The following is a 60,948-nucleotide window of genomic DNA, read 5'->3' as shown; positions in this document are numbered from 1 at the left end:
TTTGCTTCCAAGCGCCTGTTTTGCTAAGTTCGGCAGGCAGGTGGCGCTATATGCCAACATTTTCTTGATGAAGCCCCAAAGACAAAACAATTTGCATAACTATAAAGCCTGAAAACCTACAGTAAGACTGCATGAGAATGCCTCCTTCTGTAATTACATCTACTCTTCTAATGATTGAGGTTTGATTTACTCGCCTTCCTGCTGTCGAACACCGTCTGCTTATGTGCGATGTCATTTTAGGGGCAAAGGCTTCCACATGCAGTCACACAAACGAGGTGACTAAACTGTACACAGTCAGTTTTGACATGAAAAAGTCCAATATGCACGCTCATGGTTGCAAATTTTAATTTTCAGCAGTATTTTAGAATCCTTTCTGCTTGTTTTGTTAATTATGAGCTGGATACCAACGTCCCTTCCTATACATCCCAAATTTGTACTTTTTCTTATGGTCTTTGCTATTCAACAATGTGAAACACAAGCAGTCATAAACTCAACAAAACAAGCAAATTGAATTATAATTCTCCTGTATTACCGTAAAGTTTGCAAACATCGGCTAGCAAAAGCCACCATTAGCTATTTTCAAGACCATATGAGGCTTCATCAGTATAAACCCTGAGTGTACTGAGGTGATCATGGGTATGTTTTTTTGTTGATGAATTTAGTTTTGAAACTGATTTGTGAATTAAGTTACATTGTCTCTTGAAAATCCTGATGCAGGAATACAGAGTTGTACAAAAGAACGTCAGTATACAGACAACCAGAATCCAAGTCTCAGGCGGTGAATTGTTCCTACGAGCCTGGTACAGCTCACGTCATAAAGGTCCATTATTCCCGGCTACCCAAGAGGCCAGAGTGGACCTACAATCCCTCCGTACTGACAGCTGGTTCTGGGTTCTGTCTGACTGTCTTCATTGAGTCTATCTGTGCAGCTTTGTTCTGTTCTTCTGCTGGTGGGTTTGATTTGCTGGACTGTCCTTCCTCCTCCAGACCCACCAGCCTACTGCTGACCTCCCACAGCCTGCGAGCTGCCTCCTCGTCCAGGGCTTGGGGTGCTGGTTCTTTTTCGGTCATCACATCGTAGTACTGTCCCGTCACCCCCTCCATCTCCTCGGACACGGCCAGGTAGACACTAGGCTGGGCCCCCAGCTCCGGATTCTTCACCAACAGGGAGAAAAAGGGACCTGTGGAGGAAGGTCTACTTTAAACTCAACACTAAACACTTTTCTCCCCAGAGTGGAGGATGTTTATTACCCCTGAGTTTTGTGGCATTAAAAAATAATCACTGCAGATCGCATAAACATGTACCCACCAATTCCCTGAATGAAGATAGGTGTGCTTTGATTTCAGAAGTTTTACATGAACTGTTACATAATTTTTCTGGGAGGTAGCTGAGCACTGTAGCTGTGGAGGGAAACCTTTGCACAACTAAGTTTGGTGATTTTTATTTAAAATTCAGGTGATATACTACATGCTCCAATACTAGCTACAAGTTTGCAGACACTTTACTTTTCATTTCAATCAGCCACAACATTAAGACAACTGACAGGTGAAGTGACTAAGACTAATTTACTTGTTACAATGGCACCTGCCAGGCAGTGGGATATATTAGACAGCAAACAAACAGTCAGTTATTGGAATTGATGTGTTGGAAGCAGGAAAAATGTCAAAGTGTAATAATCCTAGTGGCTGTGGCAAGGATCCAACTGTGATAGCTTGCCGACTGGGTCAAATCATCAAAAACATCAGGTTTTTTGGGGTGCTCTAGGTATGAAGTTGTTAGTAGCTGTCAAAAGCGGTCAAAGTAGGGACAATCGGTGAACCAGCGACAGAGTCATGGGTGGCAAAGGCTCAACGATGCACGTGGGCAGTGAAGATCAGCCCGTGTGGTCTGACCCCACAGAAGAATTACAGTACAAAAAATGGCTAAATCTGCATAGTTCCCCTCTGGGTTCTCTGGCTTCCTCCCACAGTCCAAAGACAAGCATGTTATGTTAACTGATGACTCTTAATTGGCTGTAGGTCTGAAAGTGCATGGCTGTCTGTCTCTGTGTAGTCAGGGTACTGGTGTATAGTTCCCTTTCCCCAAAGTCTGCGACCCTACTCAGGATAAAGCAGGTATAGAAACTGGATGGATAGTTGAATTTCTAATCAAGCATCGGTTGGCTGAGCTACAGAAGCAAGTCTGATCCATGAAGACACCACCTCAGAATTATTCAGGCTTACAGAAGTAAGTTGTTCAGCAGATCAGAGCTGTTTCTAGTGTCACGCAGGGAACCTATGCAATAATAGACCAGTGGTTTTAATGTTGTGGCCGATCAGCGTAGAGTGCATTGTTATGAATAAATCATCTCAATGATGTAATCAAAATTAGTTCCACAACAACAAGCTGCAACAGCAAAATGCTTTTTACTCACTTTGCATTATTGATAATGGGGTAATCCACTTTTCTATCCAGTTTGTGAATTGGTGATACCTAAAATAGATTTTGCTAATAGTATTTATAGATTTTTTTATTAAGTACCACTTTCAGTCTTATTTCTACCAAAAGAGCCTCGATTAAAGATGACTTTGTCCAACAAGAAGATGACAAAAAAATTAAATACCACAGTTGCAAAGCCAAAAATCTGTGTTTTTTTCTTTTCATAGCTGTCAAGTTGTGAATCAGAACTTTTCATAACAGAAATGTGGCCAATTGTTTTTGAACCTCTGCCTATTAATGAAAACAGGAATAGAACGTTCACTAAGAAACCTACAGCACGCAGCCTATGCTAACTGTTGCATATGCATTAGGTAAGCATTTATTGATTTCTCTAAATTCAGAATCCAATAAGGACGCGGGATACTCACTGAGCACGGAGCTCGAGAACTGTGATTGGTGCATCCCGGTGTGTCTCCCGAGCTCCGTGGCAACAACTCCTGGGTGCACAGCATTCACAGTGACTCCTGAGCCTGTTAAACACACAAAAAAAACACACACACAGCATTGTTTTAAAAATATATATCCAATGGCCAATTACAAACAAGCGCATAAGCCGTACTCCCTCCCACACATGCCCACATATGCAGCAGCCAGTAGACTTGCCTTGTAATCGCTTGGCGAGCTCTCTGGTGAACAGAACGTTGGCAAGCTTGCTCTGACAGTACGCCTGCTTGGTATCAAACTTCTTCTTCTCCCAGTTCAAGTCCTCAAAGTCAATCTTTCCAACAATGTGGGCGAGTGAGGCCAGGTTGATCACTCTGCTGGGGGCGGACTCTTTCAACTTATCCAGCAGAAGATTCGTCAACAAGAAGTGGCCTGGAGGAAGACCGAAACTGGGAATCAGTTAATGATGGAGCAAGGGAGATGTCACTGGGATGGAAAGAGAGTTTAGACTCTGGTAGAGAGTTGATAAAAACAGGCATTTCTCTCTTTTCACTGGCTAAAGTGTCCCGTGTGTTTCCTCAGTCAGCTGAAGTAAGTACCTAAGTGATTCACTCCAAACTGCATGTCGAAGCCGTCCTCTGTCTTCCATGCCGGACACCTCATGACCCCTGCGTTGTTGATCAGTACGTCCACACGCTTCTCCTCTGCAGCAAATATCAGAGACACTGTTAGTAAGTGCGGTTTATTTCTAGAACCGAACCCACAACAATCTATTTCCATCACCTCGTTTGATCCTCTCCGCGAACTCTCGAACAGATTTCGTGGAGGCCAGGTCGAGGTGACACGCATAAACGTGAGGATTCAGGGTTTTCCCACGTATTTCCTTCGCAGCTGCCTCGCACTTCTCCATATCACGACATCCCATAATGACCCGACCCCCTGATAGTGTAGGAGAAGAAGTGTGTCAGTGAGAGCAAAATAAGTAATACTTAGAATAATAATAAGACTTTAGAACACCAAATCATAGTTTCATTGCACCTCTCTTGGCCAGTTCTCTTGCAGTTTCTTTCCCGATGCCTGTGTTGGCTCCTGTGATCACCACAGTCTTTCCATTAATGGTAGCTTTACTAGGACACCGGCCTCCGGTCACATGGTTTCTATGAGGAGAATAAAAATAAACTTAATGTTATTCAAACACTTGAGACTGTAACACCTCCTATTTCAACATCAAAACCTCTTGTCACAGATTTTTCTCAATCTAATGCGATTAATGAATCAGATCTGTCTCTCTTGCTTCTCTTTTTCTATCTTGTCCACTTTCTACTGCAAACAGCTGGAGTTACCTGCAAGCATTATATAACAGCCCGCAGCCCACAAGCTTATCAGTCTGAAGCAGGGATTCTAAAAGATGTTAGCTGTGCCTTACGGAGCTCCTTTTATAAATCCGCATCACTATCCAGTAGATATTTATGAGCACTGTAAGCATTAATACAGTCAAAGCTGAATTACTAACTTACAAGAGAGAGGGAAACAGTAACAAGGCCCTAGCTTTGTAGGACTGCCAAAAGTTCAAGTGTTACTGTGTGTTTTTTGTAAATTCTATTCAAAGGTTCCTTATTATGCTCCTTTTCAGCAAATTAATTAAAGTCTCACATGTCCCCAGAATCTTCAAATACTGCAAAGATGGTTCATTTCACCATGACTGTTAAACTCCTGGTTTTAGTCCTGTTCTAAACATGCAGCTACATGCTGTCTACACCCCCTTCAGGAAGAAGACTCTCTCTGCATCTGTGATTCAGAGTTGAGCCAACAGACATGAAAGATGTGTGAGACCAGAACTTTCTGTCAATTCTGACTTTGTCACTGGGAGATCAGCTGTTTTGTCAGATGAAAATGTGGTTTTCAAATCAGTATTTTAATGGGGCAGAGCAGCAGCTTGGAAATGGCTCTGAAGTGACAGCCGGTCAACATGTAGTCTTGTAATCTCTTCACGTAAACTGAAAAAAGCTTTGTAGAGAATTTGACAGTAACTGACCCAATCCTTGTTTACGAGTCTCAGATTGATCGTAAAGTTTTCAGCATCCCTGCAGTTGAAATCTGACTTGTACAGTCAAAGCTAAAGGTAGCGTTAGCCGCATTAGTTACAATAACACTAGGAATTTTCCCTCTGATGTGGTGACATTGTCATCAAAAATAAAAGTAATCCACTGTATTTTCAATTCCTTAGATGCTGGGAGAGTTCACTCTTCCAGCCCAAATAAATAAACCAGATGGACCGCTAGAGAGCAGCTAATTCTGAATGGTTCACCTTAGATTTAGTGAGACGACAAGATTATGCATATTTTTAGCTGAACAAACATTGATCGGTTGAACTATATTCTGACTGGCCTGTGAAGTTGGGAGGCCATCTATATGAGGTGTAGCTAGTGAAATAGCTGTAGCAAGTGTCTTCATATTTTCCCAGCTTTTACTCTACACTTTCTAGTTTTAAAGATACACAAAGCACAATAAAAATGGATTTCACCAAATAGGACCCTTATAAACATATTTAGGCATATATCTCTGAAGAAGAATATCAACTGATAAAGGTCCTGCACATGTTTTCAGTAACTCCAACTGATTAGACCTCTGGTCAGGCTGAAGCTGGATGGAACATACTGTTTAAAATAACATGATGTTAACAAACTCCTCACAGGCCCACACAGTCCTGAGAAGAGCTCATCAGCGACATAAATGGAAACACCTGCTGGTGCACTGTGACTGTGTAAAAGCTTTAAAGTGGGTCGTGCTTAATTAACATAATTGTTTTGAAGAGGGTACCTTTGTCAACATCTAGTTTTAAAACGCTCATTAATCTAGTTTAGTATATGTGGAATCAAATTATCAACTCTTCCGGTACTTCTCTTTTAGCTGTTTCACAAAACAAAACAAAAACATCTGAGGCTCATTTCATTTCTCTACTCTGAGCCTCCTCTGTCCTCTCTTGACACAGAAAGCGACCTTGGTGCACCAACAAGACGGAAGTCTCAATTCCAATAATGTATTTCGAGGAGAGACACACTCTTTTGTTCGCCTCTTTTATGCTTCACAGTACATGAATGTGTTAAAAATAAAAATGCATGTCATGAGTGTATCTGTATATATGACACATTTTGCCATGATGTGAATTGGAAATACATGCAGCGAGTTGTCATGAACACTGCTCTGCTCATGTGACGGACATCATAAACAACAGCAGTAGGCTGGAAGAAAACAATGGACAGATCATGCAGCTGTGCCACACGCCATGTTTAACTGACATCGTTTTGAAGCGACAGCACCGAGGCAGGGATGTCGCAAATTGTTAACGGCCTGCTGCCTCGACTCCTCCGCTCACATCTAGGCATGAGGAGAGGAGGCAAGGAAAGGAGAGGAAGCAAGGATTTACAAACTGAGAAAATAGAAGAGTGTCAGCCTTCAGCAGGACACGAGAGGAGCTGAAAATAACTAAAAACCATCTATTTAGTCTGGCTTTTATTAGTGTTTTACAATCTTATGGTTTTAGTATTGACACCTTATTCACCACTGTGTATTTGAGTCTATTTTATATTAATATTTTACTGTTAAGCTATAATCAGTGTTTTTTGGTAATACCTTTGTTATTTTTATTGTTTGCATTTTCTTTTCTTTATCTTAACTACCTATCTCCCATGTTGTCTTATTTAATGTCTGAGTTGTCTTTAAACCTATTTCTAACAGCCTATGTTTTGTCTGTCACTTGTAAAGCACTTTGAATTGCATAAGATTTGTTTGAAAAATACTAGAAATAAAGTTTGATTGAAAGAGGTGGAGGAACTGAGTGTTAATGATGGAATTACACAGATAAATACATAAAATGGGGAATTTGTTTCTTTTCATGCGTTTGTATGAATTTCAACTTGGACATGATCTTCACAAATCTTCACACTTTAGTTCTGGACTTCATTTGGAGACAGCAAAAGTGGCTCATGATGTCGCACTGTTCTGTCTAACAGAAAATCTAAGAATTTCCTAACTTCACACTATTCTTAACAGTGAATGGGCAAACAGAATATCATTAACACCTCACACCTACAGTCTGTTCAGTCAGTTAGAAAAGCTGCCTGTGAGATGCATAACGACACAGTTGATCCGCCAAGTCTCTACCTGGTCTGGATTGTAGAGTCACTTAGGATCCATCTCTAGAATTAAACAAACACTCTCACACACTGAAGTAGAAAAAGTTACTCAGTCTCATAAGTTCTCCAGGCTTCACTAGTGTGACTTCCTCCTCTCTGGCATAAATCAAGCTCTTGTCTTCAACTACTTCAGACTGTAACAGCTTGGCTTTTTACTTGTTTTATCAGTCAACTTCACATCACTCCAGTCCTGGCTTCTCTCCACTGGCCTCCTGTTTGTTTTAGAGTTGATTTCATGACTTTACTGATCACTATTAAACCATATCTGAGTCTGGCCTCAAGTTACATAGCAGAAGGGTTAGCCTCTCATATAAAATCCTTAATTGGAGCCCTTGTGGCTGCTCCGTGGTAGCTGTTTAAATATAAAGGAGCTCCCAGAATCTGTAATTTCTTTTAAATCATTTCTGAAAATATTTTTTTCATAAACTAGTTTTTATGTGATGATTTCTGTCTTCATTGCTTAAGTTTCTTGTTGCTCATATTATTTTATTTGCATATATTGATGCTTACGTAATTATATGTTTTGTATCTTTTCCCCTCTTGTTTTACATGTCTCTTAATTTCAGCTTAACTTTGCCTGGCTTTGTTTGGCCTTACCGTTAATATTTTGCGTTCTCTGTGACCTGCATTGTCTTTGTCAGTGAAAACACTACGTAAACACTTGTTCTTCAAGGTGCCATACAAATGCAGTTAATATTAGTAGTGGTATTAGTTAAGTGTTCTCTCGTTATGGAAAGACATTATTTCTTCATAAGGTGACATAACTGAGCAGCTTCTCATTTAGAGCTTTTAGCTCGTCTTCAACTTAAAGTATATTTTACGTGCTTCTTATCTTCACCAAATGTGACAGAAGCAGTGCAAAACACAGCAGTTACATCATATATCACATTATGATATGAGTTACTCACTTCAGCAAAACAGCGCCTCCAAACACTGTCCCAAAAACAGAAATTGGTAAAATATATTTACTCATTACTCCGGAAATATTATGACAACAAAATATACCTTAAAAAATGTTCAAACACATCTGTTTTAGCAGCACCGCTGAGCAGCAGCACAAGGTTACAGGCGCGGAGTTTAAACGTCATCAACCGATCCTGACCAACCACAACGAGCCGAACAGTGGCATTCTGGGAAATATAGTTCACTTATTGAAACGTTTTACACATTGTTGCATGAAAATGATGAATTAAATAAACATTTTTACGTATGTGTGTGTGTCACTCAGTCAAAAAACAATTCGATAAATAGAGCTGTGATAGTTGTTTTTATTTTATGCATGTGAAAGTGTTATTAGGCCAGGAAATCAAGTCTATTAAAAATTCTTAACAGATTTTGCCCATATGTTACTTTATACGGTATTAAAGTGCATTACAAAATTGTAGCTCTAAGCCAGCTTAATCTCACATTTCCCACGTTTATTGTATTTGGCTTTTGAAGAACTTTCTGAGTGCAAAAAAAATGCCAGCAGCATATAAGACAATAAAATATAAAAGAAAATTAATAGCTAATGTTCATCTGATATTATTTTAACAAATATTTAGCAATTATTAAAGTGAGACCTAATCATATATAGAGGCTATTCAAAATGTTTGAGTAGCAAAAAACAGGAAAAATAAGAATAAAAAAATGTATGTGTAAAATACAAGTTTAATAAAAGCACAGAGAGAAGTTTAAATCAGAATTTGAAATAAAATATATTTTAAAAAGTACAGACAGATGCAGTAAATGTATATGACAAGTTAAAGTCAAAATTTAAAATGCAACAAATAAAGGTACAGACAAGATTAAAATTAGAATTTAAAATAAAATAAACAAATACCACAGACATATTTAATTAACTATGCCAACAAGGTTGAATCAGGATTTAAAATTAACTGAATAGACATATAGACAAGATTAGTATAAAGTATACAGATGAATTTAAATCAGAATTTGAAATAAAATAAATTTAGAAAAATAAAGGCAGATGTAGATAAAGTATCTAAATCAGAATTAAAAATGTATATAAAAAAATAAAAATACAGATGAGTTTAAATCAGAATTTCAAATAAAACTAATTAAAGGACAGGTAAAGATTAAATGAGAATTTATAGAATAGTAAATGTGGCATAAAAATGGACTTAAAGCAGTTAAAAGCAGTTAGTGTCAGCAGTAAATAAAGAAAAGTCTTTATTTTCGTGTTAAAATCTTAGTTCCAGGGGGAGTTGATCCCAGCAATGTGCAGCATGACAGCTGAAAGTCATTTAACTATGTTTAGTATGAACTCTGGACACCAGTAGCTGACTAGTCTCTGTAGATCTGACACCCACCAGGTTTGTACTTTGCAAGCACATCTCTGATATATTTTGGACTCTGAGCTTTAAGAGACTTACTGACCATAAGTAGGGCCTTAAACTCTACATTGAACTGGCAGCCATTGCAGGGATCTCACAACTGGAATAATGTGTTCTCTCTTCTCAGTGCTTCTCTGTATTCTAGCTGCAGCATTTTGAATGAGATCCAAATGTCGAACGGTCTTAATGGGAGGCCCTGTAAGGAGTGCATTAAGAGTTCACCCTGTACGAATTAAAAGCATGAATGAGCTTTTCTAAATCTTGCCTGGGCACCAAGTTTCTCGTTTTATCTGCCAGAAATGATGATTTTGTTACAGCTTTTGATGTAACCAGTGAAATGTAGGTCCTCATCAGCGATTACACCAAGATTTTTAACGTGGGCGTTGGTTTTTTAGTGCCCCAGATTCTTCGCAGTGAGTGCCAGGCTTCCTTTTATATTGCCAAAAGGAATTATTTTTGGCAATAAAAGAGGTGGCAGAGAATTACCTTTTTCTCTTTATGGATTGTGAAAAAAGCTGTGAAAAAAGCTGTTGTGACTGCAGTCAAAAAGGTCTTCTACCATAAGGGAACGAGGTGAAAGCACAGCAGAGGAGAGCTGAAGGATGAAGCTGAAAGTTGCAGCTGTGGAGGGTCAGAGGAAGCCCAGAGGGGTGAGAGCTGGGCAGGGCTTTGTAGTGGCAGCAGCATAAGTTTGAATTCAGTGCTTTTCCTTTCCTCTCTGCCAGAATATTACTCAACATGTTCTCAAAACGGACAACAAAATCTTCCTACTGTACCTGCTGTTCAAAGCAAATGTTGCAAAAGTTTCCAGAGATTTTGTTGGATTGTTGACAGGGAAAAGTTGTCCAAGTTATTAAAGTCTATGTGCTGACAGAATTATGTGCTACATCTGCAAGATGCCCTAATCTGGATTTCTTTCTACTTTCACCCCACATTCTTCACCTTTTCAGATGACAAAATCTATGCTTTTGCTAGATTCATGTATTAATCAGTAAACAGACACATAATCTGGCATTAAGACGTTGTTGCGTACGCTCATGGTTGTCCAAGAGGAAAATATTTTTCTCTTTGTTCCTGTTGTTGACAACAGAAAACAAACAGCTTCAAATTTTATTCTTTTTGCATGTTTTCTAACCCTGCTCTAAATACAGAGCAAGATGAAATGAAAGTCTAATCTGAGAGCAGTTTCTAAGTGCAGATTCATTTATTCATCAATTAACAGACAACATTTGGAAGACTGTTGCAAACTCTTATGGTTGATCATGAGAAAAATACATGAACCATTTCTCTTTTTTCTTCTTGTTGATCACAGAAAATACACCATTTTGAAGTCTTATTCCTTTCTGAGTTCATTTTCTGTAGCTTTTGTAACTCTGCTGTAAAATCAGAGCAGATTAAATGAAAGGTTAATCTGAGTGCAGTTTGTTATCGATTCATTTTTTAATCAATTAACAGACACATCATTTGGCATTAAGACTTTGTTGCATACTGTCATAGTTGTCCAAGAGAAAAATACATACACTTTTTCTCTTTTTCTTCTCATTGATAACAGAAAACACAGTTTCTGAGCCTTATTACGTCCTAATTTTATTCTTTTTCTGTTTTGTGAGACTACTCTAAATACAGAGCAAGATGAAATGAAAGTCTAATCTGAGAGCAGTTTCTTTGTGCATATTCACTGTCCATGCAAAGACATCAGTTTTTTTCTCATTTTTCCTCTTATTGATCATAGAAAACACACAGTTTCTGAGTCTTATTCCTTCATAATTGTTTTTTATTCTGTAGATTGTATAACCTTGCTCTAAAACCAGAGCAGGATAAAATGAAAGTCTAATCTAAATGCAGTTTCTTATTGCAGAAAATGACCCACCTCAGCTCGAGGCCTCACTATGACACTGCAGCTTGTAATGCTGCCAGGAAACAAAAGCAAACTCTACACGATTTGAGAACACAGAGAAGAAAAAAACAAGGCCAACCTCTTGCAACAAGAGGTAGAAAACTTTAGGTGACACATACAAAGTGAAAACTAGGACGTGAGTCTGCTGTCTGAGAAAGTAGTGAGAAAGGAGGAGGAGCGGAGTCCTGCTCTATTTGTTTTATCAGCTCTGAGGTGTGTTTGACCCTTCCTGCTCTCCGCTGTCAGCCCACAGTGCCTGACCTTCTCTGTGATTTATGACAGCTCTGTTCCCACGATAACCCGGAGGAAACTCTTACAGCCTGTTGGCCTGACTCTGCAGCGAGAGACACCTGAACATCTCAAAGAGGTGCTGTAGATGCAGCTATTCAATATCCACTTACTCCAGAACAAGGATTAAAAAAACACCTCAGGTCAAATTATTTTGTCTCAGGAAACTGAAATATCATATTCCCTTGTAATGCCTTCTTCTTCGAGGCTCCATTCTTCTTCTCCTCCTGACCTTGTACAGCTTATCTTTCGCTGAGATACATTCTCGGCCCAAGTATGAGTCCAACATGCATTTAGTGGCTGCTCAGATAGCGAAAAGAGAAAAAAGCTGTCAAATTTCATGTGTGAAAGAATCAAATATGTACTCTTATCCACATTTTTTAGCCCTGCACCTGATTTGTGAGTACTGGAAAGATGCAATAAAACTCTCTCAAAGGTATTTAAGATCCCTCACAATCAATCATCAACATTTGGCGTGCTTATATAAATTAAATGCAATTGCCTTTGCATCTCTGATTGCAAGATGAATAATATCTTATAAGCAGAAAGATGAAACACCACCCACACATTCTGACTGGATTAGAGATCTTATACAGCTTTTTTTCAACTAAGTTAGATTCACTCTGATGAGATATATAATGATAAATCCTAAAAGGCCTGGAAAGACAGGAACTGCAAACTGGATATCACATCTTGAGGATGATTCAGTCTGGGTCAGAGTGGTGCTAAAATGTTCTGCAAGTCTGACAGTGATATATCTTTTGAAAGTGGTATAGGAATTTTTTTAACTTGCCAATTAATTTTATTTATGCATTCATCTTTGTCCCCATTTTTAAACTTGATTGTATTCAACTTAATTACTCACTTGTTTTCTCTTGTGGGACATGATCAGTGTTACATCAGCTGTTCATATTGGAGAGCTAAATTGGATTTTTATCCTATGTTTTTCTACGTGATAACTTTTGGAACAATGTCCAAAGAGAGCAGACAGAGAAAGTCCACTCAAATAGGTAATTCAAGGGACCTATTCTCACAACTGAATTAAATGTTAGTAGATAGTTGCAAGTCAAAAAAGCAATCTAATTTATTGATTGACATGAACCTTTTAAGTTGCAAACATTCTTTTTGATGTGTTGAGTTGACATAATAATGTTGGTAATCGCATCAGCTCAACTACAATTTAAACTCAAAGTTCTGCATGAGTTAGTTTCAAACAAACTTAATGAAACTGAGTTCAGGATTTCAAGTTCTCTCTCCTACTTGCTCAACATATCTGGATAATTCTATCGTACTTATTGCGTGTCAGGGGATGAACAAATAAAATACAAAGGACATTTCAAAATGAGCAGCATTTAGTTTACAAATAAAATCTACTAAAGCAATGAATTTGGGAATATTTTCAATTGTGAAATGACTGATCGTGGAGTTTTGCATGGAGATTAGGCTACATCTGTTAACGGAAGTCATATTTACCATTAAAATTGGGCCTTCCCAACCTACAGTTTAGTAAAATTGTTTCCTTTTGACAAGTCTGTTCAGCCCAAGAGGACTTTTCATTTGTGCCATGGGATGGAAAAGCTTGACTTAGTTTTTTTTCTTTTTCAAGTAGTTGTCCAAAAATTTTTGTGAACTTTGCTTGTAACAAATTTTACAGTTTACTTTAGCAGAATCCTGTCTTAATAACTGATCCCTTTGTTCCTAAACATGTTGATTAAGCACATACAACTTAATAATTCTAGTTAGAACAGCTTAAAATTTACCAATTACTTAAAAACTTGGGGTTATATGATCAGTCATTAAATAGGTGGTAATAAAAGTATCTTTGATTACAGATGAAAAACTAATTCTCCTAATTCAATGTACTTTGTTGATGGAATGCAATGCAAAATAAGGTAACTAACTCAAAAAGATTAATGCAAAATGTTATCTGATTACTCCGCCAAAGGCTGCGGCGGAGTTATGTGACGATCGCTTTATGTCTGTCTGTCTGTTAGCAACATTATTCAGAAACGGACTAACATATTTGGATTAACTTTTCAGGGAAGGTCAGGCATCTAAATGATACAACGACTGAGCAGCCTTGGTGGAGTACTGCTCTCTCTGAGTGCTTTTCTTGTTTTCAAAGCGTGGAAAGTAAAAACAGAAATAACACTAATCTGAGAAGCTGCTCCTTGATCTAATGTGGCATCTGGAGTTGGAGGTGAGACCCAGACTGGAGAAAGTGCAGCATCAGTTTATGTATTTATGTTTAGGAATCAACCAGTTTGAAAAAAAAAAAAAAAAAAACTCCCATCAGTCCATCTGATGATCTTTTCTACAAGTCCAATCTGTTGTTGCTGGCAAACACGTCTGGCAGGAGGCCTGTAGTTAAACATGTACAGTAAAGGGGAGCTGCCAGGCCAGTGAATTAATTGAAAGTCTTGCCTCGCTGTTACCTAATAAGGACAGTTGGCAAAGTCATCGTGTGAAGTCAACGCACTGGAGGCCATAAGCTGCTGAATTATGCAAGAGTGGAGCAGATTGTTCCTTCAAAGCATGAATCAAAAGTAAGAAAAGGGGGAAAAAAGAAGCAGCTCCTGGACACATTTAGTCAGGATGATGGTTTGGTTGGGGAGGCACTAGGACCCGGGACACGTGAGCGTATTAGTTAGCCAGAGGGTGGAGACGGTGAACAATGAAGGAGCTGACTGGTAGGACCAGCAACATCTGAGACTCCCTCCTCCTGCACTAGGTCCCGCTGGACCGACGGACAAGACAGAAAGACAGCAGACAGCAGGACGCGCAGGAGGAGTTTGGGAACATGTCGATGCGTCTTTGCGCGCTGCACAGAGCGCCGCTTTGCATGAGTCCCCCTGCCTGGATGTGAATGAATGGGTCCGCCTCAGTGTGTGTGAGTGTGTGTGGTGCTGAAGTGGGTCATGCGGACCACTGGAGGAGCGAAAGATAAACACGCAGCCTCCTCCCGCGGCTTGGCAGGTTGAGATGGTGGGCGCTCAGAGGAGGGATCCCAGCCTCGGCATCCAGCGTCAGATGCTGCTTCCATTCAATCCGCCTCCAAAGGAAGTCTGAAGAGGAGCAGGACAGTGTTTCATCAGCTGTAAACCTGCGAGATTTTTTTTTTGAAAGAAAGCAGTTTTTGCCCCCCTCTCAGCGCCTTGTGAGTGATCGGAGGGAGAAGCTTCCGTCAGGAACGTCAGGGCTGAGCGGAGCGCAGCAGCAGCTCTGCTCGCCGAGCGGATGCAGGACCATGGAGGAGAGAGACAGGTCGCCAGCAGGTGAGTATCACCTAGATGCGCCCTGAGGATTCTGAAACCGGGTCAGCAGACGTGATACTGCAAGGACAGAAACAAAGAAAGAAGGAAAAACTTCTAAGTTAAACCCCAGAATATTGTTTCCTGCTTTTAATTCTGGGACTTTCTTACACTTTGTTCCCCTGCAGTGATCCTGAGTGACTTCATGTTGTCTGAACTTTGACCCACTCACAATAATATCCATGCATGAATAATAAATCTGCCTTCCACACAACACTAAAGCCTCAATGTCAGCAATTACTTATACAGCACCACAGCTTTATTTATCATCAGCCTGTGATTAATTCCAACTACTGAGCTACTTCATTTGCACCCACATTATTCGTGATATCTGTTTCACACTCTGCTATTCAGTCTGTGATAGATGGATGCATCCGGCATTCTGCTCCACTATATTTATTTATTTTTATTCTAATGGCCCTTTTTATACTCTGTCCAGGGCAGACAGGTGATGTCTCATCGTTAATGCAGTCTAATGCATTTAAATGAGCAGCTGACTTGATAGAGCAGCCCTGAAGTCTGGTAATGGACTCCAAACAGCAGCACCAGGATTCTTGCTTTTGTCACAAATCATTGTACTGGTGTGAAGGAAGCAGCAGAGAAGAAAGGCTGGTATTTTTATTTTGTGCTTTGGTAGAGCTGTTCCTTTAAAGTTTAGACAGAAATCAAGAGTCAACATTGCTCTGGGAAGCAGGGGATCTACAATATTGATCGTGAAAACTTCGTACAAACAGTGCTGCCTTCACTGACAGCTATGAAAACAACAGAGATTCTGATCTGCGTTTAAATTTTCAGTGATATCAAGAAAGAATCACCCACAATCGCACTTGTGATATGCAGTCTTCAATGAAAGCAGGCCACTGCACTTTGTAAACTGGGTTATTAACAGAGCCACATTGTCTGAAATTCTTCACAAGAACATTGTGGGTGTCCAGAAACTACTCCTGCTAAAAAACAGAGAAGACAGCTGCAGTATGAGGGTTTATATCAAATACTAGACACATGCAATGACCCACACCAGCTGGCACACAACAAACTAAAGCCCATCTTTGCCCCCCAAACTTTAAAAAAGGACAATTTTGTGGTGAATTCTGGCAAACTGAGGTTCTTTTAAAAAAAAAAAAAAAATGTCACATTCTGGTTGTCATATGGATATGGCTACTTGAAAAAGAGTGTTGTCAATTAGGACGTATAATTTTACTCTCCGGCAGATTACATCTCAACTTACCATCATCTCAGTGAGAACAGCTGTCAATCAGTGCACATATTGTGTTTCCTGTGTCCTTGTGAAAGGTGCTCAAAATCAAATATCCTCCTTTTCTTATTGTTAATACCAATGTGAATATTCAGTTTTTGTATGTGTTTCACTGTGACTATGAATGATTATTCGATTTATAGGTTGATGTGTGTTTTCTTTTGTATGTTTTGGGTTTATACTCACTACTATATGATGGTTAGTACTCTTTCATACAATTAAAGCGTTGCTGAATTTAGAGAGAAACAAAGGGGAGGAGGGGTGTTAGTGAATGCAGCCTCACCAATCAACATTAGTGCATTGATTGTGATTAGAGGCTATTGTGTATGACAAGGATAAAAAAATCACCATATATTGTTAGTTTGCCTTCAAATGGACAGGAAAATGGATTAAAGAAGGATTTTTTTTTTTAAAAGAACAACGTCCGCATGAGCCGGGCTGTTACATCATTTAGCTACACCCCCATTTAGACCCCATTTTGCTGAGCTCCTATTAGAGTCACCATGTATTTGACATCAAAGGGGAGCAGCCTATATGGTGCTGAGGAGGGGGATGCTTCAGTTCTCTCTCACTGGATTTTCCCCCTCAACCAGTCCTTCCTCCCTACTCTCTCTCTCATCACATGAAGCCTCCCTATTATAACTTGAGGTTACTGGATTGTGAGATTGTAATGGAGTTGGGGGGGGTTTGGGTACAGTATGTTCCATGGGTAGCTTATTGTGGTGACTGATTTTTGCAGGACATCACAATGACAGTGATGGTGACAGTCATAATCAGATGAGTGTGTGTTTGTGCTCCCAAAGCCTTAATCCTAAACTACAGTAATGATGCATTCCGCAGTGGGATCTATTCTTCGTGCTGTTTTTCTTTTTTTTTTGCCACTGTGACCACTTTTTCTTTGACAGTTGTCCTTTTAGTATCACCACTTGCAGCTAATCTCCTCTCTCAGTCACTGTTTGGGAACATTTAACCTTGGCTCGTCCCTTCCTGGGTCTCAGGTCCTCCCAGCAGGAGGCGACTGTCCACCAGCATTTCCTCCAGGGTCTGTCAGCAGGAGTCGCCCTGTGGGGGTTTGTGACATACAGCATGGAGAGGGGAATGATGGGAAGGGGAGTCGGGAGCGCGTTATACAGCCCCAGCAGGGATCCTCCATATGGGCAGCTGGGCACAGCTGAGAAGAGGTTATTGGTCAAAATAAGAGTCTGTGGCTCGGGCTGCTGGTTCACCTATCAGAGCTCAGCAGGAGATTTCTTCATCCTGACAGAGGCGCGAAACCCACCAACTTAAGACGGCCATTCTGTTCTTTTGTCAGCTTGAGTAGGGAACAGAGTGTCCTAAATGCAAGTGGCTGTCACGAGGAAGCCCATTTTGTTTAGATCGAATGATATGTGTTTTTACGCCACCTGTCCATGCCGAGACAACAAGGAGTGAAATGCAGATAGACAGATTGGAACAGATAGCATCTATATGTGCATGCAGCTACTTTATTTCCAGACAGACAGCGAGATGAGCCACATCAGTCACATCGCATTTCACTCACTGGTCTCACTTTGACCCCGAGGCAAGGCGCGCTGGGCATTTTGACAGTAAATTGGACACGAGAGATCAGTCCTCACCCATAATGACTCTTCTGCCGAGAGCAAAGCAACTAGTCCATTAGTAACAGAGAGAGGTAGGGACGTGAGGCAGGCTCTGCAATCTATTTATTTCTTTCATTAGTCCCTTGTTTACATTTTGAGGAACAGATAAAAGGGAAAGGAAGGAAGTGGGAATGCACTAAAAAGGACAGCGTGTGTGTAAATCTGCTGACTCTGACCTCCTTCTCAGTAATATATGCTCCGTGTGCATTAAAAAAACATTTGCTGGAGAGTAATAACCAAATTTTTATCTTTTCACAAACTGAATCTCTGAGATGTGAATTTGTATTCATGCCTGAATCTTGCCCCTATAAGGTCTTTATGTAGCAATCAATGTCACGTCACGGTTCATTACGGCTGTAACGTTCACACAGTTTGCACAGGGAGAAGCAGTAGCTCACTGAATACGCAGTTATTGTCCCTGATGAGTCCCATGTCAATACAACGGATAGTATTTGCCTACTTCCAAGCTCAGATTTCTTGCAGTCATGAATTGTTGACATTACTACAGTTAATCCTTTTAGAACAAATAGATCTGTTGAGAGTATCTCTGTAAAACTGTGCTTGCACCGATCAGCCACAACATTAAAACCACTGACAACCACTGAAGCAAATGACATTGTTTAAATCATCACAATGCAATGTTCTGCTTGGAGACCTTGCAACCTACCATTCATGTGGTGTTTACTTTGATGAGTAGCACCTACCTAAACATTTGTCTGTGTAGATTCTCAGTCATCCAGGTCATGGTAATCCTGGGAGCCTCTGTAAAAAAGCAACTGGAAGTCTTTTATAGGTTCTTGAAGATGTTTCACCTCTCATCCCAGAGGTGTTTTTAGTTCTGACTGTTTAATGAAGCTGCTAGCATTACCTAAAGGCCAACCCCATTAGGACAATGCAGCCTGCCACACCATAAAAAGTGCTCAGGACCAGCTAGAGGAACACAACCAGGAGGCCGAGGTGTTGACCCATTCTCTAAACTCCCCAGATTCCAACTGGATCAAGCATTTGTGAGGTGCTCTGGCACAAGCTTGATCAAAGTTGGCCGCACAGAAACCAGAGAATTCATGGCCAACATCCTGCTGCTGAATACAAGAGAATACCTCCTGAGGACCTGCATTCATGACATTTCAGAGCTGTGCTTGATTGTGTGAATGCAGTGTCATTTTGAATAGAATGCCAACATAGTGTGTTTACAATAACAGTGCTAATATGCTGATTTAATGTTTGTCATAATGACCAATCCAGTTCATTACATCAGCATGTTAACACAAAGTACAACTAAGGCTGGAATGTAATTTCGCAAGAAGTAAGTCATAACCCAAACCCTTAGGTCGAGGAGTCAACACAATAAAAGCAATTCATTCTGAGGCAAACATGGATATATGTAGCGAATTTAATGGAGATTGATATAACCGTTGGTATATAGATGCTTCATTCAAAGCCATCAATGTCAACTTAATGGTGGTGCGATAAAGGAAACGTCAAAGAGGTCACCATGATCAGTAGGATCAATCCTCTGGGAACCATCAGTGTTTGTACAAACTTCAAGGTAATCCATGATATATTTCAGTCTCACCTGAAGTGGTGGACCAGCTAATGCACCAACATGCCCACACCACAAGCAATTCTAAATATGAACTTTTCTCTCTGTGAGTAAAGCTGAAACTCGCCCCGTCGTCTTTGTGGAACAAGTGCCACCTTAATTCCAGAGTAGAAGTTGAGAGGCTTGGAACACATCGCACAAGGCTAATGCTGAGAACACTCTGAGGCTGCGATAAGAGATACAGTTGCCAGTGGCATCACAAGCTTTATCTCTGCTCTCATCTGCATCTAAGTGTTTTTAGAACAAAAGGTCAACTACTTCTGCAGGTTAATCCTTTGTGGGGACACGTGGAATCAGCCACAGCAGGTTTCCAGAGCCATTGTGTTGGTTATAATGAAGCAAAAACTGCATGTTTTGCTATTTTTCCAGGAACAATGTGGTTTTAAGCGGGTTATGCTGCAAGTACAGTCATCTTTGTTTGGATAATTGCTAAATGGAGCGCGATTATCAATCTGTGTTTGTGGGGAAATTAGTAGCTGGAAGACTGATTGTTGCTTCAGAGCGAAGACCTCGTATCTCTCCCCCCCCCCTTTTAGGAATTAGGAAGACGGGCTTGTTTTCATACTCTGAAATGTCAGAAGATTTTTCCATCAAACAAACAGAAAGACAAGCAGTCGGCTCAGGGATCTGTTTCTAAAAGGGCTTGCAGATGATTAGCAGCGAATGAGTCTTGCTCAAAAAAAAAACACCCTCCAGACAATAAATTGTGCCTCAAGCCAAATCCTTATCAGTATGTGCAGCATGTGCATGTTACCTCGTCTTTAGCTGCCTGAGAGGACAGCAGAGGGGCAGAGGGCAGATCAGTGGGGCATGTGGAGGTGGTCGAGCACGAACGCTGAGTCGTGCCGAGGCTCACAGCTGCTCCCTCTCAGAGGTAGGAAACACAAAAGGGCCTTTGATAGAGTGTCACCGTGCGACTGATACACCGGACCACCCCTGCCTCACTCAAACACAAACACTCATCCCCCAGAAACCACATAACTTCATCCCCACACCTCTCAGGAGCTGCACTGCACTTCCTGCCTCACATTAAACAGCATCACTGCAGCTCCGGTGTCGACCTTCTTTCAAATCACTCATCACATTTTAGGACTCTTAATCCAGTTCTGCAAAGGAAATGGAGGAGGGGGAGTTGTCTTTGTGGGAGCTGAGTAATGTGATTAGGATCCGTGCTAGAGCGCTACACATTCTGCCCATGGAGCCGACTGCAAAGAGTGCCAGTAAACAATCGCTCCCTTTGCTCGGCTCCCGTTCCCACTGATCCGGGCTGTGGGGCCACTCAGGGTGGGCGGTCAGAGGAAATGTGCTTCCAGTCTGTCTGTCAGTCTGTCTGTCCTCTTTTAAATGTTTAATCACCAAACCTGGAACACAAACCAGTCTGGACAGTGATCAGTTTTTGGTGTTGACTTGCTGACGGCTATACGCAGTGTGCATGCTCAGCATGAGTTGGCTACAATATTCATGGTGTCTTATATAACCATCTCCACGGTTAGGATAAAATCAAGAAGCAAGTGTTATCTGCAGAGATACATACGGTACACAGGGCACTTGTTCTATTTGCAGTCTTGGTTGTTGTTTTTGTTCTCTTTTAAAGAAAGTGTTGAGCCAAGAACACAAGGCTGCAAATGGTCGCGTCTTATTTTGGTTTCCACTGTCTAATAGCTATATTTATCACACAGAAGAACCAAATGTCTCAACTAAACTTCCTGTGCCATGTTTTCACCAACTGTGCATTTGGTGCTGTGCATTTTTCAGCTTGTACCCAACAAACACATAGATGATGCTCTTGTTTTGGAGTTTTGGTTTAAACAAGTGATGCTGTAAAAAATTGGCTTCAGGAAAAGAAGAACAAAGCAGTTGATTTCGACTGATGGATGAAAAAGGCCATCAGCGAAATTGTTTGTACTGATTCGGCGCCTATTAGTATTGTGTGTGTGCATGCTGTGCATGATTGGATGATTAAATTTGATTTTGCAAGTACAGGGAAAAGGGGGGTTGAAGAAAGACAGAGGCAGTGGTGTAAGATCATTAGCGTGATCTGCTTCATTTCATCACAAGGTCTATTTTGTGTTGAATAGTTTTCTTTTGTTTTACCATTTGCTTAAACACAGTAGCAGAGACATGCACAGCCACTCATCCCTGATATTTAATTTGTTGTCAGTGGTGTGTGTGTGTGTGTTGTGTCTTTAGTGTGTCTGCCTCGGTCTGAGCCTGCAATTAAAGCAGCGATATCTTTACCCTCACAGGATCAGTTTGACCTATTTCAAACTTGGCACTTCTGGAAATCAGCAATAACTTCTCTGTTGCAGGATTTTATTTTTCTGCTTCAGCAATTTGCCCCAAAATACTCAGAGCAACCACAGTGCAAACCAAATGTGTTTTCAAGGCAAAATGAAGCAACCGTCTTTTCTCATATCCCTGCTAATTATCTCCGCTGTATGGAACTTTTATATATATATATATATAATATCAAAACAGAGCATACACAGTTTATGTGTGGCTTATCTCAGCTGCAGTGTGTGCACCTTGAGACTGTCAGCTCTGTCAGTTTGTTTCCATTTGCTAGTCCTTCTACCTGGTGTTATTGATTTTCCCATAGCTGTCTGCCAGTAAGTGCTGTCTGAGAACAGTCATAGCTGAAAGCTGGCCAGAGTGATCTAGACAAACAGCAGGAAGTCCAATACATTTACTGAAAGTTCCGCCCCGTCGCTGCCTTCCCTGAATTGATTGCATGGAAATCAGGGTCTGTTAAAGGCCTCCTGATGTAACTGTCCTTTAGAGACCAGAAAACAAGGATGTGATGCTTGAACAATAATCTGTCGTACACGCATACATACATGTGTGAACTTCATCCCCGACTCTAAGCTGTATATCCTCCTGTCCTGTCAGTCTGCCCCACAGCGTCAAGGCGAGCCTGTCTCTTTCTCCATCTGGACCGGGACGGGTGGGAAGTGGCGGGGGCTCCCCTACATCCAAAATGGGCTACTGTGGAGGGGTGCCAGTGGAGGACATGCAGGCCCTGGCTATCACCTCTCTGTCAGCAGCAGATGTAGCCAAACAGTATGAGCACATCCGCGAGCTGGGGAAGGGCACGTATGGCAAGGTGGACCTGGTGGCGCACAGGACGCAGGGTGAGTTGGTTGAGGTTTTAAAACTGAAGTTCTTTTTCCTCTACCCCTACCTCATTAGTATGTCTTCACTGTCAACCACCTATTATAGCAGAAAAATTGAAACCTAAGATTGCAGATTGCTACAATTGCAGCATCCGCTCTGTGCCAGCATGCCTCACAGCTGAGCAGTTAAGGCTGTTCAGCATGGCATAAAGTCTCAAGGCGCTGCGCAGAGAAATTAGCACAGTTAGAAGGGTTTGTTAAGGATTTTTTTAGGTTTATTCCTTAATCTTTGGTTGTAAGAAGGTTAGGGAGCTGGCTCAGTCTGATTACAGTATAACTAAGCTTCGTAAAGTGGTGCAGAGCAGAATGAGGAGATGACAGTGCATTGGAAATCAAAAAGGGTGCGTGAGCGCTACAGAGCTTCTCCAGATGTGATTGTGAGCAGCTGGTATTGGAGATGAGATTCATTGTTTAAGTAAATGAACATAGCAGCTGTCATAAAGACAGGGTTGGCTAGTCATAAATCTCTCTAGTCCCTCAGAGAATGAGGTAGTGAGTAGTTTTTGGATAACGGAAAATTTTTGAGTAAAATGTTAGCAGTATTTATCAGATATACAGGATTAGTGTTTGTCTGCGTGTTCTGCATGTTAATATCTGATTTCTTTTTTCTAGGCACCAAGATGGCGTTAAAGTTTGTTACCAAGAATAAGACGAAGCTGAAAAGTTTCCTGCGGGAATACAGTCTAACAGGCTCACTTAGCTGCAGCCCTTTCATCATCAAAGTCCTGGACGTGCTTTTTGAGACAGAGGACAGCTATGTGTTTGGACAAGAATATGCCCCCGCCGGGGACCTTTTTGACATCATACCCCCACAGGTAACGCTATCATTCTTCCTCCCTCCAATCACCATCCTCACTCAGTCTGAGCTCCTCCAATCAGTCACAGTGTTCAGACAGGACAGTTTTAACAAGCTCTCCTGGGATGGGAGTCTTGTCTACGTCCCGGTTTCTCTCCGTGCAAAGCTCTCACTTTGCTTTAGTGCTATTCCCGTTGATGTGCTGGGAGTGCTCGACTTCAAGGTTCTTCTAAAGACTCATTAAAAATGGTTGCAGTGGAACTCAGAACTGAGACTCTTTTGTTTCAGTTTTCCTTTTTTGGAGTGTATAATTTTTCATCCTGTACTTTCAAACCTTCACTCATTATAACATTGCCTATTCTCTTTAATGGTACTGTAATGTACTCACCATGAAGTTCTTTTCCAGTGTCACCTGACATAGTGTATTAATCACAACAAAATCATCATTTTTTTTTCTGTGTTGCTCTCTTTCAACATTTTCTATCCCCAGGGCGGAAGGTTGAGGCTCTGGATTAGTAATTAGAAAGTCGAGGGTAAAAGCCCCAGACCTGCCAATCTGCCACTGTTGGGCCCTTGAGCAAGGCCCTTAACCCTGTCTGCTTCGGGGGTGGCTTATTAAAGTTGACCTCTGACTCCAATTACAATATACAAAAAGAGAATTTCACAGTGCTGTAATGTAATTGTGACAATAAAATCTTCTTCCTCTTCCTTCTCATAGGTGGGTCTGCCAGAGGAAATGGTCAAACGCTGCATGCAGCAGCTGGGTTTGGCCCTGGACTTTATGCACAGTAAAAACCTGGTGCATCGGGATGTCAAACCTGAGAATGTGCTCTTGTTTGACCGCGAGTGCCGCCGCATCAAGCTGGCTGACTTTGGCATGACCCGGAGGGTGGGCTGCCGTGTGAAACGGGTGAGCGGCACCATCCCCTACACAGCTCCAGAGGTGTGCCGCGCCAGCCGTGCAGAGGGTTTCCTTGTGACCACCAGTCTGGATGTGTGGGCGTTCGGGGTGCTGGTGTTCTGCATGCTGACAGGCAACTTCCCCTGGGAGGCAGCTTTACCAGCCGACGCCTTCTACGAGGAGTTTCGGCGCTGGCAGAAAGCCGGGTGTCCTGTGGGAACGTATCCGTCCCAGTGGCGCCGCTTCACCGACGATGCTCTTCGCATGTTTCAGAGGCTGCTCGCTGCCGAGCCGGAAAAACGCTGTGGAGTCAAGGACGTCTTCTGCTTTGTCAAGTACGAGCTGGTCAGCGAGCTCAGGCGAAGAGCGTCTTGCCGAGCGAAGAGGGGCGAGAGGTCGAGCTCGGGGGTATGCACTGGCAGTTGCACCTCCTCATCATCCACTACTTCACGTTCCTCCCACAGACACCCTGAACCCTCCACCCCGCCGGGAACTTCCTGCCTGCGACCAGCGCCGCTCAAACGTAGTGTCCTCTCCGACCCGCTGTCTCCCAGAGAGGAGTCTGGACAGCACCAGTCTCCAGGCCGAGACAAGAACAAAAGCCAGATGGTGATGGCAACGGCCATCGAAATCTGCGTGTGACCATACTAATCTTAGTGCTGGAGATAAGATGGCTCTTCACAGTGATAACAAGCTGTGAAGAGGTGTTAATGTCTAGTGCAGAGAACCCAGTGAAAAAGAAGAGGTACTTTAACCATGAAAGAGAAGCTCAGGATCCCATCCCAAGCTGTGGAAATGGACATCATCAATCAGTGGTGCACACTTGGACAGCTTATCACTGACATTCAATGCCATTTAGGTTTTGATTTGTGACCAAAGACTGCTTCCCAAGCTGAGAAGTCATGCAGGCAGCGTCTCAGAGTTCGCTGTTGCTCCTCTAAGCAGCTCCTTCTGCCATCCTGACATTTGTGTTTCCTGCCCATACACTGTGGTGGTGCTAATGATTCTTTATAGTTAGATTCACTCCATGTCTCGATATGTTAGTGCTTATTTATCTCAGAATATTAGCTCCAGGAAAACTTCATCTGATCAGGTGATGCTGCTTAGACTGAAGCCGGTGATCCGAGGGCAAACTACGCAACTGCCATTTCTCCGACTTCCTGCCAACTTCTGATGCATAAAACTTTTTCAAGATTACAAAGAGAAAAAGAAAAAAAATATTAATGTAGCAGTTCAACAAGACATCATTTCATGTAGGTGTCTGGACTGAGACTCTCACTGATAGGCATCAACTCAGGACACTCCAGTGGGTCACTTCATGTTTTATTATTAATGGAAATCCATTGAGTGGCTGTGAGACACATCTGCCACTTTTGAACTGCTCTCAATGAGATTCCTCTCCAATTAAACATAACAGAATACAGGGATTGTACATTTACTGAATGAAAAAAGGTACTGAACAACCAAGAGGAGAAGAAAGGTCTTTTTATTGTTTCTTTTCTACCTGCTGTGTGTGTTTTGGACGTGTATGTGTGTTTCAAATGCTAAAGCACAAGATTTTTGTAAAGGAGGACAACTCGTAGAGTTCAACTATGTAGCTGTACTAATTTTCTACATCGGGGAAAAGGGGTTTTAAAGCGACTGTCGGGGCAATGCACTGTATGTAGCAACAAAATATGACAGAATGTACAGTCTATCACAACAAATTACATGTATAGAAATATGAACTAGAGCCTATCACATTGTATAACATTGTAGCAGCTGCTGCTCTCCTTTTTATTTTATTGTTTTTGATTTTATCTGAATTGGATCAACTTTTTTTTTTTTTAACCAACATATGGGGTAAGAGGCATCAGTCATTCCTGCAGTGTCCTGTCACTGTAAATCATGAGCAACATCCATTTTCTGTGTAAAATAATCATCCTGTTAAAGCTAATGAGAGCTACTTTGCAGGTCGACATGTTGGAGTATGCTGCTGCAGCTCCTTTGCTCACCTTTAATTTAATCTTCCTTGCTCTCTATGGGAATATATCCAAATAGCAGAACCCAAGTGGTTATTATCTGTGTCAACCATTGACATCGCACGTGCTGTTAATCGATACCGAGCAGCTTCAGCTTCCATCAATATACCACTTATGTATCTTCGGTGTGAAAGTTCATCACCATCATTTTTCCTGTTCAAATTGCATTTCGTCCTCAGGTGTGCATATGTCCGCAGTATATCTGTGTTTGTGTCCCTAAATGTGTCCCCGCTTTCCTCATTTCCCAACTCCTCCTATTACAGCCCATCACCACCGTCGCCATAGTGACAGCACCAGCGCTGCCCCGGTCTGGCTCCTGTCCTCCTCTCAAACATCAAGTCTAATTGAGCCCAAATGAAACAACCGATCACCAACCCCTCCTCCCACCCTCCTGGCTGCCGTCCACGGCTCCTCATGACAGTTGCTTAGCTTATTATACTGGATGATGCATTTCTGCAGATCAAATTTTCCTGCGTTTTATGAGCAAGTTCGGAGTCTTTATTCAGTCTCATTAAAGCGGATGATGGTCCCGATCATTTTCTATGCCTCTCACCATCCTCACTATTCTGCAGAGGTGACCTGATTGAGGCTGAAGCCTTGTCAAAGGAATGTATTGTCTGCTGAGATGCTGGCTGCCGCACAGGATTTGTCAAGAGGTAATCCTTCAGTAGACTGTAGTGAAATGTGAATTAGTCCTGCCTTACAACTTACTATTCGGTATTCTTAATAATGTCAGATCTACGTAACAGAGAAAGACGGGGATTAGATGGACCCTCAGACAATGTATGAGGTAAAATAAAGTAATGCAACTCAGCGGAAGTTAATGCAACAACAACATATCCTGGAATAAAAATACCTTAAGGCAAATTTATTTAACTTAACATGCCATGATGCAACTTAATATTAACTTAGAGTGTTCATGTGTGTGCAGCTGTTACTTTGTTAAAAATCAGAGCCATTTGCATCATTATACTACTCTGAATTGTTGAAATGTGAACTGTTGTTTCTCATGGACTGTTATGACAGGAACTGTCAAGTTTAATGATGAGGTGTCAGATTTTACCAAGTTTAATTTAAGCTCTAGAGAGAACATCTTTCCGCTTACCCACTTTATCCTGATCCAGTGAGGAAACGGTTTTATTTTCTGCCAGCAAATCTTGTTGTAGAATCTTATGTAAATACTGTACATACTGTGTCTTTAACAAAAAGAGAAAAAAAATATATAAAAATGTTAATATATGTCGAAATAAATTTATGCACCACATCCCATGGCTCCAGGGTGTTTCTGAGGGTGGTTTAAAATATGGGGGTAATATTTTGTTTCTGCTACTGCAAGCGAAGCTTATCAGCCCCGCTTTGTAAGGTCTCTAGACCATTAGATGAAGGTCAGCTTGAATCGCATGTGATTTCCCAAGGCTTTGGCTTTCGCCTGGTTCACCAGTGAGCCCCCAAGACTGCTTTAATATGCTGACTTCTTTCTGAAAAGCCCAATTAACACATCTGTAGATAGGAGTTATCTGCTGCCCTCAAAGAGCAAATGAGTTCAAGGACGGTTCGAATATGGGCGCCGAAGATGAGAGCAGTTATCAGCCCACCACCCCTTCTTCCTGCATCTCAGCTGTTGTGTAAGAGTGGAGGAGTTAGCTCAAGTTGTTATCAGGCTGAGTTCAGACAGTAGCGGTGAGCTGTGTTGTATCTGCCACTGAGAAAAGCTAATCAGTTCAGACAGTGCAAGGGAAAGGAAAGGTCAACCATGACACACTGGGCATGTGTAGTGAGTGGAAGCTTGTCCTTTGTGATAGCCTCTTCTCTGCCCTTAAAGGGCCACAGCAGCCCAGTGGCAGTGTAAAGGTCCTAATGGTGTTAGCCGCAACACAGACTGAGGCAGAAAGTGGACGGAGTCGATGCGAGTTACATAACACAAGACATTTTACTCGACAGCCAGCTGTCAGTGCCAAAAACCGCAGTTCCTCAAATGTCCACTTGAGGCTGCCCCCAAAAGTGAATCAATACCAAAAGACCTCCCTGTTGAAATGCCCAACTTTACAGCAGTAATGCACACATTTACAGCCTGGTGCAAACACAAGTTTGATCTCTATAGCTAATTTCCCCTTTCATGACAACTATACAGGGGGTGAATTTTTACAAAACTCTCCTGTTTCATTAATACTAAGGCTAAAAATTATACATAATTAGGAGCCTGACAGCTTTGAGTGATTACTTAGTGGCACCGCAGAACCGTCCATGACCCAAACATGTTTGCCTGGTTTGGCTTAGATCTACTCACGTTCTGCCTCTGACCTCATTTTTGGATTATCGAGAAAACAGGAGGAGTCACACACTGCCAAGATGGTGACACCCGGGTGTCTACATGGAGGATTTGTGTATCTTTATGCACAGTCAATGCTCAGGACATGTTGTTGTTGTTGTACTATTCTCTATGTCTGCAACAGTTTGGAAACTGGATACCAATAGGGTTAAAACTGAAGAAAGAAAAACACTAGAATTTGAAACTATGCAATCCTTTACCTGCAGCTGCTTTCTCCTACCTTTACTTTTCAAGCTCTTCTCACCAGATGAGAGTGCGCTTCAAATGCACAAAGCCAGTCTAGCTATGCACTATATGTTTTTCTTCTATCTATCCCACTGCATGATCACATCCAGCTTTCTACATGGACTTTGTTGCTGAGTGAAAAGATGTGATTGGTCAGTATCTCCCATCACACAGGAGGTGCAGAGGTCCAGTTCCCTCTGATACCATTTGAATTACAATATGCTGAAAGATTTGTGTTGAATATTTTCCCTGTGATGACCTAAAAATGTTGCCTACTACAGCTTTAAGTAGGAAATATGTGACTTTTCCAACTTGGATGAACTGACCCTGCAGCACTGCTTGCTTATTTCTTAGCTGCAGCTTTTAAAAGGCTGCCAGCTAAACCAAATTGAATCCCAGGACTGGAGAAGGATGGATGTTAAGCTTTCAGTAGGTGGTCCAGGAGCGTGGACAGCTAGGAAAGTGATCTCCCTGGATGCAGCTGTCTCCATGAGATCAAGTGTTAAATCCTCTTCCGTTATGCTCTCTCAGCGAGGGCTAATGTCGGTAACATGAGGTGACTGTGTGACTGATGGGGGAGACTGCTCGCTGTCCTGATTCATGTCAGCAACTCTCAGCTGGTAACTACCAGGTTTCACGTCTTCAATGCAAACAAATATGACAAAAATTTGCCAGTAGACACCCCTCCTGACAAAAAAATCCCACGTATAGTCACAACTTTATTTATATCCCAGCATGAAATGTTTAGCAGAAAAAAAAGAAGCTGCCAAATCCTTGTAGCTTTGCTGGGCTGTATGAATCAAAGGGAACTTGAAGAAAAATAAATAATTCAGGTGCTCTTGCTGCATGTGCGGCAAGTGTAGTTGAATGGTTTAACATTTGAAAAAATGTGCATGACTGAAGTTAAACCTAAAAGTTGCATGTGGTTCGATTTTACGACCTTGGATGGGGAGCGTTCAGCTGAAACATGGAGCCGCACAGATGGTGGCTCATATCTGCCATATTCTGCCTGCAACACTGTGTATGTTTTCCAAAACTGTGTCACAGCTGAAGATGCGGACTGCAAAAACAAAGGCCACAGGCATATAATTAGTGAGCATCTCTGTCTTGCTGGTGACCAGTAAAAAGATGCAGCTGTTGTGTCTTTACATAAACCACCTATTATGGGTTTCTTCTGTGAAAATTGAGCTAACAAGTAAAGGCGAGGCATTGTTCTGGTGGTTGTATGCATAGTAAACAATGAGAGGGGATATTTTAAGGTTTTCTAAGTTGCAGACTGCAGAGTAATATTATTTTTCCTGCTCATTTTAACACCACAGGGAACACACTGTACAGTATTAAACCTCCTGCGTCACCTCGGCTCCCTGCCTCTGCACCTACACATGAATCACTGTCGGTTGCACCGTGAACTATTCTTTTTGTCCCTGGTGCATTTTTTTTTTCCTTCAAAACAGCCACAGGCATTATGCTGGAAAAGCAGCTGAAGATTTCAACAGTGAGAAACTCGGATTGTGATAGTGATCTCAGCAGGGGTTGACTGTGAAGGGATGTTCCCGGCTCCCTCAGATGTAGACTCAAGCGTCATGTGAAACAGTCTCAGATCGCAGCGGGGAAGACAAAGGACAAGAGAGGAAGAAAGAATGCCAGAGCAGTGGAGAAGAGACTGCGAGCGCTACAGACAGGAAGAGATGTGTCAAGTGGGACAAATGTGTTAGTGTGTGCCAAAGATGGAGTCGCACAAGGACAAAGTGAGCACCAAATAATGCATAATGTAACCAAGCTCATCCGAAATGGGTGACATCTGTTTTCCGGTCGTTGCAAACCTACATGTGTGCTGCTTGAGGTACGCTACTAAATTTTGTCAGTGCCAGACATAAACTCTCAGACAGTGTGTGGTCGTCTGCCACCATTGCTATGGCAACCAAGACAGTCCCAGTTTAGAAAGGCTCTGAAATTGTCTTCTTGTTTTAGAAACCAGCACCACATTTCCTGCTGTGGAGTTACTGTATGTGCACTTACTGACTTTTTCATTATGTGTTTTTTTGTTTTGGTTCATAATACTGAGGTGTTTTTTGTTCTTTATGTTAGAGTGGGTGTATTGTCTCTGGCATGGATGGCTCATTAAGCTGGAGGGTGCCTGCTTGTGCTGCATTTTTAACATGTATACAACGGGCTTCCTCTGCACAGGAAAGCATCCAGTACAGTCTGTACAGCAGGTTACAGAACACAGTGTGTGCACATGATGTACTGTGAATCAGGTATCTTACAAACTGCTGAAGACGCTGCTACATAAGATTTACTCTGAACCTCAGTGGAGGATACAAAATGAAGCTGTTTTCTCTTTGACCTTCCCTCTAGCACCACATCGATGGACAGATTCGGTTCAAATTTCAACTTGTGATCTGTCGTCACCGTCACAAAAGAGCCATAGTATTCTAAATAAAGTCCAAGTCTAAAAGAATGTCAGCGTGAAATTTATCCTTCATGCTCACCAAAAGCTAAAATGATTTTATATCTACTATCAAGCCATTGAGATGGTTAAATGACTGGGTCAGATCATCGCCAAAACTGCAAATCTTGTGGGCTGTTCTCAGTATGCAGTGATTAAAAGCTACCAAAAATGATCCATGGAAGGAGAACCAATGAATTGGTAATGACCAAGGCTGCAGACCAGTTCGAGTGTTCATGCTGGCCTCTGTCCACTGCTGAAAACATCTACGATGGACATGTGAGTGCAGAATTGGACCATACAGCAAATGAAACCTTGGAAAATGGCCTTCATGTGGATGTCATTTTGGCACAGACCACCCAAACATTGTTGCAGACCATATCCACAGCCTTTTTCATAGTATCAAATTATTTCTTTACTCAACTTGAAATGTTTTTTGACGTAAACTACTGAGTGTGTAAAAATGCGTTGAACAGCTGTATTTTCCACTCTTAGGTATGTCAGGTCCAAAATATCAAAACATTTCACAGAGAATACAAAAACTTCAACAGTCCCCCAATGGAAATATGGCGCAACATACAGGGACACAACAAGAACCCATTGTGCCATACTTTGTTTGAACATAAAATGGTTGGAAGTAACTCAGATCATTTATGTTCAGCACTTTTAAAACCCTGTCTGGATGCAACTTGACCCTAAAAGCATAAAAATAACTATCATAAAACATGGTGTTCATCAATTTTCCAAAGGCATACTGAGGACCCCGAAATCACCCAAAAAACGGTCAGATTGACTTCAAACTCAAATTGTGCTTCCTCTGCTCCCCAGCGAATGTACAGGATGTATTGATGTGGAAATGCACAAAGAACTCATACATAAAAACACTTGATTTCTCAGTGAGATCAGGAACAGCAGAGTTCTACAGTCCTAATTGTTCTCTACTAAATGCATTTCGGTGAGGCTAGGGCAATGTACTGCTGGGAAGCCGTGGATTCGAGCCTTAACGTGGCTGTCTTTTTGAGACACACCACCAAAACACTGTCGCAGACCCTATATATCCCTTGATAGCAGCAGCAGCCTTTTCCATTAGGATAATGGAATCTGCTCCACCTCAGAAATAGTTCAGAAATGATGTGACAAAGAGTTAAAGGTGATGCCTTGACCCTGCTGGAAAAAACAAGGATCTGTTGCTAACACCTTGGTGCCTGATACCACAGGACACAAGGGGTGATTTAATGCTCAGTCAGGCTGGTTTGTAATATAATGCATCTACATTAGAGTCTATCTCAATCTGATAGTCAGATTGAAAATTGTGTGTGTTGTTTATCATTTTTGATGCTTTATGGAAGTATTTTAAATGGATCCAGAAATAAACACAACTGAAAATCAAAGCACTGAAAACTTCCTGAACAGCTGGTGTTTATGTGAGCCAGGGGAGAAAACATGGAAAGATGTAAACATAATTATGAGAGGCTGGTCTGTTGAATTTAATCATCACGTTATAGACCATGCTCTGATTAGAGCGCAGATTGCCACAAACCGTCTGAATCCTTTCATACTACTTGAATCCAAGATTTACCTTAGATGAAAAATCTCACTCTTCGGCCTTGTTGATGAACCCCATAAGCTATTTAATTCATATGATCATCTCTCAGGGCAGGAACCTGAATGTGTTGCCTACTGTCACCTGCCATAAGACTTGTATGATCCACCCACCAACATCTGTCATCTTCCATCTCTTCACACCAAATGACAAATCCGTCTTCTTTACACCTACCTGTGTCATGCATCTCTTCGATTTGTACATCCTCTGTACCCCTTCTCTTCTTGTATTATATTCCCTACCATTACAGATGTGAGAGGAGGAGGCAAGGAAGAAACACTAGGAGAGAGGAGTCGAGGCAACAGGCATTTCATGAAAAGACACATCCTTTGCTTTAGGGCCGTCATTTTAAAGTCACCTCGAGTAAGTATGACGTGTGGCGCAGCTTCATCATCTGTCCATTGTTTGTCTTCCAGTCTACCACTGTATTTTATGAGCTCTGGCAGATGAGCACAGCAGTGTTCATGACAAATTAGATATTTGCTTTTAATTCTGTTCACAATGTAGTATAATGCGACAAGAATGTACAGACGTCAAGCATTTTTTTATTTGTCTAATGCACACTTGAGCCGAAAAGTATAGGAGCAGTGACAAACATCAGAACGCTATACAAGCTAAAAAATTATCTTGTTTTCTTGTGTCTGACCTTTCACCTTTCTCCTGACTTCATAACCTGTAATGTTCTGCTTACAGCTTAAAGACACTTCTCTACATATCAGACAATATTATAGATGAAACATTTGTTTGTCTCAGTGAAAAATAATTGAAAAACCCAAACAACACGGGAGCTTTGCTTTTAAACCTGTACCTTCTTTGTGTTTGCTTTGAAAATATTCAGCAAGCAGCGATCATAATTCTCTGTGTGCACCCTCAGTCAGTTGAGGGTTCAGTTGATTAGTCAAAAACAACTTCAAATAGATAAGATTGTGTTCTATCAATAACAATCCCATCAGACATCAAATAAATATAAAGTTTTGTGATATCTTATTCATTAATCCTTTCGCTGTCAGCCTTATAAAACTGCATTTGGGAATAGGATGCGGTAAAGTCAATACAACAAAGGAAGGGTATTTGCATCATGATAAATCCTCAAGTAAAACAATTGAAGAATCTCAATCTTGAGGGAGCGTGTCAAAGAAATACAAATAAATGCTGCAACAACAGCCGTGACCCTCTATGATAATATAGCTACCGGTGGTTTTATTGCATTGTAGTCCTCTGAGACAGAAGACATGCTGTGTCTGTTTTTTCTCACTGAAATATTGTTGAACTTTTGATTCTAAGGGGCTGACACCAACACCATTTGCTGTTCTACTTAATGTGGACAAAAGTGAGGATTGTTGGAGCAAGATACGACGCAAAAACGCACTTTAGGTCAACTGCAAGTAGGAAAAAGTCAATATTTACAGGTAACCACATGAACCAGCTCTGCTTAAGATGTGCGATTGTGATTATTTGTTGGAACTTGCTTGGTAATGAATTTTGATAAGCTGAATATAGACAGGTTCCTATAGGTTAACCTGTAGCCTCAGGTGACATCATAAAAATCTTGTCGTCACTGACAAAAAAAAAAGTGAGTAAGTGTATTTTCTAAAATGTCAAACAATTGCATTAACAATATTAAGTACAACAGGAAATGTTGACACATCAAAATTACCCCAGAAACCTGAAGTACATCTGTCTTCTTAACAGTGTTTTGATTTCTTAGGGATTATTTTTCCTTCAACGTATTCTGAGTTTTCTATTTAGTTTCCTTCACCACTGAAATTATTCTTTATCCATGAGGGAGAAGACAAACTTTCTAGCTCATCCTGGAGGTCAGGACATTCTGAAACACAACATAATAATTAATCATAACCAAAAACTATTCTTTTTTCTTGCCTGTAAACAGCACAGCTCCCTCTTGAATTGTGGCAGACAACAGCATCATCCACATGTCACTGCCAGCTTGCAAATTGTAGAGACCCCTGGGATGCTGCTCAAGCGCTTCTCATAATCAGTGCCGTTACTTTCAATTATCTACTAATGAGTTTCGGTAACAAGTGCAGGAACAAGAGGTGCAGCTGTGACAGAAGAATTACAGCTAGTGGATCCATAGAGATGATTCATGTCCACCACAAACCCTTCATAGCAAAGAAAGCAAACCTCCATCTCTGCTTGGACATGGAGATGATTTCCTGCACTAACTTGAATGAGACAATGTAAATGGTTTCTTATCTGGCTACAAGCAGATATTAATCATTTCTGAGGATTACAAACAGATCTGAGCAGGAAAGAAGCCAGTATGTGCCTTTATAGCTGTGACATTGAACGGCTAGCTCTATGGTTGGAAACACTTCCCATCAATAATTTCATTTGCAGCCCTGTTCAGTGACCACCCTCCAGTCAAGGCTCTCGATTAGTGTGAGGGCTGCTTAAGACTCCTGCTGGGAAATATATAATATTTATTATTATTGAGAAAGCAGCCTGTTGGGGAGGATTGTTACCTTTGGTGGAGACTCTTACTGCATGCTGTGATTAAGAACCAGTCTCAACCCTCTCCTCCCGTGCAGTTCTTCTCCTTTTTGTTTGCTCACTTTTTAGTCAGAATTCTACAAGCACAAGAAAGTTTAAATGAAAATGTCTATAAATCAGTTTTACTTGGAAGCACGTCAGTGTGTTTTGTAGCAATGATTGTTTACTTTCAGTCAAATGGGGCACTCTAACAATTTAAATTAGCATTTCCGTACTCTTGAAAAACTTGTAGAAGACAGATTGTGGAAAACAGGCTATAATTAATCCTGCAGAGGCTGAGATATGTAGATTTTTAGTTTCAAACTCCTTACACCAAGGACAACTAAAAAACATTTTTACTTAAATAATTACTTGATAGATAAAAGCTACTACTATGAGTATCTATTACTTGCTTCGTTTTTATTTGTAAGCAAACATTTCAAACATCTGCTGGTTGCAGTTTCTCTTATAACATGGGCTTTTTGAACCTGTACACTATTTCATGAAGCAAATGTTATATACACAAAGTGATAAAAATTAATTTCCATTTGACTGTATGGACCCACTGAGAGAATGCAAACAAAATAATTACATGTAGGGAAGTACAAACAATCATCTCATAGATAAACTACACTGAAACTGTAAAGTCCAAGTGGCAACCTCCTATGCAGAAGAATAAAATGGTAGTAGCTAAAATTATAGTTCCTCAAATGGCCATTTGAGGCTGGTTTTAAAAGTGAGTCAGTCCCCAAAGACCACTATGTAAAAATGTCCAGTTTTACAGTGAAAATAAACATATTTACAAACTGTTTTGGTCTCTGAAGCTTCTTGTCCTATTCATTTAACCTGTACAGGGGAGGAATTACTATGAAAGTCACCATTTTAAATTGTATTAAAGGTAAAAATTTAGGCACAACTGAGGAGTTGGCATACAGTCCTTGGCCCAGACACATGCACCACCCAGAATATTGTTGGACATTATAGTGGACACTGGATGCTGGAATTTATGGCTACCAAAGGTAAAGCTCACACAGGTGCTTGGGCATTATAGGGGTCCTTTGGGTCCAGTGGGGTGTATGTGTCATTCAGTAGACTCCGACAGAAATGTTATGCTAGTGTGTCTGTGTTTCTGTATTATTTATGCGACCAAAAGAGGTGAAAAGATGCATTAAACATGGCAATACTGAAGTATAATGAATGTGTGAGAGCAACGGAGTATCGCTAATGCTAAAATGACTTTTATACTGGAGTTTGCAAGTTAAATAAAAGAGCACATTGTGTGAACTGATGCATCACTCAGCAATTCTCAAATAAGGAAATCAGTAGTTCAATTGCAGGTAGCTTACAAGAAATTAAGTTGTGTGAATGCACAGAATGTTGTGTAGTGCAGGCAGACGCTTAATACTTCTTACTCTTGGAGGATGAATGTGAGTGTTTGTAGTGCAGCTGATTCAGTTGACTCCCCTCGCTATGCTAATGTGCTTGTATTGCTGCATTTTCAGAACAACAGAAAGGCAAAGTGCCTTCACTTGCTTGTTTAGATTTCTGCATGCTTGGCAGTCCCTTTGTGTTCAAATGTGTTTGCATGGCTCCACCTCTTTGCTCATTTTTGGAGTTAATATTGAGTTAAGAGGACTCAGGCACTGCCAAGATGGGGAAGGCCACAGTCATCACGCTGAGCTTATAAACCGCTGTTAAGGAAACCTATAAGGGCTTGTCCATCTTTATATACAGTCAATGGTAGTCTCTGTTATTATTCTACGCATATAGGATCACTTTATGGTTTTGCCTAGGTGCTCAGAATTATGCATGTATCTGAAATCTGACCACTGTGTGATTGATGCCTTTGGGCATGTATAAAACTAGTTTTGTTTTTCGAGAATTCTTTGCGAAACTAAAATATTTTCCATCTAAAGGAAAACTATGATTTGATTTTGAAAGCTCATATAAGCAAAGCAGGCTTCCTCGTATACACATCTTCTATATCTTATTTTTTATCCTGCATGAAGCTGCAGTGACTCAGAGGCAGCAGCAGTGATCCAGAAGCACAAAGGATGTTCTCAGTGTGAACTCATTTATCTTGCTGGCCTCTTTCTCTCGCCCTGCATCATGTAACTGACCGCTGCAATATACTCTGTCCCTGCAGTTCTGTAACATAAGTGGCTGGTTGATAAAGCTCCATGCCCTGCTGCACCGACAGCTAATGAAGAAGCTTCAGCTTTGACGTCACACGCTAGACTTGCTCACCCCCAACACCCATGGCACCGCCGTCCTCCATGGACGAGAGTGCACCAGAGACGCTCTGGGAATATTCATCCTCCAGTCTGTAACAGATATTCAGTCAGCGGTGACCCAGCACAGCAAGCGGTCCCTGCCAGTGAAAGACTGAGTCTATTTCAGTTACTGTGTGACACACTTATGGAAGACGATTAGAGCCAGGAGAGGTGCTGCTGGAATTTCATGAATTCCAAATTGCCATGCTCATGTTGAGAGGTTAAACTCAAAACTGAGACTGTTGAGCTGAATATAAAAGCTGAGGATATAAAGTACAGCTTGAAAATAAAATGCATCATTTTAAAGTCATAGCTGTAATTTCAAATTCACCCAATACAAGCCCTTCGCTCCTCTTATGCTTTATGTCATCTGTTGTCAATATTTCAGGGATTTGTCATTCCTTCTTTATTTCCTATTAACTATTCAATCATTTTAATGGAAAGAAAAATAATAGATTCCAATTCATTGCTAGTGTGCTCAGTGCATGACTGAACAGTTGCTGTACAGTTCAACACAATGTATACAGTGTAATAATAATTAATGAATTAATGAATTAATAATGAACATTCACTCTGGTTCAAATGGAGCAAGAAATAACAGACTTTGATTGGTAGTTGATCTACTGTTAATTCCAGATACTAATACTAATGATGATACTGATGATGATACTATTCATGACTATATAATTAAATTATCCATCTGTCCATTTTCTTCTGTTTAGTCAAGGTCAGGTCACAGTGGTAACAGGCTAAGCAGATCATTTTAGACTTTACTCTTCCTAGCAATATTTTCCAGTTCCTCCTGAGGGATTGCAAGGTGTTCCCAAGCTAGATGACATTTGTAATCTCTCTAGCAAAGTCTTGATCTACTGTGGGGTCTCTTCCCATTTGTACTTGCCTGGAAAATCCTCAAAAAAGTGCTCAGGAGATATCCTAATCAGATGTCCTAACCACATCAGCTGGCACGTTTTCATGTGAAGGAGCAGCAACTCTACTCCAAAGTTCCTTTGGATGTCCAAGTTCCTCACCCTTTCTCTAAGACTGAGCCTTGCCACCCCAGAGAGGAAACTCATTTTGTTTTGATCTTATTTTTTCAGTCACTACCCAGAGGTCATGTCTATAGGTTTAGGTCAAAACAAAGACCAATTAGTCAAGAGCTTAGCCCTCTGGCTCAGCTCCCGATTCACCACTACGATCTGGTACAACGCCCACATTACTGCAGACACCACACCAGTTAATCGGTCCATCTCATGCTCCATTTTTCCATCACTGGTGACAACAATTGTGAGATATATAAACTCCTTGAGGCAGCAACTCGACCCCAACCCAGTGGCAGAAATGCACTGGTTTATGGAACAGAACCATGGCTCTTATCCTGACCATTTTACATTCAGTTGCAAACTCTTCAAGTGCACGCTAAAGGCCACAGCTTGATTCAGACAACAGAATCATGTCATCTACAAAAAGCAAAACTCTGCGCCTTGCCATCTTGTCCATGAACATCACACAAAGGACAAGAAACAAGAGGGCAACACCAGCTGGAAACGTCTTTGACTTTGTGCTGAAGATATGAACACAGCTCTCGCTTTGGTTGTACAAGGACCAGATGGCTTTTAGCAACGGCCTCAGTACATCATGCAACCATTGCACCCCCCACAGGTTTTGCTGTGGGACACTATCGAGGGCCTGGTCCACTGTTCCACAACCGGGACAGAATCTACATTGCTTCTCCTAAATCCAAGGTTCGACACTCACTCAAAGCCTCCATTCCAGCACCTTGGATCAGACTTTCCCAGGGGAGGCTGAGGAGTTTGATACCCTAATAACTAGGACACAATCTCCAGTCCCCCTTTTTGGCAACAGGACCAACCACCCCACTTTGCCACTCCACAGGTACTGACCACCAAATAGTAATGAAGAGGAAGGTGCTTCTAGTAGTTCCACTTTATACTTGAGTTCTCTACAGTCATGGTCTGCCCCACAATGAGTTACATTTCAGATAAAGACTCAAGATAAAACAGCAAACCATTATCTTATTAAGGATGCTGCGCTGTTGCATAATCTTAAGTACGCAATGGTATATAACTCATTAAAATTAGCTCCACTAACCTTTACAACCATACAATAATAAAATATCACATACATAATGTAATTTGCTCCACTGCCTACAGCATTGGTTGCTGCACTGACAGAGCAAAGATGCAGACGCTTTTGTGGCTGAAAATAGAAAGTGAACTGAAAGAAGTTGGAAATATAAGTTCATGTGCTACAGGTTAAGACCTGAGTGAGTCATACTGCACACCCCTGTGAATGAAATGAAGAGGTGAATCACAGCTGCTGATCTCACCACCTAACGGTTTCACCCCGCTCCGGATTTCATGTCACAGCCTGCCGAGCTGGGTGTTGTTTCTGTGAAGCAGAGACGAGGTTTGATTGGGGCGACGGCATCCAACGGTGGTTTCAAAGAGGTGATTAAAGCGAGTCCCATGCAATCTGAAGTGGTTGCCTTACATCTGCGGTACGTACACACACATACACACACACACGCCCATGTTGCCAAGGTAATCTCGATTAATCAGCATGGTTGGTAACAGGATATGACTGGATGCATGTTGTTTGTCGTTAAAACGACTGAGGAGAGAAACAGCTTTAAAGAAGCAAACAGGAGGCCTACTGAGAGAGCCATCCACTCCCTATCAAAGATAATAGATCATGAAAAAAGATGAGATGCTTTGGAAAGCCAGCAGCTTGGAGGATTTTCTTTATTTAAATCTTAAAATTGCCAATCTGCGTACTTGTAACTGTGTTTATAAAAGAAGAAAAGAAGGACTTGGTGACTCATTCTTGTCAAAGCAGAATGGGGAAGAGACAATAAGTCATTCTCATTAATTGCGTTAACACTAGAAATACACGCCAGCCACGCTACCTCATTAATTATCTCATTGTATATAATGTAATTAAGGCAGCTTCTGCTTGCTCTTCAGTTTTAACACATCATTAAAGCGAGCCGAGGGTCTGCTGGCGTTCTGTGGAATATTGCTCTGCTGATGAGGTCAGCAAACCATTGAAGGTCACAATCGTTACAAACTCATTTCAGAGCAGAAACATTAAAAAAGCATTTGTCAAAACCTGAAGGCAAACAGAGAAACTCATCGCTGTACACTGAGACAGATTTATTATGTTAGCGAGAAAAAAAAATCTCTTCCTCCTGTCATATCTGTGATATTCAGTGAGAAGAAAGGTAATTTCTCTGCCTTCTTTTTGAACATGTTCATCTTCAAGTCAGGACTCAGTCTGTGCTTTTGATTCTGAAAGTCGTAAATAATTTCAGCCTGGGTGAAGTGAGGTCTGTTCAAAAGAATATCAGTGCTCAGCACAAAGGACTAATACCTATCAAACTAAGATAATCACTTCACTTCCAGTGACAGGCTCTGAATGAATATACCTTCATCTGAGCAATGGCTTATTTTTAATTTAAAAAAAGGCATGAAGGGGTAAAAGAAAGGCGAACAAAGTTCTGTTTAAATAAATTGCACTTTCAGAAGCTTGGATGCCTCATTCAATATTTATGATACAATTTTACAATAATAACTTCTAAAGTGGGCTTTGCTATTTGCTTTTGTAAGTTTAATAAATACATTAAAGACCTCCTCCAGTGAAATCATGGTTTCTACCTTGTTAACTTGTCCATATGGTGTTTTTAATATGCTGGAAGACACACAATGAGAAAAATACACAGTCAACGCCCTAGTTGAGCATTTCTGCCTTGAAACTGAACCCTACTGATGACACAGATTAAGACTTCAAAGTTTTCACACATAACAAACCTACAGGAACCAATTCTATGAACATGCATTGTGTGGCTTTCTGTGTAATTTTTCCTCTTCTGGGTCTAACATATATGGCTGAATTAATCTGATGTTGCTATTTTCCACTGTTTAGTGAAGAGTAGTTTTACGGTGTTTGAACAGAGCCGTGGGTGAGCTGGTGTGCTCGAACAAGTAGTGGAGGAGACATGTCGTCAGAGGCAGGGACTTCCATTTTTAGGAAAAATGGAGGTTTTATCATGGAAAAAGCTTTTCAGTATGCAACTTTTACACTTTATCAGTGACCAGAGGGGGACTTTGATGACTTTGAGTCCATAGATCAAAGATAAAAGTTCATGACAAACAAAAAATTGTGAATTGTGAAGAAAAACTATGAGTCTCTGTGTTTCAGTGATGGAAAGTAACTAAGTGGACTATGTTTACTCAAATATTGTACTTACATGCAAGATGGAGCTACTTGTATATAGAGTGATCTGGTCAAAGGGTCAATGGAAGGTGCTGGGCAGGCAGACTCTGCAGACTTCTTGTGTGCAAAAGAGGTGAAGATTTTATTTTACAGTGCTTCTCCATTCATGTGAGGCTAAAAGTGACAAAACAAGACAAAAGCATAAATTCAAATGTGAACGGCAGATACTCCACAAAAAAAAAAAAATAATAATTTCTTGGCAGCACAGTCTCACCTCTCTCTGGAGGGAGGTGCACTACCTCTTATATAGGGCGCTCAATTCATACCAACTCACTTCAGCTATGCCATCAAACAGCATGGGAGTCTGTTCTACACCCTAGATGCAAACAAATCTGCAACCAACATCACTGTCCACACTACACACTTGTAGGCATTTCTAAATGCCTGCCTTAAAGTTAAACATGTAAAATCAATGCTGATTAATGCATTTTACTACTAAGAAACATTCATCAAAAAGGAAAAAACCCCCCGCTTGGTCTGACCCAATGATGACATCACCAAGATGATAAATTCAGGAAGTGCTTGGTGGCCTTCTTCCAACCACTAGGCCTGAATGGTGAGTATGAACAAAGGAACAAAGACAGGTAAGTTCAAACAAAGGAAAACACTACTAAAGCACATTGAACCTTTAACTTAGTACAGGATAACTGAAACTCATTAATATCTGTGTGTTTTTCTTTAATCCCTCATACGATGGATGTAAACTGTAATATAATATTAACACAAATGAGCCTGGGATAGTATGTGCTGCAATGTTACACTAGTATGATTAAATTAAAGCAAAACACACATCAGGAAAACAATATTGTGTAATGTGTGGCATGGAAGTGTCAAGGAGAAATGAGTTCTCATCCACTTTGTCACATTATTTGAGATCTTCCATTTTATGCATCTTAATATATTTCAACTCCTCTACATCCAAAGGCAAATATTATACTTTTCACTGTACTGCATTGTCTCCCAGCTTCAGTTATTCTTTGGATTACAATTTTCATACCCTTCCTGTTCAGTCAACACTTGGTGATTTTGAATGTTTTGTGTTCCTTTATGGGGTGAGAATCTGTTCCTGCATCTCAAGCTAAATCAACTTTTTAACAACCCTCTTGGACTGTTTGGAAAATGCATTGTCACCAAGCTGAAAACACAGGACTGCTTTTCATCTTCTGCTCATGAAAATCGAACTTTTTCCAAGATGCATGGTTCTCTTAACATAGAACAGTACAAACCTGAAGATCTAGAATATAAGACATCGCTGTGAACCAAATTACTCAGCACTACATAAGGTAGCTCATCTTTAAGCATCTACAGCAATAAAATGCAACACAGGACATTTACTTGTAATAGACTATATTCATATTGTTGTATTAGTACTTTTTCTTAAGTAAAGAATGTGAATACTTCTTCTATTGCTGCTTTATTTGTTGATTTTTAAGATAAATTGCAGATATTGCTTTTTGACTGAGACATTCTACCACTTTTTAGGCAAACCAGACAAGCTGAAAAACTCACTAAGATATCAGAAAAATCCAATGTCACAAGACTAGAAACAGGGCTGTTTTCTTATGTAATATTATAGCAAGATAATGAGATATTAGGTTTTCAGTATATTGACAAAATATACATTGATACCAAGTGAACACAAGAACCTCATTAAAACCATTTTTGGTTTTAGAACACAAATGGATTTCATCTAAAACTGTAATCAGTCCGAACATGTTCTCATTTTTCATTAATTATGTAAATCCTAAAAAGACAGAAACTGTCCTAATAACGACGACCAAACTGCCAGTCTTTTCTCTGAGACACATCCACAGCCCAAGAAGAGGTGGAGATATTAATAGTCTTCTTTGAAGGGAGGGTGTCTTAACCATTTAAACGCTGCACCGATGATCTAAATCCAGATTATGAAATACTTCGCTTCTTGTTAACATCCATTGTGTATGTATGATTCAGGCATTTTTATACACAGGTTGGCCATGATGTGTGCAAAAACGATTCCTCATAGATTTCCTATGGAAAGAAATCACAGTGACTTCTTCTTCTTGTCATTTTTATCAGCATATTTCACTATGTTTACCAGGTTTACTTCCATCTATAATGTTCTGTAGATTACACATTGACAATTTAATAATATTAATGTATGAAATAACAAGTGGAAATTGTCTGACAATGTGAAGAGAGTTGCTCCTAGTGATTAACATATTACCTGCATGTCCCATCACACAAATTGACTGTTCTGTTTCAGTCTTGCCACTGTAATATCCACATCTTCCACTATGGACAGCTGTTTTCAGGCTCCTAAAAACCACATTGTCCGCTACCAGATCATGACAGATGTACAAGGCTAGCAAATAGCTGATGAACAGGAGTAGGTAGAGACCAAAAACTGAGATAAATTAGAGTGAAAATTGAAGTTATATTAATCAAGTGAGCAGAGACATGGCTTCAGATTATATACAATAATACTGATTAGAAGCTGCTTGCTGAAAAGGTTGCTGTATCATCTGAAAGGAGAATATATCCATGTTGTGTTCACAGCTTTTTCTTCTGTGGAAAAGAAGCCAAAAAGTCACTTTAAATAGAAAATCATTTTCTATGTTATTTCATGAATACTGAGTGTTTCTATCATACATCTTTGAAATAAATATATTAATGTTATTTACTATTCCAGGTATTCAGTAAATATCTTGCTTTTGTTTAGCACAAATCACCATTTTTATTTTTCCTTTCATAATTTATGAACAAACACAACCTTTGTATATCCACATCAAGTGTACACACATGGGTTAGAAATGATCCACTTGCATTTACTATGGCGTTTGGCAGGAACTTGTGAAATTTATTTGTCTTCAAGTAGGAACATATTTACCTCGCACAACTAATCACCCACAGCTCTGCACGGATGTCTCTGCATATGTGATACATGTAAGTCTTGTTTTACAATCGTTACCTGAGAAAATATTTGATGACATTTGTGAAAGACAACTGTACATCCTATTTGATTAGGTTTGGGTTACTCTGAGAGTGAGTACATGTGTTTTACTTCTAGTGCAGCATAAAGATAGTTGCATCTGTCTCACTCATGTGGTTTACTACAGAACCTATCCATTATCCATTGACCCGTTATGCCCTCTATATGAGGATCAGGTCCAGCAGATATTATTACAATATGTTTTCAGGTTCTGCTGTAAGCCTGTTATGCAACACACTCAGTGTTTGATTAAATTTTGCCACATTGCGTAAGCGTTTCTTGAAAGCCGGGCTGCAGACGTTGTACAATGGCAGGCAGCGGGAAAAGAGTTTAAATTTTAATCGTTCTTAAAGTAATTTGGCCTGTTTGACTGCTCTGGCTGAGGCTTGGCGAGGCTGGCCCGCATCAGAACAGATGGAGCAATGCAGGGGAGCAGTTTGGAAGTTAAAAGCATGCTCAACTGTAAACATTCACGGCGTTCTCTTAATTTAAAAACCGCTCGGACAGGCGGTGCATTTCAGGCAACCATCAAGAGCATGCTTGGCGTTATGAAACCCCAAGATAGGGAGTGTAGATCTGGAGTGAGCAGTGATAAAACACGGCGCTGAACACTGGACTCCATCAGTGAACAAGGTTGAGGTTGGCTAGCAGCGAACAAAAGGGATTCTGCTGCTTCCTCTGTGCTGCTGTGGGCATTGCTTTTTAGATAAATGAGTGCTCTGAATGGACGTATTGTCTGCAGTGAGCTTATTCCTTTGTGTCCTGTACGAATTCATTCATTTCACTGTTGAGATAATAATCCAAAGAACATTTTCTACTGTGATAATTACAGTGCCAGACACGTAACTTTCATCATAATAATAGAAAAACACCTTTTGCATGATAGTTTCAGTATGTGCTTTAATAATACTTTCTCACCTCATTCATAAGAAAACGGAAAGTTCTCCAACAACTTCCTATCTTGGCCTACTGTATGAGATTAATGTGTTTTATTTTTGCAATTACTCGCCAATGAGATCTTGCTCATGGTTACAAATCAGCACAGTGCATAGTGAATGAATTAAATTGGCATGCTGCATTAGTCTTTGAAATGGACCGCATTGTTTTACTTAAACATTAATTCACCTGCACATGATTAAATGCAATTTTTTCCTTCTTTCACCTTCTAGCTATTCTTTTCATTCTGTTCTTCTCACAAATATAGACTCTCAAGGATTTATTACTGCATCGAAAGAAAAGCTACAGTGAGTATGTCAAAGCTGCTCGATCAAATTAGCATTCTCTACATCCCTTTCTTCATAAATTTTTCCTTATCTCCTTCCTTCTTTCCTTCCTTCGCATGCATGAAGGTTTTTATTCCCAGCTGTCAGTCAAAAATGCTGTAATATACAACGCATGGTGATGTGAGTAATGTGTGGCATGCAGCGTGCAAAAACCTCTGATTAGACCAAGACGGTTAGAACACTGCAGAAAATGTGATAATTGTGTTTTCATGCTCTGCACACTTGTGTTGAGGAGAGGGCAAAGCAATTGCAGCATTTAGTTTCAATCATTGTTCTCATCATCAGCTGCAGCTTTTACTTAAGGTAGCCACAGGTTTCTGTTGTCCAAGGGCAACAAGTTCTTAATGAACAAACACTGAAATACATAAAGTACTGCAGGTTTTACTGTATCTGTATTCCTGTTCAGACTGAACTTAAAGAGCACAGCTGGATGTGCTCTGTAAGCCTCATTTCCTGTGTGATATTAAACAAGTGGAGGTCTATTTCTTTCAGCATGAGGTTTATTAATACAAGCGCTTGGAGGAGGACTTGCAAAGAGGATGTTATATAAAGTGTGTAATTATAGGGTAAAGATAGCAGGTAAGAAAAGGAGGTGAAGAGAGATGTATCTAGGAAGGTAAGGTACGAGAATTCATATTTTCTTTCACATATCCTGCTCAAAAGCATTTATACACAGAGCTGGAGGTGCTGTGGAGGACACTGAGTTCTGTCATCACAGAACTGAAAGATAAATGTGAACATTTATGTTTAAATAAATAGCAACTTACTATTGCATCAAGTTGATATTTCTTCACTATAAAAAAAATATTATTTTTATTTCGCAGATTTTTTTTCTGTATTTTTAAATACACAAAAAGATCAATAAAATAAAAAAACAGATCATGTAATGTAGAATCAAATTATAAACCTGCAGCCAAAGAACAAAACCATCAGTCGCTGTATCATTTCTGACGGCTGAAATCTTGAAGAACTTTGTGGCAGAAATCACGGAAACATAGAACATGGCCATTTAATATAAATGTATCCACAAACAAAATGACCTTACGCTGAGCACAGGCGTGTGTTATGCATGTGTACGTTATATACGGATACCGAATCGCGTCTCTTAAGTATGTAGCGGGCGGCAGGAAGTGATGGAACTCGGAAACACCCCCACAATTTAATCAGCTGTTCCTTGTATCATTTCTGACAGATAAGTCCCGATAAGTTCGCAGTGATCGATTTGTAGTAGTAGTATAGCAAACGTGATGGTCAGCAGGAAGCTGACGTAGTGTTCACTTGTTGTCATGGTTACAGTGATGCTGTGCCGCTATCTTGCAATGATACAGAAATCTTTTAAAAAATCTGTGGATTCAGACTATAAGTTGCATCACTGCCAAAATGTAATCAGATGGTCCTTGGGTCAATTCTTACCTTCCCTGGAAATTTCACCCAGATCCATTTTTGAGTAATGTTGCTAACAGACAAACAGACAGACAAACGTATGCGTTACGTATCGTCACATAACTCTGCCGTTCCTTGGCAAAGTAAAAATAAAAACTGTTCAAATACATTTGTAAATTTATAATAATTTCCCAAATATTTAATAGATGGAACTATCAAACTCAAGTTTAATATTGTAAATATATTTTAAAATTTAGATAAAAATTGTTAAAATTTACAGAAAAAGTGTCGGTCGTGTAATTTTACACAGATCTATTTGTTAAATGACAGATATCTTGTCTAATTACAGATGTTTTCAAAAGAAAATGTTGAATGGACTTTTTTCCACCAGTATATAACATCTACACTGGTGAAAACACAAGTGTGTGTGTATATATAAACATCCTTTATACAAATAATCTCATGCAAAAGCAAGGCTGGAAAATGTTTTTTTTTCATTATCAAGAACTACTGTATTATTGTTATTTTTCAGTATTTTTTTTACACCCCAGCTGTCAGAATATTACAGTTCCTTTACAGTTATTTTTATTATTATTTGGTGTTATGGACAAAAATTCGACCTCTTTTTCTTTGAAAAAGGTCCATCCATCCACTATCTATACCGTGTTTACTGCTCTGTAGGGTTGTGGGGTGTGAAAAATGTAAATGCAACAAATAAAAGTAGAAAAAGGCTGACATGAAACATATAACATATACATGAGTATAAAGTAACTGCAGACCCTACAATTTGCAGCATGAATGAAATTGCTGTTCAGCTCCTACAGTCCAGTCAAGTGCTGATACAGAAGCTTATGTGTATTTTAAAGCAGCACGTAATAATTTTTCAGTTAACGGTTAAATAATTTGTTGAGTTTACTTTGTTGATTTTTTCTTTTCAGTCTTCCACTCAGGCAGGATTTGAATCACTTTCGAAACATCACTTCAATTTGAAACACTAGCTTGGTGTAGTAAATTGGCATTTGCCTCGCTGTGGCATGCGCAAACATTCATTCATCAATCTGTCCCCTCTCACTTTCCCACTCTTCATCTGTCTCCCTCTGCTGCCTCCCTCTACTCTCCCATTTCCTTGTCTCCTTTCATTTCTCGCTCTCTTCCCTGCCTGCTTTCTCAGTCCCCTGTTTCCCTTTTGCCACTTCCCCCTCTGTCTGTTTCTCTCCTGAGGACTACACCACCTACTCTCATGAATGCATCTGCGTCATTCTTCCCATACAGCTACGTCAGACCTACTTAAGGATCCTGGGGGGGAGAGAGGTTTTTGTAACGCACCCTCACCCACAAAGACGGGTATTTGAAGTGTGGAGGGAAGAAATGGGGGGTAAAAGGGGATAAAGAAGAACGGCGAGAGGGAAATAAAGGAGGAGAAAAGTGGGTTGCAGACAGTGTTGAGGGAGCCTTGCTGCTTGAAAATATTCCATGACACTCTGTTTGCACCGTGTGCATCTGTAATGTTCCTACATCTGTCCTGTTTTGGGCAACAGTGCAGTATTAAAAAGCAAGGCTGCCTCAATCCCAGTTTTGTTTTTGCCTCCAGTCCTGTAACAGTGAGTCTGTCAATACCAATACTGAGTCCAATTTGTTATTTCTCACACAAGGCTGTTTGTTTCCAATTTTTCCACTGCAAAATTCCTGTATTGGACAGCGTGCCCTTTTGACCTGCACTGGTTTATCCTCCTCACAGCTCAGACAATAGAAGCCAAAAACTCAACAAAGACACAGGCAGGTGGAAGTTCACTTGTAGTTTATTTGATTCAAAAATTCTTTCAAGGCAGACAAATGAGGCCAAAGCATCGAGGCAAAAATCAAGCTTCAGGGTTGCAGGCAGAGGTCAAAAATGGGCAAGAAAAACAGGACAATGAATGAGTGAAAGCTGTGATAAATGCACATAAACCAGTGGTATTTATATGGAAGGCACTAATGAGTGAAGTGGATGCCGGTGAACAGAAGGACGAGCAGATCAGGAGATGGATTCAACAGGAGAGTACTAAAGCCTCGTCTGCATTAATATGTTTTCCTTCCAAAAAATACCACCACCATCCACACACGTGTTTTAGAAATACTTCAGAAATAATCACCTTCCATACTAACTATGATCATTTATCTACATTAAGCATGGTCTTGCTGCTGTAAACAGATGTTCTTAGATGTTCTAAGTTTCAGCCACAAAAAAATAGTCAATCAAGCTCCCAGTCTCTGGAATAATTTGCCTACTCCAGATTTAGCCCACCTAAACTCACTGACTTTTCATCTGGACCTATAGTCTAAAGTGGTCCAGATGCAAAAAACGCACTAAAATCTCCACGTTTTTACATTCTAACACAAAAACATAGTGGTTTTCCAGGTCAAAAATGATGTTTTATAGAGCCTTTAGCCTTTATACGACAATCTGTTCAAGATTTGACTCGCCTTAGCTCACTGGCTTTTGATCTGGACCTGGCTCAGTGTGGTCTGGATTTTAAAAAAAGACAGTGAAATCACTACCAATATATATATACATATATTTTTGCGATAGTTTTACAAATCAGAAACTATAGGTTAAATCATCTTCTGTCTCTGCATGACAATCTAGGCCAGAATGTAGTTCATTCACTTTTACCTGTCAGTGGTTTTAATGTTGTGGCTAATCTGTGTACATCCAACTATAACTTGCAAGAAAGTACATTACTGCTTTTGTTAAACACATTATTTGTAGTTTGTATCATTCATTTATTTCCTCTTCTTTGCATGTTTTTTTCTTTGCTTTTCTTCCTGTCTGCATTTGATGTGCGTATATTTGTATAAGTGTCTCATTTGCATGTTGTTTATGATGCAATCAAGTCAGACGTTCAAATCTAATGCAAAGGCCAGATACAGTCTTGCACACTGCACTTGTATGACAGCCTGTATGCAGATCTCTATCATAATGTAATACTCCGCATTGCTCCCTCAGCTTAATCACATCCAAATCCCCTCCATAAGCCCATATGCTTTAATTGAATCGGCTGCCAAACATTACACAAATCCTGGAAGTTGATGACATTAGAAGGACATCAAATAAGCAGCATATTGGGTAGTGGCAGAAGGGGGAGATCTGCCCTGACGCTGAAAGCTGCTCTGTTATTATTGCTCTGGGACTTACCTCTCATTAACTGGCTGCCTCTTATCTTCAAAGGACAGTGGAAGCAGCGGAGAAAACACTGAAGCTTTAGCCTCTAAATGTTGAGATAGTTGAACTCTGTTGTGATGCAGTGTGTTTTTTTTAAAGTTATTCTGACATATTTCTGTAATGGATCTGCAAATGAAAGCGTGTAAATGGGGCTCTAAATGTATTTCCTTGTGAATTTACATAAACTTGCGTGAATGTTTCCCTGCCTATCTCTGCAAAACTGCCAAGATGACGGGTCGCTCACAGTCAAAGCCCAGTGAAGCTCTTACATCATCATCAGCGTCAGAGATGCCCCAGTCTGGACTGCTAAAGATGGATCACATCGAAACTGGCAGTTATTAAAAGAAGACCGAAAATACTCCACCCTGCACACTCGCCAGGAAATCTAAACAGGGAGTCGGAAATTCAGTTAACTGTGGTTAAAAAAGGGCCCAGAGAGGTGAATTTGTCAGCAAATGTGACCCTTTGAGCTTCAAACGTGCTAAACAAAACCTCTACGGAAACATTTTCCTTTCTGCTTTGATTTGTTCAGTTATATTTATTTCCTTTGTCTTGTGCTTTATTTCTTCCCCCCAAGCCTTATTCTTTTCTCCCTCAGTCTGCACTCTTTATGTCATGCTCACTATTAGTGGCTTACAGTGGAAGCGCCATCTGTGCTTGGCATGGCATGGTGATTGTGATGAGCTTCTCTAAATATAATCAGGACATATGTGATGGAAACACATACGTCTGTGCAGATTAAACGGGATGACGTGATTGTGATATGTATCGTTTCCAATGTGGGAATGTCAATATTGACGACACGTTGTGGGATCCATATGCAACGGCAGCTTGTGCCACTTTTGAGAAGTCAAATGAATGAATCTAATTGATTTCTGATTGACTAAAGAGGAAGATGAGTAAGAAGCAATCCGCAGGGTGAGGAGGAAGTAACAAACACCGCTTCTCTGCAAAATAGAGCCATATACCTGCATCCTCCCTCAGGATCGGATCTTCATCTGCAGCTCAGTGTTATTCTTCTGGACAATTGATTTCCCCCGATGCACTAAGCAGCGTCGTCCCTCAGCGCAGGACTGTGCATGTGTGTGTTTTTGTCCACTGCAGCAGCAAGCCGAGTCCAGCTGCGTTTTTCAGGGTTTCTGTCCGTCTTCACCATCCTTTTCTGACCCATTTTTCTTGGCCACTGGGACAGAAAACAAACCACATGTGAACAGGAGAGAATAAGTGAAGAAGTGTGTTGAAGTTGTGACTCTGTATGTTCTCCACACATAAACCCTGCTGCAGGAGTTAGTAATTATGCAGTAGTTCTAGAAATACGTAGCACAGGTCAAGGATGGGACAGCCTCAGCACAGGAGGCTTCCCTTTGAAAAGTTTCGAAAAACAGCTGTGTAGCTTTTTTTTTCATCTCATGGTTGTAAAGTTAACCAGACAAACATTTGTCCTTGAAGATTTCACTGTTGTAAAGCCAAACCATACTGCTTGACAACATTTCTGAAATAGCACAACTCTTTGGTGACCCTTGCATCAGATGTAAAAGACAAACTTCCACTACAGCTGCAGAACTCACTGATGTTGGTGGGAGAGTGTGTTTTCTGTTCTCCAGCCTCAGGGGCCAGTAATGAGCCCATTATGGTTTGGTGCAGCAGAAAGGGGAAAAAAAACACGAGATGCTGCAAAGATGAGGTGGTTAAAGATGAGGATAAGCTTTTCTATACTGAGTGTATGCAAACTCTCACAGGGGGTGTTTTATACCACACAGAAAAATAGTAATATTCCTGCAGCAGCTGGGGTGCCAAACAGATACTGTCAAATAACAGAAAATAAGTGAAATTACGTAATTACAATACATTTTATAGGCTTAATTTTGAGGTTTCTCCTAATGTTTAGATATGTTTAGTAATTATATAAGATACTCATTTTATTGTTAATATTTGATAGTAATATAGTCACAGTACTGTAGTTAATTTTAGAATTAGTTTTAAGCTTGAATGTGAGATTAATCAATTAAATTAATACATGGGAAATGTCAGTTTTTTTCTACAAAACAATGAAAATTTTACAGTTATCTAATGAGGTTAAATATTATTTTTACATGACACATTATGTACATTTGCAGTGCTTTTTTAAAATTATGTGTTAATATTTCAGTTAATTTCAAAATTGAACAAAAAATCAGAAAAATGAAAAAAATTTATAATTTTAGTATTATTATTGTAATACATCAGAGTATGCTTTGGATTTACAGATGGGCTACAAGTTTCAGGCGTCTGAGATCTCCCAGGAGGAGAAACACTGGGGAAAGGATGACTGGGATCCCAGGAGTTTTATCCAGGAATTTTCCATTATGGAAAGAAACCTTGGGATGAAATGCAAAACAAGTGGTGAAATGTAAGAAGAGAATGCCACAAAATACTGACTTTAAAAGAACTGAAAATCCGAATCATTGTTGGCATTAAAAGGTACATATTTGTCCAACCATATTCTGCATGTCCTTTCTCAGGACACCAGGACTCATACACATAAGCACTTACACAAAACAGGCAAGCATTCATGCTGCAAGCTGCCTGTGTTCACTTGGGAACTTTGCCTTTTTAGCAAATCTTTAAATAAATAAAAAGTTCTGCCATGCAGCAAGATGTGCGAAAAGGTTTGGAGACGATGGGTTTGTTTAACAAAACATGAACAGCATGAATATGCAGAGACATCTTTTACTGTAGGCAACGAAACAAACACATGGCGTCATGATGTTGGAGCCTGTTTTGAGGTGAACATCTGCATGAAAACAACATAAAAATGTTAGAACAGAAGTAAAAGTAGTGCATGGAAGAAAGTGAACAACACAGGAAAAGAGATCAGTGTGACTAATGCTTGTGTATGTCCATGTGGTCAACAAAAACAACAACACACTGCTGAGATCATGAGGAATTAACATGATAATCAATTTCTTTTACCACCTAACACTTTTACGTCTTCATAGAGAAGACCATGTCCTTCTTACATTCTAATGAGGACCTGGTGGCATACCAAACAACCTTCTACATGATTCAATTTGTACAACTCATTAGGCAGCAGTGATTAAATATGCAGACATGTAAACAGAGGGGCTTATGAGCCGGTGACCTTGCAGACTTTGAATCTGCCAGAAGTCTGTTCGTGGGAAAAGCACCCTTCAATATTCTTAAACCGGCTGTGATCATCTTCGGCACAGCCGGCGGCCGCCAATCCCAGCAGCAGCTGTGTGCAATATTCCCATGGTGGTGACCAATCAGGACTCCTGTCATCAGAACAGACTTAACAATCGATTCATTTCTGCTGACAGTCTGAAGCCCGGGGCAAGAGTGTTGTTGTAGGAACAGCAGTCTAACCTTCAGGTTTGAGGGTAAAAAAAGATACTTGTGGTCGTGGGTGATTGAAGACACTGAAATAGCATCGCACCTTTGCAGTCTATTTATCATGACTCATATTTTTATCTCCTGCAGCTTTACACAGAATGTGAAGACAGTGGTGGATTCTTTTCCGATAGCAAATCAATGAATAATCACTTTGCTCTCCTCTGCAATGATGACAGAAGCATTTATGGTGCACAAAAACAGACAGGACTCATAATGTATGGATGCCTGCGGACAAAAGAAAGAAGCATGTGACGGGATCGTGTGTGTTGTTGGTGAGACAAAAGCTTCCTCTTTATGTTCAGAAAGTAATTATGGATGGAGGCGAGAGGGGTTTCTCTGTAACAAATGTAGACGTATGTAAAAAAGAATGCATAATCTTTTCTTACCCTAGCAGCCTGTAAGTACAGAACTGTAGGAGTGTTTGTGTGCTTCTGAGGACCTCATGTTTGCAGCCATATTCCCCTAAGAAGTCTGTGTTTATGCACGCAGAAATGCAAGCCAGTGATATCCACTGATCACACTGTACTTTCAAGTGAGGTGGCCTTGACTGTCAAGAGCTCTCTGGATGAAAACTGTGACAACTGCAGGGGGAAAAAAAAAACAATGTGCCAGGGCATGGAGGAAACGCTACTAAATGGAAGTAGACATTCCAATGTGACTAATCCGGGTGTCCAGTCAACCAGCTCGCCTTCAGCTCACAGTAAAAAAAAAAAAAAAAAAAAACCACAAAAGGCTCCAGACAAAGAAGGTTGTCTTCATTTGTTTTGTTGTTGTTTTCCGGACGTACTCATCACTAGTTAAAAATAGTTTGCTCATGTTGCAAATCGAGAGATGAAAGAGTGGAAAAAAAAAGGGCACTTCGGGGAGAGACGAGGCTTTCCAGGCTAATTGTGGTAGCTTCTCATACATAGTGTATCAGCTCGCACGGTGCTGCGTCTGTAGACTTTGTGCCAGCAGGAACAGGCTCTGTGGGCAGCTGCGAGGAAATGAACTGTGTCTAAAAGGAAAACATGGGAGAGTTTGTACCCAGCGTTTCTTTTAGACGTGACATGTAAGAAACTGCGAATGCACTTCTGTCACAAGGTGTTCTTGTATCTTGAGGCAAAGTGTGGAGATATCACAGTATGGCTGGGAAACCTCGCTGTTAACAGTTTTAACTGGTCCGCTTTTTCTTTGTGTCTTTTTGAACACGATCTCAAAGTGGACTCACTGAGGAGCACATTGTTTGTGCTGTGTGACATTCAAAGTGTGATGTATTATCTTACATAATTTCCTCTCTGTTCCCCTTTTGGAAAACCATTAAAACCTAATGAACCCCTAGTAACGGTTGCTCTCCAGACTATAAATTCCTTTTTTAATTATTATGACGCAAACAGAGTTATTCCCACGAGTGCAGGCGGCAGAACAACACAAGATATGAAGCCATTTCCCGGAAGAAGAGACAGCAAAAGGTTAAGATGTGAAATTATGGTCGAAAGAGACAACAGTTTTAACGGGTTACTCCTTCATGGAAAAAAAATACTTCCCTCGGTTTAGAGCAGGAATGTTTAAAGCATGTGTAATTGTAGTCAACAAATACATGACATTTTCAACCTAAAATAACATGATTAGATCTATTTTTTTTATTTTGCGTGTCTTCTTCAGTCAAGTTGTAATAAAGTCTCCTGTGGTTCTGATGTATCGCACAGAAAAAACATCTTTTTTCCTTGCAGCTGCTGTGCTTTGCCAGTAAATATGAGCAAGCTGCTGTGGCAAAAGAATCCATGTTGCTCCTGTTGGTGCTCCGCTTCTGCATAACTGGAAATGACAGGGCCATTTCAGTTTGCTATCCCAAAGTGCACTTCCGTCCCCACTTTTTTCAATCAGTGAAGCACAGTTTGTGCAGGACTACACAATTTGCTTTGTTGCATGTGATCATGCAAGTACTGCACAAACAGTCCAGGTTTTTTCACAGATCTGCGACAAGACGTGATTATTACATGGCTTTATTCTCCTGACCTAATTGTCAGACTAACAGCTGCGAATAAATGTTCATTTGGGTCCAGTATTTTCATGCATTTTGTCCCAGGAGTTGGGTACAGGATTCACTCCAACCCTGATTTTAAGGATGAATGATATAAGAGGAAAGAGGTCTCAGGATATGTGAGTCACACATGCTGCTAATATGATCTTTAGTATTATAATAATCAGACTTCCTGTATAATGGCTGGTGTCATTGAAAAGCTTCCTTTTTCATGAGATGTACCAGAAGAAAAATCTCAAATAATAATTTGTGAATAATTGTACCTTTCAAAACACACAGTGTTTTACCATAAACAGATTAAAACACAAGCAAAATTTAAAAAAAAAAAAAAAAAAAAGTTGTGAACTCTATCTAAAATGGAAAGCAATTTTTTAAAGTGGTGTTTTTAAAGTGATTTGCAGCCTTGCAGCATATGCTCTTTTATCTTTGTTCGTCTGTATCTCGGCGCAACAAGCGGTGACACATTGTGTGAGTCACAGATTTCATGAAACAGGAAGGGACACAGGGCAAAAAGAGATTTTGATGAGTAGCTTTGAGTGAGAAAACTCAGGGTTGCCAGCATTCAGTCGATTGAAAATGGTATGAAATTAATGCTAGGGTAAATATACATCCATTTTCATCCACGTATTCGGGGTCAGGTCATGGTGGTGGCAGGCTAAACAGGTCGTTCCAGACGTTCCTCTAACCAGAAATTCATTCCAGGTCCTACAGCGAGAATCTTAAGGGTTCCGAGTTAATGGGAAAACAAGTTTTAAATACAGTTGATATTACAATGAGTGATTTAAATCAGTTTTGTTCATCTAATTTAACCAAGGGGGATATCTAAAAAAAAGGTCAGAAACTGGTCTGTGGCAGATCTGTGATACTTAATAGTGAAGTACTTGACTTTAAACAGAATAGTCTTCCAGTGGTTGTCAGTATGTTAAATTTATAGTCAATGCTGTCAAAAAGTTCAGCTGGGGACAGAGCCCTTTTTCAAATAAAAGGCCTAGCTGGATTTTAGCAAACACACTTAATTCGGTGCACCTCTATGCTACTTTTTTGGCCTACTTTCTTCCATTTTGGAGGACTGATATATCTGTATGGGTGAAAAGTGGGCCAGAACCTTCCCATGAGCCTCCACATGTAGACAGGAATTAGATTTATTACCCAGAATGCCCCACAGGGGACCACTGTCCCATGCCCTGTCTAGGCAGAATCGATGAAACATGGAGAAGAGAAGAGAGAAAAGGAGCAAGACGAAGAGGAGGAGAGGTAATGGTTATTTTGGATTGCAGCAGACCCAGGAGGGAGAATGTGAGAACATGTTGAAACGAAGGGAAGATGCAGAGAAAAACGGAAAAGGAGGAATCAAGAAGACAGAGGGTCAGCAAGTTGTTCTAGACATATAACACATGCAGTACAGATAAGCACAGCATCTTTGCAGGAGTTTTCATTCTCAGCCGTTCTGACTTTTTAGCCCTGAATATGAATTGACGCCTACTCAACCCCAGCTGACAAGCTGCACATGCAGAGTGGTGGAGAGTTTAACCAAAGACAGACTGTTTCATATATAGCAGCTATAATCAATATTTTTATTCCATCAGTGGATTAAAACGCTATCTGTTTCTGACCCGAATTTGCAACTTTGAGCTCATTGCTTTTGTTTTGTGGTTCACTTTCACAATGCCATTTGCAGCCACAGCTGGCAGCTGTTTCGAGCAAATATCACATCCACCATGCACTCATATTTAAACAATTTTAAATGCAAGGAATGTTGGTCTTGCATTTATCAGGCAGCCAGAATTAAGACACCAAATCAGTGGCTCTCTGTCTGTTAGATGGCAACTGTTAGCTGTTAGTTATCATGTTTGCTGGATAATAATAAATCATTGTTTTGTTCACAGCTTGTTTCAGCTTTTCCCAAGCAGCTAAATAATCTGTTATTATTGGTCTGAATAGCAATGTGAGCAGACAAAAAGGATGAGATTTATTCTGTGTTGACTTTTCAGTCAGCCTTTGAGGATTTCATTAATTCTGCATCTAATTTGGATGTTATTTGACAACTTGGATGATTGACTTTGTGAGAGATGCTGTGAAATGTCACACAGTATACAACAGAGGAGAGTACACTACTGTTCAATAACATTTAAATGTCAGGTGACTGAAAACTGTATCTCTTCTCTTTTTTCTTTGTGTAGAATTTAAAACAAACAGCTTAAATGTACAATGTTAGAAACTAAATGCAACAAAAGTCAGTGCACCTTTCATTACTGGGATTAAAATCTTTTATTTTTTTCAATACTTTGTCTGTCCGCTGTTGTCCATGTTTCTGGAGATGTTCTACCTTTCTTTTTAAAATACCCCAAAGCTGTTCTGAAGAGCAAGCAAGGCTTTTTTTTTTTCTTGGATCCAATCCATCGAGGTAGATGTTATGCAGTGCCCTTCACATTATTTGAGCTGTCACAGCTGCAACTGAATTTCAACTAATTTGTAGTAGGTCACAGATCTTCCTGTTTCCTTTTACATCTCTTGAGGCTCACAGGGATGTATTACATTTCCTGGTGATCTCATCCTTCATAACTGGAAATCACAGGTGTAAATCAGTTTTGTTTCAATGATTGCAGGTTTTCTAACTCATGCATCAGTGACCACAGATGTATTCATTTTTGTTACATTGAGTTTCTACTCAGACTTGTATTTCAGTCTCTGAAGTGTTCATTTTTGACTGTTCACATGAGATAATACTCTTTTTGTCAAATTAGATATAAAACAATTATTACAAGATGACGCAATTTTGAATTATTTGACATTCAAGGGATTTTTAAGTGATATTACAAAGGTATATAATCACTTCTGTTGTATGTAGTGAGTCAGATATTTAGATATTTTTTTAAAAAACAATCCGTATCAGTTAAGTGTTATTATAAAGTATGGATGCAAATTTTTCATCATCATGTCTGCTGTACAACACCATTCCTGACACCTAAATTTGTGCTCAGTTTCATGTCCGTCCTCTCATTCATCAGGTATTGATAATCCATCTGCAGGCTCCACCTTGTAATTTACTGAAATGGAGTGATGGATGATATCAAAAGGGCAATTTAGAGTCAGGAATCAAAAGATGAATCTTGCGTACATTTCAATGCTGTAAACACATCAAAACAGGCTGAAAAGACATAGTATAATGGATTCATTTAACTTCATTCATAGTTCCAAATTATTTAAAATTGCTAGGTTTAAAATGTAACTGACAAAAAGGTGCATATACGAATTGTCAAACGTCTTTTCCCCCCATGGGTAGGGACTTCTGTTAACTTAATATCATCCATACTGATATACATTTTTTTCTATTCATGCCAATTAAAGATGACATGTCTTGTCATCCTGCAACAAATTATATGTCCACATATTTATAATAATTCCCTCACATGTTTGCTGTGTCTATTGTAAACACAGAAGAGCTGCTTGTCACATTGTGATGGGCAGCCTTTGTTGACACAACTCATTGACAGCTTCTCTGGAAAATGCTGAAAGCAGCTCATGGCTCCTCTGTTTGTTCTTGCGATCGCCGACGGACTCATTCCACAGTCACTCCAAGTCCTCACCAGCCGCTGTACAAAGCGTCAGTAACAGATGGTTAGCGCATATTTGTGTACATACAGCACATATGTAGGTCAGGTGCGCCACAGTCGCCGGTTGCCATGGGAACTGGGTATCAAACATGACTGCAATCTCTCGGAGAAATCGACTTGTGGCCGAGCTCCCCGCTCTCGCACCTCTTATCCCCTCTCAGCAGTTAACCCTTTCGGATTATCCTGCAGATTATGTGGGGAAATATTCATTGGAGAAAGTTAACATTATCAAAAGAAGCTCAGGCTGAGGGCTTTCTCTGCACTTTAGATCAATAATCCAACTCACATCTGGCCATCCAAAAGCATGCTCTGCCACCATTAACCTAAATTTACTGTTAAAAAACCCTAATCCCACAGTCTGACCTGGAATATCATCTCCGCCTCACACTTCGCTCACAAATGCCTCTACATGACCTTGGCCATTCAGAGACAACACAAAGGGATTCTCCCTGCCTGTCTCTGCCTGACTCCCCTCATCACACACACACACACGTATACACACACACGTATACACACACACGTATACACACAAACATGCACTGTGTATGGTAAGGGCACGTGATTGGATGCAGTGAGCTGGTGATGCATGTTGAATGCTGATGAGGTTCTTTGGGGGCTTTCTTGAAAAAAAAAAAGAGGAGAAGGTGTAGAAAGCTTCCTCTGTGCCTGCAAGACAGAGAGGAAGGGAAATAGAGAGGGAGAGAGAAAAAGGGGGGGAGAGAAAGCAGACCTTCCAACATTATTCATCAGTGTCAACCCCTGCCCTCACCTCCTGGTCAGCCCGAACACGTGCGTGCAGTCACATATCGACACACATAGGTGGAAATACTTTGTCACCCTCGCACGTGACGCTCCGTGATGCATCGCTGCCCTTTCTTATCGCGTAATTCATTTTCGTGGAGCCTCTGAGAACAGTAGCATGTAAACACTCCGGTTGATACGGCCCCGTCTCCGTCGCATTGTCCCCTGCCTTCCCGCTGTGGATGTGTACACAAGCTCGCTTTTGTCCTCCCAGTGTCCCAGTTTTTATGTCTGTCCAGGCTAATGAGGTGAAAAATTAGCTTGAGGCGCACCAGGGAAGCTTTTAGGGTCAGCGGCATGCAAAGCAATTTTTGGTGTGAGACGGCTGCAGAT

The 60,948-nt window shown here is 40.5% G+C and overlaps 2 protein-coding genes across 3 annotated transcripts; one reads left to right on the top strand and one right to left on the bottom strand.

Annotated features, from left to right (window-relative positions):
* Positions 1 to 328: 328 nt before the first annotated feature.
* Positions 329 to 8,146, bottom strand: LOC111579690 (retinol dehydrogenase 13). 2 transcript variants are annotated; one of them, XM_035955767.2, is made up of 7 exons: positions 8,065 to 8,146; positions 3,902 to 4,020; positions 3,647 to 3,802; positions 3,463 to 3,567; positions 3,083 to 3,295; positions 2,848 to 2,949; positions 329 to 1,181 (listed from the first exon to the last, which is right to left on the bottom strand). In XM_035955767.2, the coding sequence occupies exons 3-7, from the start codon at positions 3,786 to 3,788 to the stop codon at positions 859 to 861; spliced, it is 885 nt and encodes a 294-aa protein (XP_035811660.2). In that variant the 5' UTR covers positions 3,789 to 3,802; positions 3,902 to 4,020; positions 8,065 to 8,146; the 3' UTR covers positions 329 to 858. The 2 variants fall into 2 exon arrangements, with proteins under 2 accessions (XP_035811660.2, XP_023142836.2); XM_023287068.3 differs by having other exon boundaries at positions 7,968 to 8,145.
* A 6,082-nt stretch (positions 8,147 to 14,228) lies between these two features.
* On the top strand, positions 14,229 to 27,544 carry sbk1 (SH3 domain binding kinase 1). The gene is made up of 4 exons (XM_023287069.3): positions 14,229 to 14,855; positions 22,279 to 22,520; positions 23,175 to 23,377; positions 24,077 to 27,544. Exons 1-4 carry the CDS (start codon positions 14,818 to 14,820, stop codon positions 24,899 to 24,901), a joined length of 1,308 nt encoding a protein of 435 aa, XP_023142837.1. The 5' UTR covers positions 14,229 to 14,817; the 3' UTR covers positions 24,902 to 27,544.
* The last annotated feature ends 33,404 nt before the right edge of the window (positions 27,545 to 60,948 follow it).

Source organism: Amphiprion ocellaris, chromosome 18 (assembly GCF_022539595.1).
Source record: "Amphiprion ocellaris isolate individual 3 ecotype Okinawa chromosome 18, ASM2253959v1, whole genome shotgun sequence".
NCBI classification, from domain to species: Eukaryota; Metazoa; Chordata; class Actinopteri; family Pomacentridae; genus Amphiprion; species Amphiprion ocellaris.
The sequence above is the reverse complement of the archived record's forward strand: the minus strand, read 5'-3'. Positions and strand labels throughout refer to the sequence as shown.

What these genes read in the sequence shown, in the direction of transcription:
- LOC111579690 (XM_023287068.3), bottom strand. Translation starts at nt 8,032, where the DNA reads ATGAGTAAATATATTTTACCAATTTCTGTTTTTGGGACAGTGTTTGGA. An exon ending in GGAGGCGCTGTTTTGCTGAA is followed by an intron (nt 4,021 to 7,967) that starts GTGAGTAACTCA and finishes TTCTCCTCATAG; the next exon opens with AAACCATGTGACCGGAGGCC. An exon ending in GCTCGCCAAGCGATTACAAG is followed by an intron (nt 2,950 to 3,082) that starts GCAAGTCTACTG and finishes TGTGTTTAACAG; the next exon opens with GCTCAGGAGTCACTGTGAAT.
- sbk1 (XM_023287069.3), top strand. Translation starts at nt 14,818, where the DNA reads ATGCAGGACCATGGAGGAGAGAGACAGGTCGCCAGCAG. An exon ending in GGTGGCGCACAGGACGCAGG is followed by an intron (nt 22,521 to 23,174) that starts GTGAGTTGGTTG and finishes TCTTTTTTCTAG; the next exon opens with GCACCAAGATGGCGTTAAAG. An exon ending in TTGACATCATACCCCCACAG is followed by an intron (nt 23,378 to 24,076) that starts GTAACGCTATCA and finishes TCCTTCTCATAG; the next exon opens with GTGGGTCTGCCAGAGGAAAT.